Below are 72,089 nucleotides of genomic sequence, written 5' to 3' on the forward strand. Positions count from 1 at the left end.
GGCAAGACCAGGGGGTGCGATCATGGCTGATAGGAGGAGGAGGGGGGTGAGAGATCCCCATCCAAATGGTAATGTGGAAAGTGTGGGGGTTGGGTGGACAGGTGAAGAGGGCGAGAGTCTTCTCGCATTTGAAGAGCTTGAGAGCTGATGTGGTGCTGTTGCAGGAGGCCCATTTGAAGTGGAAAGAGGTTTAGGAAGGGGTGGGCGAATCAGGTGTATCAATCGGGTTTTGATAGCAGGGCCCGGGGAGGTAGTGATATTGGTGGATAAGAGAGTTAGGTTTCAGATGGAGACGACAGTGGTGGATCGGGATGGCAGGTACGTTATAGTAACAGGTGCTTTGGAAGGGAGGTTGGTGGTGTTGGTTAGTGTGCGTGCCCCGAATTGGGATGATTTGAGGTTTATAAAGCGGATGTTCATAGAATCATAGAATTTACAGTGCAGAAAGAGGCCATTCGGCCCATCGAGTCTGCATCGGCCCTTGGAAAGAGCACCCTACCCATGTCCACCCCTCCACCCCATCCCCCCCCATCCCCGTAACCCAGCAACCCTACCCAACCTTTTTTTGGACACTGGGCAATTTATCATGGCCAATCCACCCAACCTGCACATCTTTGGACTGTGGGAGGAAACCGGAGCACCGGGAGGAAAACCACACAGACACGGGAAGAACGTTCAGACTCCGCACAGACAGTGACCCAAGCCGGGAATCGAACCTGGGACCCTGGAGCTGTGAAGCAACCGTGCTAACCACTGTGTTACCGTGCTGCCCTTGTGCTACTATGCTGCTCGTGTTGGGGGCCATTCTGAGCATGGGCACACATCACTTAATTTTAGGTGGGGATTTAAATGCAGTGTTGCATCTGAAGATGGATCGATCTAAGTCGCGCTCGCTGGCTCCTTTGTGGTGGTGAGGGTGTTTATGAAGGAGATGGGGGGAGCGGACCCGTAGCGATTCTTACATCCGGGGCAGAGAGTATTCCTTTTTCTCACCAGTGCAAATTGCACACTCGAGGATTGATTTCTTTATTATGGGGAGGTCATTGTTGTCGGGGGTGAGGAAAGCGGAATACTCGCCGATTGTCATTTTGGATCATGCTCCGCATTTGTTGGATGTGGTCCTGGAGATGATTTATGGGAAGGTTTTGCTGGAGGGGGTTAAGGTCAAGTAGGAGGAGGAGCTAGGGGGTGGCACTGGAGGAAGGGCTGTGATGTGAGGTGTTGCAGAGGGTGAATGCCTCAATCTCGTGTGCGAGGCTGGGGTTTGTCATGATATTCAAACACACACATCATGATAGACACACCAACAGACAAATCAGAACACACACCACCACAACCAATCACAGAAAGATATAAAAGCACAAACACGTCACCTGGTGGTCAGTATTAGCTGGAGAGGAGGACCAGGACAGACCTGCTACACGACACACTCAGGGAGACAGCACGTGCAGAGTATCCAGAACGAACTGTATTATAAGAGTTAAAATGAAATAGAGTTGTACCACATACAACTGTGTTGGCTCATCTGTGCACCAGAGCACCCAACACCACATGGTACAGGAGTGGATCGATACCTGCCGGCATACCTCAGTGTACACAGACAACCAGCAGTGCCCAGGCAAAATGATAGAGCTCCCGGTTCCGCAGCCGCTCCAGTGCTACGGCGATCTCCGCGAAAACTGGCGGCGATTCCGGCAAGTGTTCGAATTGTTCCTGGTGGCAGCTGAACTCCAAGACCTGGATGATAGCGAAAAAATTGAATTTCTCCTCACCATCGCCGGTGCAAGGGCAAGAGAAATATTCACAAGGTTCAGGTTCTTCAGGAGGCAGCAAAGGTACGATTACCAGGCAGTCCTGGACAAATTCTCCAAGTACTGTGAAGAAAACGCAATCCAATCGGCAAGTAAAGGTAAGAAAAGCGGCAGTACTCACCTCGTGGCTGGGATCCCGGAGCCCGAATTCCCAGAGGCCGAAATCCCAGGCCTGAGAGAGGGCTGGGTCAAGGTCGGTGGACATCTTGCTAAAGGTATCACGCTAGCACAGTTGCGCGAGCAGTGCGCAGAACCGGAAGTTTCGTTTGCGCATGCGCGAGATGCTGCGCATGCGCAGTCAAGAAAACGGCCATCGTTAAAGGAACAGCGATCTGAGCATGCGCAGTCGCTTCCTACGTGCTACATACCGAGCGTCAGGATGTCAGAGGCCCCAGACCGCACCAATTTAAAGGGGAAACGTCCCAAATCCAATTTACATAGAACATAGAACATAGAACATAGAAAATACAGCACAGAACAGGCCCTTCGGCCCACGATGTTGTGCCGAACCTTTGTCCTAGATTAATCATAGATTATCATTGAATTTACAGTGCAGAAGGAGGCCATTCGGCCCCTTGAGTCTGCACCAGCTCTTGGAAAGAGAACCCTACCCAAACTCAACACCTCCACCCAACACCAAGGGCAATTTGGACATTAAGGGCAATTTATCATTGGCCAATTCACCTAACCCGCACATCTTTGGACTGTGGGAGGAAACCGGAGCACCCGGAGGAAACCCACGCAGACACGGGGAGGACGTGCAGACTCCGCACAGACAATGACCCAAGCTGGAATCGAACCTGGGACCATGGATCTGTGAAGCAATTGTGCTATCCACAATGCTACCGTGCTGCCCTTAAGAACAAATAAATCTACACTATATCATTTTCCCGTAATCCATGTACCTATCCAACAGCTGCTTGAAGGTCCCTAATGTTTCCGACTCAACTACTTCCACAGGCAGTGCATTCCATGCCCCCACTACTCTCTGGGTAAAGAACCTACCTCTGATATCCCTCCTATATCTTCCACCTTTCACCTTAAATTCATGTCCCCTTGTAATGGTGTGTTCCACCTGGGGAAAAAGTCTCTGACTGTCTACTCTATCTATTCCCCTGATCATCTTATAAACCTCTATCAAGTCGCCCCTCATCCTTCTCCGCTCTAATGAGAAAAGGCCTAGCACCCTCAACCTTTCCTCGTAAGACCTACTCTCCATTCCAGGCAACATCCTGGTAAATCTTCTTTGCACCTTTTCCAGAGCTTCCACATCCTTCCTAAAATGAGGCGACCAGAACTGTACACAGTACTCCAAATGTGGCCTTACCAAGGTTTTGTACAGCTGCATCATTACCTCATGGCTCTTAAATTCAATCCCTCTGTTAATGAACGCGAGCACACCATAGGCCTTCTTCACAGCTCTATCCACTTGAGTGGCAACTTTCAAAGATGTATGAACATAGACCCCAAGGTCTCTCTGCTCCTCCACAATGCCAAGAACTCTACCGTTAACCCTGTATTCCGCATTCATATTTGTCCTTCCAAAATGGACAACCTCACACTTTTCAGGGTTAAACTCCATCTGCCACTTCTCAGCCCAGCTCTGCATCCTATCTATGTCTCTTTGCAGCCGACAACAGCCCTCCTTACTATCCACAACTCCACCAATCTTCGTATCGTCTGCAAATTTACTGACCCACCCTTCAACTCCCTCATCCAAGTCATTAATGAAAATCACAAACAGCAGAGGACCCAGAACTGATCCCTGCGGTACACCACTAGTAACTGGGATCCAGGCTGAATATTTGCCATCCACCACCACTCTCTGACTTCTATCGGTTAGCCAGTTCGTTATCCAACTGGCCAAATTTCCCACTATCCCATGCCTCCTTACTTTGTGCAGAAGCCTACCATGGGGAACTTTATCAAATGCCTTACTAAAATCCATGTACACTACATCCACTGCTTTACCTTCATCCACATGCTTGGTCACCTCCTCAAAGAATTCAATAAGATTTGTAAGGCAAGACCTACCCCTCACAAATCCGTGCTGACTATCCCTAATCAAGCAGTGTCTTTCCAGATGCTCAGAAATCCTATCCTTCAGTACCCTTTCCATTACTTTGCCTACCACCGAAGTAAGACTAACTGGCCTGTAATTCCCAGGGTTATCCCTAGTTCCTTTTTTGAACAGGGGCACGACATTCGCCACTCTCCAATCCCCTGGTACCACCCCTGTTGACAGTGAGGACGAAAAGATAATTGCCAACGGCTCTGCAATTTCATCTCTTGCTTCCCATAGAATCCTTGGATATATCCCGTCAGGCCCGGGGGACTTGTCTATCCTCAAGTTTTTCAAAATGCCCAACACATCTTCCTTCCTAACAAGTATTTCCTCGAGCTTACCAATCTGTTTCACACTGTCCTCTCCAACAATATCGCCCCTCTCATTTGTAAATACAGAAGAAAAGTACTCATTCAAGACCTCTCCTATCTCTTCAGACTCAATACACAATCTCCCGCTACCGTCCTTGATCGGACCTACCCTCGCTCTAGTCATTCTCATATTTCTCACATATGTGTAAAAGGCCTTGGGGTTTTCCTTGATCCTACCCGCCAAAGATTGTTCATGCCCTCTCTTAGCTCTCCTAATCCCTTTCTTCAGTTCCCTCCTGGCTATCTTGTATCCCTCCAATGCCCTGTCTGAACCTTGTTTCCTCAGCCTTACATAAGTCACCTTTTTCCTCTTAACAAGACATTCAACCTCTCTTGTCAACCATGGTTCCCTCACTCGACCATCTCTTCCCTGCCTGACAGGGACATACATATCAAGGACACGTAGCACCTGTTCCTTGAACAAGTTCCACATTTCACTTGTGTCCTTCCCTGCCAGCCTATGTTCCCAACTTATGCACTTCAATTCTTGTCTGACAACATCGTATTTACCCTTCCCCCAATTGTAAACCTTGCCCTGTTGCACGTACCTATCCCTCTCCATTACTAAAGTGAAAGTCACAGAATTGTGGTCACTATCTCCAAAATGCTCCCCCACTAACAAATCTATCACTTGCCCTGGTTCATTACCCAGTACTAAATCCAATATTGCCCCTCCTCTGGTTGGACAATCTACATACTGTGTTAGAAAAGCTTCCTGGACACACTGCACAAACACCACCCCATCCAAACTATTTGATCTAAAGAGTTTCCACTCAATATTTGGGAAGTTAAAGTCGCCCATGACTACTACCCTATGACTTCTGCACCTTTCCAAAATCTGTTTCCCAATCTGTTCCTCCACATCTCTGCTACTATTGGGGGGCCTATAGAAAACTCCTAACAAGGTGACTGCTCCTTTCCTATTTCTGACTTCAGAAAACTCCTAACAAGGTGACTGCTCCTTTCCTATTTCTGACTTCTTTAAAAGGGAAACGTCCCAAATCAAAAAAACAAAAATCTGTTAAAGCTGTAAAACAACCTTCCCTCACCTGGAATGACAGCACATTGCCGCAAATTGACCCAGGAGATGAATTTGACCTCCGAAGAACCCTCTGACAAGCAGTTACCTACGCACAAGCCGATGATTCCGACCTCGAATACCTCGATGACGATCTTTACAGTGTTTCCGGACCTCGCGAGCCCAATGATAGCTCCGTGGTCCTATACGACTATGACTCGGACGAACCTTTCGTGTTGCACATTGGCGGCTCCCACATTGAATCCGACGCAGATGCGGATTCATTTTTCGGATTTGAGGATCTTCAATCCAGCAGATATGACGTCCCAACTTATCAGTACCGGATGATGCTGCAGCCTGATATTAACAGACAGGGAGCGCTGCAAGCACACGGAGAGCGCCCTGCTGCCACACAGAGCGTGGTCCACGTCCCGCTCAACGTTCCCGACTCTATGAAAGAAGACATGCAAGACTCCAGAGCGCAGTCCTCGCATGAACCAGAAGTGACTCCAGTGTCACAAGCCTCCACAGCAAGCTCGTGGACAGACTCCACAATTGCAGAAACGCAAGACTCCAGAGCGCAGTCCTTGCACGAACAAGAAGTGACTCCAGTGTCACAAGCCTCCACAGAGAGCTCGTGGACAGCCTCCACGATAGAAGCAACGCAAGACTCCAGGGCGCAGTCCTTGCATGAACAAGAAGTGACTCCAGAGTCACAAGCCTCCACAGGGAGCTCGTGGACAGCCTCCACGATAGAAGCAACGCAAGACTCCAGAGCGCAGTCCTTGCACGAACAAGAAGTGACTCCAGTGTCACAAGCCTCCACAGAGAGCTCGTGGACAGCCTCCACGATAGAAGCAACGCAAGACTCCAATGTGCGGTCCTTGCAGGAACAAGACCATGAGGGTCTAGCAACCTCTCCTGACCAACCAGCGGCAGACGATGCAAGTCTGCCATGCTCACGTGAACAGCAAGAAGGCTATAACAGCCTACCATGCTCCACTACACAGCAGCATGACCATGACGGTCTCTCATGCTACAATGAAGGGCACAGCGCTGAAGACTGTTCAAGCCCAACTGAAGACAAGCCAAAGGAATCGTCTCTTCCAAGCCCGAAGAAAAAAGGTTTATGCGCTGACCTTCAGGATCATTATAGCCGAACAGAGATTAATAATGCTGCACGGTCACAGAAGGATGCTGAGGATTTGCTAAAGAAATTAATTGAATGTTTAACTTGCAAGGAGCAGACTGAGAATTGCCAGTGTTTTAGTACGGATTGAAAAAATGGACAAGACATTGATCCTCAGGTAATGGAAATAACACAACCTGAATCATATCTACAGCAGGGACAAATGTCTCCCTTCAACACAACGCCGCAAAGTCCCAACTTCGGAGACCAGCAGTTAGTCAGTAATGACTCTTCAAACCTTGAGGGGAACATTAATTGCATTGAACCTATACACACTCCACTGATTATTGAGCAGAACATTGGAGCAAGAATCCTGAGGACACCGACATCGAGCAGCCAGATAACGAATTTAAAACCCGCAGCAGTTTCAAGTGAACCAAGTGTGCTTTCCACTAATGGTGAAGATGCAGATAAGGTCGACCCGATTATCCATTGTACCACACTAACCCCAGTGATTAAGCAGTTATGTATGGGGAGTATAATGTGGGCAATTGAGAACAGTAAAAGAGAGACTGTGACCATGCCAGTCCCAGCAAAATCAGACCCAGAGACCATGAAGGCATGTACATTAGACAAAGATACATATGAGGTACCTGAGAAGAAAAGTGAAACGGAATGTTCTTTGGAAAATAGTACAATGTCGATAGAAACATTGGATCCTATATTCGAGACCATACATATGGGAGAATTTGGGGGTAATAAACAAGGTTCTGCAATGTCTGGGGGAAGATTTAAAATTCCAAAGAAGAAAAGCCCAAATGAAGGACAACGGCAAGACAATGACAGTCCACCGACATGGTGTGCACCACCAGATGAAAACTCTGACAATTTACCCAACCCTAGTGAACAGCAAGCTGCTAATGAGGATCTATCCACGGGATGTGAGACGAGTGACGACAGCATCCCACTTCCCATGCAAAAGGTGCAAGGTGACAGACCTCGCCTAGTGCGTACCGAGGCACTCGACGATCACGGTGGGACCACTGACGACTGCGGTGGCGGCGCATCGCTTCCACCCTCGATGGCTCGAGCCTCTCCACTGGTTGGTGCATTCCTGCATGTTCTGACTCCAGAAGTGCAGCTTCAGGGAATCTCGACTGCCTCCAGTGAACCTGTTGGGACTCCGGACGGGGAGCATCGACAGAAGGCAGACCGGACTCCAGATGGGGAGCAGCCAAGCGCCGACTCTGATTTGCGCACGCCAGACCTTGCTCCGGACGGGCGGTGTCGCGGCCTCGGTGATGGCACGCTCAGGGTGACGGCGGATGCCACGGCGACAGGGAATGGATCGCGTGGCAGTCCCACTGGGTAGGCAGTGGCGACCAGCACCGGCGGTCCAAGACGGACACACCAATTTGCGCCATCGCCAGACGTTGATGCGAGCAACAATTCTCTCTCCAAGGCGACATGCTTCGACGTTTCTCTGCGGAGTCGCCCTTCCGGCACAGCAGGTGGCCGGAACCAGCGTGCACGGTCTCGGCCAACTTCCACATCTGGCACAGTCATCGCCTTGCATGATATTGGTGATGGTGCTACTTCGATGGCAACGACCCATCGGCTACAAGATGCCGTCCACCACAAACATAAAAAGAAAAAAGACTCCACCTTGTTCCTGGCATGCAGGGCGGATGGATTGGTGTGTAGGCGCAATCAGCGAGCTTTGCGCCGCCTTCCACGCTTGCAACTGAACCGTACGCACACGCCGGATCCTCCACTGGTTCCCAAGGATGACTTCGTGGAGATGCCACGGATCATGCCCCTTCCATCGCCACCAGTACCAAACCACAGCCAAGGCAACACTAACAAAGATGTTGAATGTTATATTTGCACGAATGAAAAACCAAGCACTGCACGAAGTACAACAAATAGAAAAGTAGAGACTTCGGCAACAGCATCACCTCCAACAGTCCAAGGTGAACCAGTGTGAACCCAAATCTCCACAGCTGAACCGGCTTGAGGACCAGCCTATTCTTGAGGCGGTCACCCATTAGACTGGACTTATAACGCTGTTCATTCGTTCAAAAAGTCAAACACTTCTGTATTATAACCTGTTGTTGTTTATCGTTCCAGATATCGTCTGACCGGACCACTGTTCAAGTTGGTTTTTTTTTTTCTCGCATTCATGTTTTGTTATGGTACAACCTTGTTAGTGTGACGCACCCGACATCGCCCCATGTAAATAGTTACGTCATATACACACGCTGTACACAACACACGCACACACTCTTAGATGCACTCACGACACGATTATATTTATAACCACGTAGGCACATATCTTTGTAAATAGGGGGGATGTCATGATACTCAAACACACACATCATGATAGACACACCAACAGACAAATCAGAACACACACCACCACAACCAATCACAGAAAGATATAAAAGCACAAACACGACACCTGGTGGTCAGTATTAGCTGGAGAGGAGGACCAGGACAGACCTGCTACACGACACACTCAGGGAGACAGCACGTGCAGAGCATCCAGAACGAACTGTATTATAAGAGTTAAAATAAAATAGAGTTGTACCACATACAACTGTGTTGGCTCATCTGTGCACCAGAGCACCCAACACCACAGGGTTGATACAGTTAAAGGTGGTGCACAAGGCGCACCTGACGAGATTAAGGATGAGCTGGTTGTTTGAGGGGGTGGAGGACATTTGCGAGCTGTGTGGGAGAGGTCCGGCCAATCATGTACGTATGTTCTGGTCGTGCCCATATTTGGAGAAATTTTGGGGTTGTTTTTCAGCACCATGTCGGCGATCCGGCACTTGCATTTGGAGCTCAGTCCTCCGGGGGCCATATTTGGGGTGTCGGACTTGCTGGAGCTGCAGACGGAAACGGGGGCAGATGTTTTAGCCTTCGCATCGCTGATTGCTCGCAGGTGGGTTCTGTTGGGGTGGAGGTCAGCCTCTCTGCCCTGTGCCTCAGTTTGACTTGGGACCTGAAGGAGTTCCTTGGCGGGATCTTCTGTTCCTGTGACTGTGTTGACGCTGCCGCAGGATTCATAGAGATCCACAACAGCAAAACTGGTGCCACACCTGGACCGTATTCAGAGACTGTTAAGGGGCTAACACGGGTGCCACTTGGAACACAATTGATTCCAATGTGAAATGCATGCACCACCCTGCACCACATGTCGGCACCCATACCAGCTGCCATGGCCGCGTGCCCTGGTCACTGAGCAGCACCCCCCCACCCCCCCACCCTCCCCACCCCCGCCACCACAGGCCCCCAGGAAAAGGTAGCTCATAATCCCCGGGAGTGGGAGAAATCTGGAGGGGGACCGGGGGCCAGACCTGCGGCCCCTCACTGTGGCAGAGCGGAGGGCCCTGGACGTGGTCAGCAGCCCCGAGGAAAGAGAGGGCACCGAGGTGGAGGTCGGCCGCCGGTGAGGTGGTGAGACCCTGCTGAGTTGCAGCTTCCCGTAACTCATGTGTCCAGCCCCCAGCAACACCACCCCCACACCACCCTCACCCCCACACCACCCTCACCCCCACACCACCCTCACCCCCATACCACCCTCACCCCCATACCACCCTCACCCCCACACCACTCTCACCCCCACACCACCCTCACCCCCACACCACCCTCACCCCCACACCACCCTCACCCCCACACCACCCTCACCCCCACACCACCCTCACCCCCACACCACTCTCACCCCCACACCACCCTCACCCCCACACCACCCTCACCCCCACACCACCCTCACCCCCACACCACACTCACCCCCACACCACCCTCACCCCACACCATCCTCACCCCACACCACCCTCACCCCATACCTCCCTCACCCCCACCCCACCCTCACCCCCACATCACCCCATACCACCCACACCTCTCTCACCCCCACACCACCCTCACCCCACACCACCCTCACCCCCGCATCACCCCCATACCACCCACACCGCTCTCACCCCCACACCACCCTCACCCCACACCACCCTCAGCCCCACACCACCCTCGCCCCCACACCACCCTCACCCCACACCACCCTCACCCCCATACCACCCTCAACCCACACCACCCTCACCCCCACACCACCCTCACCCCCACATCACCCCATACCACCCACACCACTCTCACCCCCACACCACCCTCACCCCCACACCACCCTCACCCCATACCACCCTCACCCCCATACCACCCTCACCCCCATACCACCCTCACCCCCATACCACCCTCACCCCCACACCACCCTCACCCCACACCACTCTCACCCCCACACCACCCTCACCCCACACCACCCTCACCCCCACACTACCCTCACCCCCGCACCTCCCTCACTCCCATACAAGGGGCTGGTTTAGCACAGGGCTAAATCGCTGGCTTTGACAGCAAACCAAGGCAGGCCAGCAGCACGGTTCAATTCCCGTACCAGCCTCCCCGAACAGGCGCCGGAATGTGGCGACTAGGGGCTTTTCACAGTAACTTCATTTGAAGCCTACTTGTGACAATAAGCAATTTTGATTTCATTTCATTTTCATACCACCCTCACCCCCACACCGCCCTCATCCCCACACAACCCTCACCCCCACACCACCCTCACCCATGCCCTCGCCCTCACCCCACACCACCTTCACCTGCAGCATCACACTCACCACCCTCCCAGCCTGCTGTCTAATCAAGCATCTTGCCTTGTGTCTTGCAGGACCTGCTGGTGATGGGGTGGGTCCATCCGGTGTCGCCCCGCCCCCAGCCAGTGCCACAGCTGGAGCCCCCCATCATGAGCCGAGCAGTGACGAGGCGAGCAGCTCGGACAGCAGCCCTCGACCCGTGACTCAGGAGACCCCGGAGCTCGAGTCCGATATAGGCACAGAATTCCCGTCACAGCTGTCTCCAACACCCTCCACCACCCCAGAGACACCCACCTCGGTTGGGCACTTTAGTGAAGAGGCTCCTGGGACACTATCAGATGCGCACCACGCAGCTGATTCAGTACAGCAGGTGGAGGTAGAAACACCCGAGGAGGCAGACGGACGGAGGGCAGGCCGAGCCCAGGGACGAGCTGCCATCCGGACAGGTTTTGGGGTTCTGGAAATTACAGTTCCATTGATTGTGATGCAGTCGCAGAGCCAGGCACTACATGAGGGATTATCGGCGAGCATCCAGTACCTGCAGGCGCAGGTGGAGGAGGTAGTGACGACCATGCATGCCGTCATGACAATCACTGCACGGGTGGTGTCCGCGGTGGAGGGCGAGGATTTGGACTATGGATCAGCATGTCTATTCTGTGCAGGCGCTGGCCGAGGCCCAGAACAGGGTTGCCACCTCACAGGCAGCCATGTGCCAGAGCCACCTGGAAATCGCAGCGGCGCTCCTTAGCGTGGCCCAGTCACAGCAGGCCATGGCTGGGAACATCGGCGGCATTGCCCAGGCCCTGGCCGATGTGGCACAGACCCAGATGGGAATGGTTCATTCCCTGTGCTCCATGCCGCTAGCATGTGGACCCTGGTCGAGGCCAGGGCGGGCCTCCAGGACTGGCAGCGGCAGGTGTCGGGGAGGCGCAGAGTATAGCTCCGTTCACTCCCCCATCCCATGGAGTCCCCGGAGGCCACCGGGTACCCTCAGGGAGGAGGAGGTGATAGGGACCATGCAAGTGACCCTCGCAGGGGAGGTGCCGGAACACCACAGCACCTTGTACTCCCCCCCTCCCCTCCTGTCCCTGGTGCATCTGGTGGGCAGCGGACAGGATGGCACCACGGCACCTGGGACACCCAAGCAGCAGCCGGGCCCATCCAGGCCCCGGTTACCCCAGAAATCACAGCAGGCCGCTTCCACTCCTGATGTACCGCCTGGGGATCCACCAAGTTGTAGCGTTAGGGCCCCTAAGGCCAGAAAGTTAGACACCAGTTAAGTTGGCATGGGTGCAGGGCTCAGTTTAGTTATAGGGGCTAGGGCACAAACCTGTATATATGTTGTAACATTAAACACTTGTTTACACTGTTACAACCTGCCTTGGTGCTCTGTCAGATGGGTGTGAGGGGTAGGCTGGGCTGGGCGGCCACAGAGGGGACACGCGGGGAGGGGGGCGGGGAATGGGCAGATGTTGTTGGTAGCCTAGGCCCCCCCACCCCACCGCAATTTCGGCATCGGAACCGATTCTCCGCCCAATAGCATTTCCCGATTTCGGCGTCAGCCAATGCAGACCCCTCCCCTGTATTTGGAGAAGCTAACTTTACCTTGAGGGGGGGCGATTGAGGAATTCCAAAAGAGATGGGGTCTGTTTATTCCTCATTTAACAGAGTTGGTTACCATCAGCTGCTAGGAAGATGGGGGTTGGGTGGGGGGGATGGCGGCTATTCTTTATGTTTTTGGGCTATTAGTTGGTAGAGTGGGAGGGTTCCTGCTGTTCTTGTTTTGCATTGTTTTATTTTATGTATAAATTGTTAAAAAATGAATAAAAATGACAGATAATGGTGACAGCTACAACACTGGCATCTACCCATGCAAACTTGCCCAGGTGTGTCCTGTACACAAGAAACAGGAAAAATCCAACCAGCCAATTACCGCCCTATCAGTCTACTCTCCATCATCAGCAAAGTGATGGAAGGAGTCATCAACAGTGCTATCAAGCGGCACTTACTCAGCAGTAACCTGCCCATGGACGCTCAGTTTGAGTTCCGTCAGGGTCACTCACCTCTTGACCTCATTACAGCCTTGGTTCAAACACGGATAAAAGAGCTGAATGCTACGGCGAGTAATTCACCTCCTGACCCCCCAAAGCCTGTCCACCATCGACAAGGCACAATTCCGGAGTGTAATGGAATACTCTCAACTTGCCTGGATGAGTGCAGCTCCAACAACACTCAAGAAGCTCAACATCATCCAGGACAAAGCAGCCCGATTGATTGCTCCCCCTTCCACAAACATTCAAACCCTCCACCACTGACGAACAGTGGTAGCCGTGTGTACCATCTACAAGATGCACTGCAGTAATTCACCAAGGTTCCTTCGACAGCACTTTCCAAACCCACGACCACTACCATCTAGAAAGACAAGAGCAGCAGATACCTGGGAACCCCACCACCTGGAGGTGCCCTCCAAGTCACTCACAACCCTGACTTGGAAATATGTCACTTTCCTTCACTGTCACTGGGGCAACATCCTGGATCTCCCTCCCTAATAGCACAGTGGGTGTACCTACACTTCAACGACAGCGGTTCAAGAAGGCAACAGCACCACCTTCTGAAGGGCACCAAGGATGGACAATAAATGCTGGCCTAACCAGTGATGCCCACATCTCATAAATGAATAAAACATTTTTTATTTTTTTTTAAAGAAAAAGATGCAGAAGGAGGCAATTCAGGCCTTTGAGTTTGGTCTGCCTTTCAATGCAATCATAGCTGATCTTTGATCTCAACGTAATTACCCTTTCACCAGTTGAAAGCTCAGGTGTCATTGTGGTTTCAACAATACAGGGCGAGGTTTTCCCCCAAAATGACAAAATGTCAGGTTCTGACTGAAACCCTGCCTGTTTCTCCCCAGAAAAACCGGCAGCTTTTCTGTCAAGATCTTCCCACACGTTACCATTTTTTAGAACGCGTGGTGTGTTTTGTGCCAGCATTGTGAGGGGGCGGGGCCTAAAGACACAGGCAGCTTGGCTCCACAGAGGCCGGGGGCATTTTTAAAGGGAGTTAAAGGCCCCTCTCCCACCGTCCCTCACAGACATCAGGACCCCTCCTCAATGATTGTCGGAATTGACCCCCACCCCCCCTCCCGCCCAAGGATCTCTATCATTAATTCCCTGCTAGGATCACTGGCATTGGGACCCTTCCAATGGATCGCCCTATAGGCCATGCCCCTGGCTCTGCCCCCATTAGACCCCATTCACTTCAGCGCAGTGCCAACCTAGCATTTCCATGTTGGCACTGACAGGTTAACAGACATTTTGGCATTGCTATGTTGGCACTGCCAGGTTGACACTGCCAGGTTGGCACTGCCAGATTGTTACTAACAAGTTGGCACTGCCAGGGTGCCAGGCATGTCCCTGACCAACTGGGGCCACACTGGCCTCCGGGTTCCTGGCGGGGCCATTATGCCTGATCTCCAGAAGATTTGGGGCAAAGCTGATGTTGAACATGTAAATACATTAAAATGTATGATAGTGCTTCTGTCGCTGGGGTCTTTGGGGGGGGGGTGTAGTGGGGCGGGGAAGAACTCATTAAGAGGTCTGCCAGTCACAAATCCCGTTATGACCCTCTCATAAGAGTTTCCGGCCATAACGGGATTTGCGCCAGAGCGTAACAGGGCCAGAAATCCTCCCCCACAAATTTCACAATATCGCAGTGTCCCACCTTGGGATGAAATTCAAGGTGAATTTTATCAAATTAGCAGCACGGTGGCGCAGTGGGTAGCACTGCTGCCTCACAGTGTGAGGACCCGGGTTCGATCCAGGCTCTGGGTCACTGCCCGTGTAGAGTTTGCACATTCTCCCCGTGTTTGCGTGGGTTTCACTCCCACAACTCAAAGATGTGGATTAGCCATGCTAAATTGCGCCTTAATTGGAAAAAATGAATTGGGTACTCTAAATGTTTTTGTTTTACTTTTTAAACAATTGACAGACAAAGCAAGCTTCAGGGATGATATCAGAAAGTCCTGACTGCTTTCAGTCAGTTAAAGCAGGCTGCTGGGGGTGATGGGCTGCGTCCCTGTTTGAAAATGAAGACAGAAATAAAGATAACAGGAAGGGGTTAAATGCGTAATTGCTGCACATCTCATTTTGTGGCTCACCCTGTCAATTCCCCAGAGGAATATGTGTCATGTTTGGCTATATTTAGTTACTCTACTGTCCAAACTATTCTGAGAGGAAAGGGAACCTGAATATTTTTCATTAATCATTACAGACTCAAAATTTCCCAAACAGCCCACAGGTTTGAAAGATAAGATGAAGAATATAAAATTATCCAAACTTGCCTTAAGTTCAGCTTGTCCCTAATTATCTGGAAAGAAACTGAGAATGACATTGGAGGTGTCAAGATGTTGATCTATTACATTGCCTCAGACACATCCCGATATGTGGATAGCGATCGCTCTCTTTTAACCAATCCATTTAGTTCTGTGTTCAGCGAACAAAGATAATGGCCAAAATCTTCTGTCCTCCTTTGCAACTAGGATTTTCCAGTGCCGCTGGAAGTTAATGGAATTTTGGTTGGAAAGCCAAATTTTACGTTACTGCTCACAACGCAACCTCCCGCCCCCATCCCCCACGACAAGACTGGACAATGCCACCCAATGTAACATCGCCAAAAATAACAAAAATGGTTTATTGGGTGGAAATGAAGAACATTTATGTGGGAATCTAAATCTAGTTTTATTGAGAGGCAATAAAACTAGCGGATCCTACTTCCAGAAGTAGTTTAAACTTCCAGAAGGTGTTTGATGTTTGATAGGGTGCTGCATAAAAGACTGGTCCAGAAGGTGAGATCGCAGGGGATTGGGGGTAGAGTACTAGATTGGATTGAGGATTGCTGGCTGACAGAAAGCAGAGGGCCGGGATAAATGGGACCTTCTCTGGCTGGTGAATTGTACCTAGTGGGGTGCCACAGGGGTCAGTCCTTGGACCTCAACTGCTTACAATCTATATAAATGATCTACAAGCAGGGACAGGGTGTAACGTAGCAAAATTTGCAGATGACGCTAAAATAGGTGGGAAAGCAGGCAGTGAAGAGGAGATAAATATTTTACAGATGGATATAGATAGGCTAGGAGATTGGGTCAAAATGTGATAAGTGTGAGATTATCCATTTTGGCCGAAAAAATAGAAAGGCAAATTATTATTTAAATGGAAAGCAGATTCAAAATGTGTCTGGGCAGAGGGATCTGGGGGCCTTTGTTCATGAATCGCAGAAAGTGTGTCTGCAGGTACAGCATATAATTAAAAAGGCAAATGGAATGTTAGCGTTTATTGCAAAAGGACTGGAGTATAAAAGTAGAGATGTGTTGTTGCAATTGTATAGGGTGGTGGTGAGACCACATCTAGAGGATGTGTCCAGTTTTGGTCTCCTTATTTGAGGAAGGATGTGGTGACATTGGCCGCAGTTCAGCGGAGGTTCACCAGATTGATTCCGAGGCTGAAGGGGTTGACACATGAGAAGAGATTAAACAGTTTGGGCTTATACTTGCACAAGGGTTTAGAAGGGTGAGAGAGGATCTGATCGAGGTAAATAAGATAATAAAGGTGATTCATAATGTAAATGTAGGCCAAATGTTCCCCCTTATATGACAATCTAGAATGGGAGGGCACAGATAGGGCCGCACGGTGGCACAGTGAATAGCACTGCTGCCTCACAGCGCCAGGGACCCGTGTTCAATTCTGACCTTGGGTGACCGTCTGTGTGGAGTTTGCACATTCTCCCCGTGTCTGTGTGGGTTTCCTCCGGGTGTTCTGCTTTCCCCACCACAATCCAACGTTGTACAGGTTGGGAGGATTGACCATGTTAAATTGCCCCTTAGTGCCCCATGTTTAGGTTGGATTACGGGGATAGGTCAGGGAGTTAGACCTAGATAGAGTGCTCTTTCAGAGAGTTTGTGCAGACTCGATGGGCCAAATGGCCTCCTTCCGCACTGCAGGAATTCTATGATATAGGTTGAGAGGCAATAGATTTAGAACTGAAATGAGGAGGAACTACTTCTCGCAGAGGGTGATGAATTTGTGGAACTCGCTGCCCCATAGTGCGGTGGAATCTGAGTCATTGAATGGTTTCAAGAAGGAGATAGATATATTTCTGATTTTAAAAAACAGGTGAAAGGGAAATGAGGAACAAGCAGGGAAGTGGATTTAAGACAAGGAAGAAATCAACCATGATCTGATTGAATGGCGGAGCAGACTTGAAGGGCTGAATTGCCTACTTCTGCTCCCAATTCCTATGTTTTTATATTCCTAACGGACATAGCTTACAAATTAGGGGTACCCCATTTAAGACAGGGATGAAGAGAGGTTTCTTCTCTCAGATGATTGTCAGTCTGTGTAATTCTCACCCAGGCGGCAGTGGAGTCTGTGTCATTGAATCAATTCAAAGCCAAGATAGACAGATTTTTTGATTAAGTAGAGAGTCAAGGGTTCTGGGGGTGGGAAGTGGGGTGGGAGGTTGCACAGGCAGGGAAGTGGAGATAAGGGTGCAAATCGGACCAGCCATGGTCTTATCGAATAGCGGAGCAGGCTTGAAGGGTTGAATGGCTTACCCATGCTCCTAATTCTTGTGTTCCCGTTGGGATCTCGTGTTACTCACCGCATGAAATTTTGAGACCAGGCGAAGCTTTCACTTTTACGCCGCGAGGCGGAGATTTGTTTCTGGGAGACGGCTTTTGCATTGCACACAAGAAAAAGTAACTGGCGAAAATTACAGCACTCAGGGCCGGATTTTCTGACCCTGCCGCCAGCGGGAATCCTCTGGTCCCGCCAAATGTGACCCCCCCCCCACCCCCACCCCCACCTCCTGGCGGCGGGACTGCCGAGCCATACAAAATGCCGCAGATTTTAGCGGGAACAGAAGATTCCGCCGGCAGCCAATGAGGGGCAGCCTCAGCTATGCAAAGCATGTCGCGGGGTTGGGGCCGGGGGGCGGGGGGTGGGGGAATCTGGCTACAGTGCTTTACAGCCAATGAAGTGCTTTTGAAATGTAATCACTGTTGTAATGCAGGAAAGGCAGCAATCAACTTATGCACAGCAAGTTCCCATAAGAACCATGTGATAAGGACCAGATAATCGGTCTTATTGTGATCTAAAAACAGCCTCCCCTCCTGCGCACTCCCTCAATATCACACAGGAGTGTCAGCCTAGTTATTTTGCTCAGGTTTCTGGAATGTGTCCTGAACCCAGAGCCTTGATCTTACTGTGGCACAATCCTCATGTCCTACAAAAGAGACCGAATCTGTTAAATAGGTCACCCTATATTCTAAATTAGGTTGCCTGTTCCTTGAAGCACGAACATTTGAACCTTTCAGACGCATTGGATTTCACAGCAGCTACTATTCTGACCTCACGCTGGATATCAATTTCTGGGCTGTGGGTTTGAAAGAGTCACAGTTCATTGCTTTCCTTAAAAGCCAAAGCAATGGTCAGGAAGCAGGTTTTAGTCATTGAGATTTTGCAGCAGTTTAGGCTTTTCACTCTCGGTGATGAGAAATTTATCTTACATTACTCATCCAGCACAAACCAACCAGGAGATGATCCGCATCATGGCCCTTTGTCCAGCTGCTAAAAGGCCACAATCATGTAGAAGTTCTGGAAGTGTCTCCGCATTCTTTCACTTCCCATATTGCCACAGCCAAAACCAGGAAATGCTAGGGAAATCTCAGCAGGCCAGGCAGCATCTGTGGGGACAGAAAAGCAGGGTTAATGTTTCAGGTGGGTGGTCTTTCATCGGTTGCACGTCGTGGTGCCCCAAGAGTTATTGTCCAACTTCCTGCCAACTGAGAGAAACCTAATGCCACGTCAAATGCACATCAGAAATTCAAGAGTTGCACTGGAGGGAATTTCAAACAACTATCTATATAACCATTCTGATTTTGTACTGATATTCAAAATTGAAATTTTAAAATCCAACAATGTGGGAATTAGGAAATGATTGGAGTTCAGGAGTATCTTTGGCAGTACAGGCCAGGGAGCTGGGAGAGACAAGGCTCAGTGTGCAGTTAGAGTTGGAATGAGTCATTCCACTCTAAAGGTGTGAGGTGGACGTTTGACTTTTCAGCCCTGGATCAGGAGCCTGACATTGGGATAATTTCCACGTCCTGACCCTGCATACGGAGATAAAGTGATATTCCATGGACGAGTCCCAGAAGGCCAATTATGGGCGGCGGGTGCAGGGAGGAGGTGGGAACTAGATCTGAAGGGTGATTTTAAAAAGCAAACAAACAGCCATGATATGGTCTGGAGGAATGGAGCAGATAGGCAAGCAGAGAAACGGCAGACACACAGTCCACACAATTACCCAGAGCACTCGCTCCTCAAATAACCAAGCTGCTCTGCTTATGATATGGCAACTTTGTGCACTCTGTAACTCTGATTGCTGATCCTTTCTTGTACAAGATTGTTCACCAGCATCACAGTCAGCAATGACTTCCCGCTGTGCTCCTGGCAACTGTCCATGAACAGGCCCCAGACCCTTTGTTAACAATGAAGATTTGATTCTGTTCCTCTCCAGCCGGCCGAAAAAGGGCTGGTTTAGCACAGTGGGCTAAATAGTATTTTTTTTTAAAAAGTATATTTATTAAAGTTTTTTAACACAATTTTTCTCCCTTACAAACAATAACCCCTCCCCCCGTAACAAAAAAAACAAGAAATCGCGCAGAGCAAGATATATACATGGCAAAATGATATATTTACACAGCTTTGTACACTGGCCCTCACCCGTACGTGCCAGTTTCCCCAACCCTTCATGTTATCTCTTGCTCATCCACCCTCCCAGGCAGTCCCCCCTTTCACCCCCCCCTCCCAGGATGTCCCCTCCAACCCCCCCCCCCCCCCCAAAGGTTGCTGCTGCTGCTGACCGACCTTCCTCTAACGCTCCGCGAGATAGTCTAGGAACGGTTGCCACCGCCTGTAGAACCCCTGCGCAGACCCTCTCAAGGCGAACTTAATCCTCTCCAACTTTATGAACCCAGCCATATCATTTATCCAGGCCTCCAGGCTGGGGGGCTTCGCCTCCTTCCACATTAGCAAGATCCTTCGCCGGGCTACCAGGGCCGCAAAGGCCAGAATGCCGGCCTCTTTCGCCTCCTGCACTCCCGGTTGGTCCACTACTCCAAATATAGCTAGCCCCCAGCTTGGCTTGACCCGGACTTTCACCACCTGAGATATTGCTCCCGCCACTCCTCTCCAGAACCCCTCTAGTGCCGGGCATGACCAAAACATATGGACATGGTTCGACGGGCTCCCTGAGCACCTTCCACATCTGTCCTCTACCCCAAAGAACCTACTCAACCTCGCCCCCGTCAAGTGCGCTCTGTGGACCACCGTAAATTGTATCAGGCTGAGCCAGGCACACGAGGAGGAGGAATTAACCCTACCTAGGGCATCAGCCCACAGACCTTCCTCGATCTCCTCCCCCAGCTCCTCCTCCCATTTACCCTTCAACTCTTCTACCAGCGCTTCCCCCTCTTCTTTCAACTCCTGGTGTATTTCCGACACCTTGCCCTCCCCGACCCATACACCCGAGATCACCCTATCTTGAACTTCTTGTGCCGGGAGCAACGGGGATTCCCTCACCTGTCGCCTCACAAAAGCCCTCACCTGCATATATCTAAAGGCATTTCCCGGGGGTAACTCAAACTTCTCCTCCAGTGCCCTTAGGCTCGCAAACGTCCCGTCGATGAACAGGTCCCCCATTCTTCCAATCCCTGCCCGATGCCAGCTCTGGAACCCCCCGTCCATCTCCCCGGGACAAACCGGTGGTTACCCCTGATCGGGGACCACACCGATGCTCCCATTGCACCCCGGTGCCATCTCCACTGGCCCCAGATCCTGAGCGTTGCCGCCACCACTGGGCTCGTGGTATACTTTGTCGGCGAGAGCGGCAGCGGTGCCGTCACCAACGCCCCCAGGCTCGTTCCTTTACAGGACGCCGTCTCCATCCTCTTCCATGCCGCCCCCTCTCCCTCCATAACCTACTTGCGGATCATCGCCACATTTGCTGCCCAGTAGTAGCTCCCCAGGTTTGGCAGCGCCAACCCTCCTCGGTCCCTACTGCGTTCCTGGAACCCTCCCCTTACTCTCGGGGTCTTATTCGCCCACACAAACCCCATAATACTCCTGCCTACTCTCTTAAAAAAGGCCTTGGTGATCACGATGGGAAGGCACTGAAACACAAACAGAAACCTCGGAAGGACCACCATTTTGACCGACTGCACTCTACGCGCCAGCGAGAGCGGTAACATGTCCCACCTTTTGAAATCCTCCTCCATTTGCTCCACCAACCTCGTCAGATTCAGTTTATGTAGGGTCCCCCAACTCCTGACTATCTGGATCCCCAGATACCGAAAGCTCCCCTCCGCCCTCCTCAGCGGTAGGTCCCCTATCCCTCTTTCTTGGTCCCCCGCCTGTAATACAAAGAGCTCACTCTTCCCTACATTGAGCTTATAGCCCGAAAATTCCCCAAACTTCCTTAGAGTCTGCATGACCTCCACCATCCCCTCCATTGGATCCACCACGTACAGCAACAGGTCATCTGCACATAGCGACACCCGATGCTCTTCTCCCACTCGGACCACCCCCCTCCATTTATTAGACTCCCTCAATGACATGGCCAATGGTTCGATCGCCAATGCGAACAACAGGGGGGACAGGGGGCACCCCTGCCTCGTCCCTCGGTACAGTCGAAAGTACTCCGACCTCCGCCGGTTCGTCACTACACTCACCATCGGGGCTCTGTAAAGGAGCTTAACCCAATTGATAAACCCTACCCCGAACCCAAACCTACGCAGCACCTCCCAGAGGTACTCCAACTCTACTCGGTCAAAGGCCTTCTCCGCGTCCATAGCTGCCACTATCTCCGCCTCTCCCTCCTCCGATGGCATCATTATCACGTTTAAGAGCCGCCGCACATTGGTGTTTAGTTGCCTGCCCTTTACAAATCCCGTCTGGTCCTCGTGGATTACCCCCGGGACACAGTCCTCGATCCTCGTGGCCAGCACTTTTGCCAGCAACTTTGCATCCACATTGAGGAGCGAGATCGGCCTGTACGATCCACATTGCAGTGGGTCCTTGTCCCGCTTTAGGATCAAAGAAATTGTCGCTTCCGACATTGTCGGGGGCAGGGTCCCCTCCTCTCTGGCCTCATTTAAGGTCCTCACCAGTAGCGGGGCCAACAGGTCTGCGTACTTCCTGTAGAACTCCACCGGGAATCCGTCTGGTCCCGGGGCCTTCCCCGCCTGCATGCTCCCCAAACCCTTGCTCAGCTCCTCCAACCCAATTGGTGCCCCCAAACCAGCCACCTCTTGCTCCTCCACCCTCGGGAATCTCAGCTGATCTAGGAATCGCCTCATCCCCTCTTCCCCCGCTGGGGGCTAGGATCTGTACAGCTCTTCATAAAAGGACTTGAATCCCTCATTTATTTTCGTTGCACTCCGAACCGTGGCTCCCCTTCCATCTTTGACTCCCCCTATTTCCCTCGCTGCCGTCCTCTTACGGAGCTGGTGTGCCAGCATCTGACTAGCCTTTTCTCCATACTCGTAGGTCGTCCCCTGCGCTTTCCTCCACTGTGCCTCCGCCTTCCCTGTGGTCAACAGGTCAAACTCCGTCTGGAACCGTCGTCTTTCCCCAAGTAATCTTTCCTCCGGGGCCTCTGCGTATCTCCTGTCCACTCTCAAAATCTCCCCCACTAACCTCTCCCTTTCCATACCCTCTGTCTTCTCCCTATGAGCCCTAATGGAGATTAGCTCTCCCCTGATCAACGCCTTCAATGCCTCCCATACCACCCCCACCCGCACCTCCCATTGTCGTTGGCCTCCAAGTACCTTTCGATACACCCCCTCACCTTCCCACACACCACCTCGTCCGCCAGCAGTCCCACATCCAGCCGCCACAACGGGCGTTGGTCCCTCTCCTCTCCCAGCTCCAGTTCCACCCAGTGCGGGGCATGGTCCGAAACGGCTATAGCCGAATACTCCGTCCCCTCCACCCTCGGGATGAGCGCCCTACCCAGAACAAAGAAATCTATCCGGGAGTAGGCTTTGTGTACATGGGAGAAGAAAGAAAATTCCCTGGCCTGCGGCCTTGCAAACTGCCATGGGTCCACTCCCCCCATCTGATCCATAAATCCCCTAAGTACCTTGGCCGCCGCCGGCCTCTTTCCAGTCCTTGATTTGGAGCGGTCCAGTGCTGGATCCAACACTGTATTGAAGTCCCCTCCCATTATCAGGCCTCCTATCTCCAGGTCCGGAATGCGCCCCAACATGCGCTTCATGAATCCTGCATCATCCCAGTTCGGGGCGTATACGTTTACCAACACCACCCACGTCCCTTGCAGCTTACCGCTCACCATTACATATCGCCCTCCATTGTCCGCTACAATAGTCTTGGCCTCGAATGACACCCGCTTTCCCACCAATATTGCCACCCCTCTATGCTTCGCGTCCAGTCCCGAGTGGAATACCTGTCCTACCCATCCCTTTCTTAGCCTGACCTGGTCCACCACCTTCAGGTGTGTCTCTTGGAGCATGGCCACGTCCGCCTTCAGTCCCTTTAAGTGCGCGAACACTCGAGCCCTCTTCACCGGCCCATTCAGGCCCCTCACGTTCCACATTATCAGCCGGATTGGAGGGCCCACGTCCACGCCTCCCTCACCCTCCAATCCCCCAGAGGGGGGACCCCCGTCCCGACCACCTCTTCTGTGTCCCATTCCCTTTCGGTCAGTGCAGCAGCAACCCTTTCCCCCCCCCTCCTTCCCACCCTCCCCTCCCCCTTGCTAGACCCCTGTCTAGCTTTTTTTGCTCCCCCCATGTCACTCCCGTAAGTCAGCTGACGCCTGCTGACCCCGGCTTCCCCCGCCGTCCCATTGACCTCCCCGCGTGGGAGTCTCCCAATCCATATGCATTCCTTCGTTCCCCTTCCCGCCTTTCCAAAGCCCGCTCCGCCCCCCTCTGGCGCAGCTCCTGTCGCGGCCTTGTCTCTCTCCCCCAGCCCATGTAACATTTCCTGCGCGTGATTGACCCCCTATATACAACAACCATCACACATCAAACCCCAAAACATCCCCCCCCACCCTCACAAACCCTCAGTTAGAGTACAACTTTTCGGCTTGTACAAAGGTCCACGCCTCTTCAGGCGTTTCGAAGTAATAGTGTTGGCCCTTGTATGTGACCCATAGTCGCGCTGGCTGCAGCATTCCGAATTTCACTTCTTTCCGGTACAACGCCGCTTTGGCCCGGTTGAAACCCGCTCTCCGCTTTGCAACCTCCGTGCTCCAGTCCGGGTATATTCGGATCTCTGCATTGTCCCACTTACTGCTCCGCTCCTTCTTGGCCCATCTCAGGACCCACTCTCGGTCCGTGAACCGGTGGAACCTCACCACCATCGCCCTTGGCGGCTCATTTGCCTGGGGCTTCTTCGCCAGCACCCGATGTGCCCCGTCCAACTCCAGCGGCCTCGAAGGGGCCTTCGTGCCCATCATCGCCTCGAGCATCATGCTCGCGTATGCCCCGGCATCAGCCCCCTCCACTCCCTCAGGGAGACATGGATTCGCAGATTCTTTCTCCTCGACCTGTTCTCCAGGTCTTCGAGTCTTCCCGCCCACCTCTTGTGTAGCACCTCGTTCTGCTCCACTCTCACCGCCAGGCCCACGAGCTCGTCCTCGTTCTGACTGACTCTTTTCTGTACCTCCTGGATCTTAGCTTCGTGGGCCTTCTGGGTGATCCCGAGTCCTTCAATTGCCGAAAGCATAGGCGCCAACATCTCCTTGCGCATTTCCTCGCGCTGCTCCTCGAAGCAGACCTGGATGAACTCCTGCAGCTCCCCTTTGTCCCTGGCTGCCGCCATTTTGTTTTCTTTTCCTCGCTTCTCCCGTTGTTCCAGTGCCGCTCCTTTGGCCGTTACACTTCTGGTCCGTTTCATAGAAGTTGGAGGGGGACCTCTCTCTTCCCTTCCCCACGGGCTGCGTCAAAAAAAAAGTTCCGTTGGGGCTCCTCCAACGAGCCCGAAATTCCGTGGTAGCGGGAGCTGACGAATCGTGCGGCTTAGCTCCGCATAGCCGCAACCGGAAGTCGAGAGGGACTCCTTTTGGCAGTGTTCGCTTCACCAGTCTGCCCCAAAAAGTCTATGGAAACTCCTGAAAAAGGTCTGAGAGTCAGTTCCAGACGGGAGCTGCCGAATGTGCGACCTACTCCTCCATGGCCGCCACCGGAAGCCTCGTCCCTGCTTCTTCAATGGCCTTGGTAGATCTTTTCACAGTTGTTCCCTCTGCTGCTAGAATTCACCTTTGATAGAGTCAAGTCAGATTGCAGCTTTAAGTTTCCCTTCCCCCGCCTGCATGCTGGAAGAGGCCTTTGTCTATTGCTGCAGCTCAAGCCAAATCTTTTACTGTTTCTGCCGGGTCTGGTAGCCAAAAGACATAACATTCCTGGGGGACACTGTCAGGGGAATGCTGCAGTCTTCTTCCCACACCGGGAAATGTCAAACAAATGCCGTGGGGGCCCTGTAAAAGAGCCCAAAAGTCCGTTCCAAGCGGGAGCTACCGAATATGCGACCTAGCTCTGCATAGCCGCACCCGGAAGTCCAGTGGGCTAAATAGTTGGCCTGTAAAGCTGACCAAGCCCAGCAGCGCAGGTTCAATACCCGTACCACCTCCCCGAACAGGCACCGGAATGTGGCGACTAGGGGCTTTTCACAGTAACTTCATTTGAAGCCTACTTGTGACAATAAGCGATTTTCATTCATTTCAAAGCTCTTCATTAACAGCAAGTTAATTGGAGGTGTGTGTTTTCTTGGCCAACACGCTCCCCCACCCGTCCTCACCTGTAAAAATTCCAATGCGCCACAGAGGCATCGACAGACTGACACATCATCTGGATGCCCTACTTTCAGACCACATCTGCACCTAAACTCATGCTCACCGGTAATTGAAAATCCCGTTCAAAATTTTTGGGAACGATTTTAACTCACTCAAATCCTATTTGCTTGCAAAGGGTTAAATTGGAGCTCATTTACAATGTGCGGCCAAACCATGACAGCGGGCAGGAAGATTTTACGCGTAGGCGGTGCACATGGACATAAGATTTTTAATATAGATAAATGTCGGCATCACATTAAACCTGGCGAGCTGATGGGAGATTACCACTGCAAACATCTGTTAGTGTGGCTGAATTGAGGAAACATTGGATTAGCACAGGGCACTGTCACTCTCAAATCCCCAGTTCAGTTATTGGGATAGAAACTCCTTCTCTGCTTGCTGGACATTGCATAAGAATTGATCAGTTCTACGTAGATAATGTAAACCAAAGTTAATTTGCCCGAATTTCTTTATTTAGACCAATAAATTGTAGGACTACACTATTGCTCACCTGCTGTAAGTAAAGGAATCCATAAACCGCTTCAAAATAAATTTGCAGATGAAAGCCTTTTGGGTGTATTGATAGTAAAAGTTACTAATAAATATGCATACATGGCCCATTTTGTTCACCTTTGATGTTGAGCATTCTGATTCTGGCTGGTGTCTCCTAATTGCAATCTGTGATTCCCATCAGTCAGGAAATTAAAATTCAGGCTTTGATTTCCTTCAATTTCCCACACTTTGATGATCTAACGTGCTTTAGATAAGAGGTGAGATCCTTTGCAGTGATTCCCTAATTAACAGAGCAATCCATCATTCTTTCACGATGGGGCCCCTCACTGAAACCTTTCCAGCCTCTCTCCCTCTCTCGTCATTTAAAACATGCTTCAAACTGATATCATTAACCAAGCTTTTTGGAGATCTTTCCAAATATCTCCTTACATGGCTAAGTGTCAATGCTGTTTGATGGATTCCTGGCTATCTCCCACATTCTATGCTCCGTAAACCTCCGCCATACCCCACCCCACCCGGCCGCTCCCCGGCGGAGGGTGCATTAGGCACCTCACCCAGGGCAGCGCCCACTGTAGCCCCTACAGGGGACGTTGGGCAGGGGCCACGGAACATACCACTGGTGACGGCAGCGCCAGCCGATGGTACCACTGGCATCAGGGACAGACGCCAGGGCCAGAGGCCCCCATGGTGCAGAGCACCGACGGAGCCAGGCGTGTGGGGATGGGGGGGGGGACATGCGGGGTCAGAGCCCGCAGTGCCAACTGGGACCACCATGTGGCCTGTTGGACCCTGTTGGGCGGTGCGCACCGTGCTAATATGTCGGCCTTTCATTCCCTGCAGACAATGGATCCTGGAATTCAACCAGCAATAGTTGCCACAGCCCTAGGGATGACCTGCGGCTGTACGAGCGGGAGCTACGTGAGAAGGAAGAAGCTGCAGCAGCGGAGAGTGTGGCAGCAGAGCGTACCCCCGAGGAACAGGAGTCGGTGAGGATGGAGAACCGGCCGCCCAACAGGCTGAGGAGGAGGAGGTAGCTGACTGGCAGAAGGCAAAGAGTGGGGATAAAGGGGTCTTTTTCAGGATGGCAGCTGGTGACTAGTGGTGTGCCTCAGGGGTCTGTGCTGGGACCACAACTTTTAGGGACTGTTTAGCACAGGGCTAACTTGCTGGCTTTAAAAGCAGACCAACGCAGGCCAGCAGCACGGCTCAATTCCCGTAACAGCCTCCCCGAACAGACGCCGGAATGTGGCGCCTAGGGGCTTTTCACAGTAACTTCATCTGAAGTCTACTTGTGACAATAAGCGATTTTCATTTCATTTTCATTCATTTTACAATATACATTAATGATCTGGAAGAAGGTACTGAAGGCACTGTTGCTAAGTTTGCAGATGATACAAAGATCTGTAGAGGGACAGGTAGTGTTGAGGAAGCAAGGGGGCTGCAAGCTAGGACAAGCTAGGAGAGTGGGCAATGAAGTGTCAAATGAAATACAATGTGGAAAAGTGTGAGGTTAAGCACTTTGGAAGGAGGAATCTAGGCATAGACTATTTTCTAAATGGGGAAATGCTTCGGAAAGCAAAAGTACAAAGGGACTTGGGAGTCCTTGTTCACGATTCTCTACAGGTTAAGGTGCAGGTTCAATTGTCAGTTAAGAAGGCAAATGCAGACTTCCGGTTGCGGCAATGCGGAGCTAAGCCGCACATTTCGGCGGCTCCCGCTAGAACGGACTTTTGGGCTCTCCAGAGGAGCCCCAATGGAAATTTTTCGACCACTTCAAGTGTGGGAAGGTGAGAGCAAGGTCCCCCTTCCATAGTGTATGGAGGGGACCAGAAGCGGAGCGGGAAAAAAAGCGGCTTTGGAGCAGCAAAAGAAACGAGGGAGAGAAAACAAGATGGCGGAGGGCGGAGATCGAGAAGCATGGGGGCCGGAGCAGCAGGAGTTTCTCAGGCGCTGCGTGGAGGAGCTTAAAAAAGAGGTGCTGGCGCCACTGCTGACGGCGATCGAGGGGCTGAAGGAGACCCAGAAGGCCCATGGGGTAGAGATCCGAGAGGTGCGGGACAAAACCACCGAGAACGAGGACGAGATCTTGGGCCTGGCGGTGAAGATGGAGGCGCACGAGGCGCTGCACAAGAGGTGGGCCGAAAGATTCGAGGACCTGGAGAACAGGTCGAGGAGGAAGAATCTTCGGATTCTGGGTCTCCCTGAAGGGGTGGAGGGGGCCGATGCCGTGGCGTATGTGAGCACGATGCTCCATTCGCTGATGGGTGCGGAGGCCTCTCCGAGTCCCCTGGAGCTAGATGGGGCTCACGGGGTCCTGGCGAGGAGACCCACGGCAAACATGCCGCCAAGGGCGATAGTGGTGAGGTTTCATCGTTTCGTGGACAGAGAGTGTGTCCTGAGATGGGCCAAGAAGGAGCGGAGCAGTAGATGGGAGAATGCGGTGATCCGAATCTACCAGGACTGGAGCGCGGAGGTGGCAAACAAGAGAGCTGTTTTTAATCGGGCCAAGGCGGTGCTGCATAGGAAGAGGGTGAGATTCGGAATGCTGCAGCCAGCGCGACTGTGGGTCACATTTCAGGATCGACACCACTACTTTGAAACGCCTGAAGAGGCTTGGACCTTTATCCAAACGGAAAAATTGGACTCAAACTGAGGGTCTGTGGTTGTGGGGGGATGTCGATTGTATACAGGGTTTTAACTATGCGTAAGGAATGTTCCACGGGTGGGGTGATGGATGGGGGTGGGGATGGGGGAAGAGATTTGATGGGGAGACTGTGGGGAATGTGGGCGCCGGTGCTGGAGGGAGGGGAGCCCGGGGATGGGGGAATTGGGATAAGGCCGCAACAGGAGCTGCGCCACAGGGGGCGGGGCTGGCTCAGGAAAGCATGGGCTTTTTCCTGCGTTCGGGAAGTGCGGAGGTGGGGGATGGAGAAGCGCAAGGAGGAGGGGGGATTTCCACACGGTGGGGGGGGGGTCAACGGGAAGGCGGGGGAAGCCGGGGTCAGCAGGCGTCAGCTGACTTACGGAAGTGTTATGGAGGGAGCAAAAGAGATAGATTTGGATCTAGCGGGGGGGGGGGGGGCGGTGGGGGTGGGGGGGAGAGAGAGAGAGAGGGGTGGAAATAGGATTGCTCCTGTATTGGCCGAGGGGGAACTGAAAACGGAAGAGGTGGCCGGGGCGGGGGTTCCCCGTCTGGGGGACTGGAGGGTGCGGGCGGCGCGGGCACGGGACTGGCCTAAAACAGGAGATGGCTAGTCGCCAGGGGTGCGGGGGGGGGGGGGGGGGCCCAATCCGGCTGATAACGTGGAATGTGAAGGGCCTGAATGGGCCGGTTAAGAGGGCCCGGGTGTTCGCGCACTTAAAGGGACTGAAGGCAGACGTGGTCATGCTTCAGGAGACACATTTGAAGGTGGCAGATTAGGTCAGGTTAAGAAAGGGATGGGTAGGACAGGTGTTCCATTCGGGACTGGATGCGAAGAATAGAGGGGTGGCAATACTGGTGGGGAAGCGGGTGTCGTTTGAGGCCAAGAACATAGTAGTGGACAATGGAGGTCGATACGTGATGGTGAGCGGTAGGTTGCAGGGGACGTGGGTGGTATTGGTAAATGTATACGCCCCAAACTGGGACGATGCTGGATTTATGAAGCGTATGTTGGGGCGCATTCCGGACCTGGAGGTAGAAAGCCTGATAATGGAGGGGGATTTTAACATGATGCTGGACCCAGCATTAGATCGTTCCAGATCTAGGACGGGGAAGAGGCCGGCTGCGGCCAAGGTGCTTAGGGGGTTTATGAACCAGATGGGGGGAGTGGATCCGTGGAGATTTGCCAGGCCTCTGGCCAGAGAATTTTCTTTTTTCTCCCACGTACATAAAGCCTACTCCCGGATAGATTTTTTTGTTCTGAGTAGGGCGCTGATCCCGAAAGTGGAGGGAACGGAGTATTCGGCCATAGCCATCTCAGACCACGCCCCACACTGGGTGGAACTGGAGTTGGGAGAGGAGAGGGACCAACGCCCGTTGTGGCGTTTGGATGTGGGATTACTGGCAGATGAGGAGGTGTGCAGGAGGGTGCGGGGGTGCATTGAAAGGTATTTGGAGGCCAATGACAACGGGGAGGTGCAGGTGGGGGTAGTATGGGAGGCACTGAAGGCGGTGGTCAGGGGAGAGTTAATCTCCATCAGGGCTCACAGGGAGAAGAGAGAGGGGAGGGAAAGGGAGAGGTTAGTGGGGGAGATTTTAAGGGTGAACAGGAGATATGCAGAGGCCCCTGAAGAGGGACTACTTAGGGAGAGGCGAAGTCTCCAGACGGAGTTCGACCTGTTGACCACAGGGAAGGCAGAGGCACAGTGGAGGAAAGCACAGGGGGCGACGTACGAGTATGGGGAGAAGGATAGCCGGATGCTGGCACATCAGCTCCGTAAGAGGATGGCAGCGAGGGAGATAGGTGGAGTCAAGGATGGAACAACAAAGAACAAAGAACAAAGAAATGTACAGCACAGGAACAGGCCCTTCGGCCCTCCAAGCCCGTGCCGACCATGCTGCCCGACTAAACTACAATCTTCTACACTTCCTGGGTCCGTAACCTTCTATTCCCATCCTATTCATATATTTGTCAAGATGCCCCTTAAATGTCCCTATCGTCCCTGCTTCCACTACCTCCTCCGGTAGCGAGTTCCAGGCACCCACTACCCTCTGCGTAAAAAACTTGCCTCGTACATCTACTCTAAACCTTGCCCCTCTCACCTTAAACCTATGCCCCCTAGTAATTGACCCCTCTACCCTGGGGAAAAGCCTCTGACTATCCACTCTGTCTATGCCCCTCATAATTTTGTATACCTCTATCAGGTCTCCCCTCAACCTCCTTCGTTCCAGTGAGAACAAACCGAGTTTATTCAATCGCTCCTCATAGCTAATGCCCCCCATACCAGGCAACATTCTGGTAAATCTCTTCTGCACCCTCTCTAAAGCCTCCACATCCTTCTGGTAGTGTGGCGACCAGAATTGAACACTATACTCCAAGTGTGGCCTAACTAAGGTTCTACACAGCTGCAACATGACTTGCCAATTCTTATACTCAATGCCCCGGCCAATGAAGGCAAGCATGCCATATGCCTTCTTGACTACCTTCTCCACCTGTGTTGCCCCTTTCAATGACCTGTGGACCTGTACTCCTAGATCTCTTTGACTTTCAATACTCTTGAGGGTTCTACCATTCACTGTATATTCCCTACCTGCATTAGACCTTCCAAAATGCATTACCTCACATTTGTCCGGATTAAACTCCATCTGCCATCTCTCCGCCCAAGTCTCCAGACAATCTAAATCCTGCTGTATCCTCCGACAGTCTTCATCGCTATCCGCAATTCCACCAACCTTTGTGTCGTCTGCAAACTTACTAATCAGACCAGTTACATTTTCCTCCAAATCATTTATCTATACTACAAAGAGCAAAGGTCCCAGCACTGATCCCTGTGGAACACCACTGGTCACAGCCCTCCAATTAGAAAAGCATCCCTCCATTGCTACTCTCTGCTACTCTCCGCACTACGGTGCGGAGTGCAGTGAAAGTAAATGAGGCATTTAAGGCCTTCTATGGGGAGCTGTACAGATCCCAGCCCCCAGCGGGGGAAGAGGGGATGCAACGATTTTTGGACCAACTGAGGTTCCCGAAGGTGGAGGAGCAGGAGGTGGCTGGTTTGGGGGCGCCAATTGGGTTGGAGGAGCTGATTAAAGGACTGGGGAGCATGCAGGCAGGGAAGGCCCTGGGACCAGATGGGTTCCCAGTTGAGTTCTATAGGAAGTACGTAGACCTGTTAGCCCCGTTGCTGGTGAGGACTTTCAATGAGGCAAGAGAAGGGGGGATCCTGCCCCCGACAATGTCTGAGGCGATGATCTCATTGATCCTGAAGCAGGATAAGGACCCATTGCAATGTGGATCGTATAGGCCGATTTCGCTCCTTAACGTGGATGCTAAGTTGCTGGCAAAAGTTCTGGCTACGAGGATTGAGGACTGTGTCCCGGGGGTGATTCACGAGGACCAGACGGGATTTGTAAAGGGCAGGCAGCTAAACACCAATGTGCGGAGACTCCTAAACGTGATAATGATGCCATCGGTGGAGGGAGAGGCGGAGATATTGGCAGCTATGGACGCGGAGAAGACTTTGACCGAGTAGAGTGGGAGTATCTCTGGGAAGTGTTGCGGAGGTTTGGGTTGGGGAGGGGTTTATCAGTTGGGTTAAGCTCCTATATAGAGCCCCGGTGGCGAGTGTGGTTACGAATCGGCGGAGGTCGGAGTATTTTCGGCTGTATCGAGGGACGAGGCAGGGGTGACCCCTGTCCCCCCTGTTGTTTGCATTAGCAATTGAACCTTTGGCCATGGCATTAAGGGAGTCCAGGAAATGGAGGGTGGTGGTCCGAGGGGGAGAGGAGCATCGAGTGTCGCTGTATGCGGACAACCTGTTGCTGTATGTGGCGGATCCAGTGGCGGGGATGGTGGAGGTCATGCAGACCCTAAGGGGGTTTGGGGACTTCTCGGGCTATAAGCTCAATGTAGGGAAAAGTGAGCTCTTTGTGTTGCATCCAGGGGACCAGGGAAGAGGGATAGATGACCTACTGTTGAGGAGGGCGGAAAGGAGCTTTCGGTACTTGGGGATCCAAATAGCTAGGAGTTGGGGGGTCCTGCATAAACTTAATTTGACGCGGCTGGTGGAGCAGATGGAGGAGGACTTCAAACGATGGGACATGTTGCCACTCTCGCTAGCGGGCAGAGTACAGTCGATTAAAATCGTGGTCCTCCCGAGGTTTCTTTTTGTGTTCCAGTGCCTTCCAATTATGGTCACCAAGGCCTTTTTTAAGAGGGTAAGCAGGAGCATTATGGGATTTGTGTGGGCGAGCAAGACCCCAAGGAAAGGAGGGGGTTTCTGGAGCGTAGCAGAGATAGAGGAGGGCTGGCGTTGCCGAATCTGGGTGGCTACTATTGGGCAGCCAACGTGGTGATGATCCGTAAGTGGGTGATGGAGGGAGAGAGGGCGGCATGGAAGAGGTTGGAGATGGCGTCCTGCAAAGGAACGAGCCTGGGGGCGCTGGTGACGGCACCGCTGCCGCTCTCGTCGACAAGGTACACCACGAGTCCGGTGGTGGCGGCAATGCTAAAGATCTGGGGCCAGTGGAGACGGCACAGGGGTGTGATGGGAGCCTTGGTGTGGTCCCCGATCAGAGATAACCATCGGTTTGTCCCAGGAAGGATGGACGGGGGGTTTCAGCGCTGGCATCGGGCAGGGATTAGAAGAATGGGGGACCTGTTCATCGATGGGACGTTTGCGAGCTTAGGGGTGCTGGAGGAGAAGTTTGGGCTACCCCTGGGAAACGCTTTCAGGTACATGCGAGTGAGGGCGTTTGTGAGGCGGCAGGTGAGGGAATTCCCGCTGCTCCCGGCACAGGGGATTCAAGACAGGGTGATTTCGGGTGTATGGGTCGGAGAGGGCAAGGTGTCGGCGATATACCAGGAGATGAAAGAAGAGGAGGAGGCTTTGGTAGAGGAGCTGAAGGGCAGATGGGAGTAGGAGCTGGGGGAGGAGATTGAAGAGGGTCTGTGGGCTGATGCCCTAAGTAGGGTTAATTCCTCTTCCTTGTGTGCCAGGCTCAGCCTGATACAGTTTAAGGTTGTTCACAGAGCGCATATGACAGGGGCGAGGCTGAGTAGGTTCTTTGGGGTGGAGGACAGATGTGGGAGGTGCTCAGGAAGCCCGGCTAATCACGCCCATTTGTTCTGGTCGTGCCCGGCACTGGATGGGTTCTGGAGGGGTGCTGCGAGGGCTACGTCTGAGGTGGTGAAAGTCCAGGTCAAGCCAAATTGGGGGCTAGCACTATTTGGAGTGGCGGACGAGCCGGGAGTGCAGGAGGCGAAAGAGGCCGGTATCCTGGCCTTTGCGACCCTGGTAGCCCGGCGGAGGATCTTGCTAATGTGGAAAGATGCAAAGCCCCCCAGTGTAGAAGCCTGGATAAACGACATGGCAGGGTTCATCAAGCTGGAGAGGATAAAGTTTGCCTGGAGAGGGTCTGCGCAGGGGTTCTTCAGGCAGCGGCAACCGTTCCTAGACTATCTCGCGGAGCGTTAGATGGAGGTCGGTCAGCAGCAGCAGCAACCCGGGGGGGGGGGGGGGGTGGACGTTTCTTTCGGTGGGGGGGGGGGGGGGGGTAGAAGGGTGGGCGGGGAAGGTTTTTTTTTCTAGGGGCACTTGAGAAAGGAAATACATAAACATATGGGGAAGTCGATATGTGCGGGAGGAACCCATTGTACAAAGTTCTGTATTATGTTGAATTGATATGTTTATGTCTTGCTATGCAACTTTTCTTTTCTTTTTTTGTTACGGGGGGGGGGTTTGAATGGTTGAAAATTTTTGCTGAAAAATTCTGAATAAGCATATTTTTAAAAATTTAAAAAAGAAGGCAAATACAATGTTAGCATTCATGTCAAGAGGGCGAGAATACAAGACCAGGGATGTACGTCTGAGGCTATATAAGGCTCTGGTCAGACCCCATTTGGAGTATTGTGAGCAGTTTTGGGCCCATATCTAAGGAAGGATGTGCTGGCCTTGGAAAGGGTCCAGAGGAGGTTCACAAGAATGATCCCTGGAATGAAGAACTCGTCGTATGAGGAACGTTTGAGGACTCTGGGCCTGTACTCGTTGGAGTTTAGAAGGATGAGGGGATCTTATTGAAACATACAAGATACTGCGAGGCCTGGACAGAGTGGACGTGGAGAGGATGTTTCCACTAGTAGGAAAAACTAGAACCAGAGGACACCATCTCAGACTAAAGGGACGATCCTTTAAAACAGAGATGAGGAGGAATTTTTTCAGCCAAAGGGTGGTGAATCTGTGGTGCTCTTTGCCGCAGAAGGCTGTGGAGGCCAAATCACGGAGTGTCTTTAAGACAGAGATAGATAGGTTCTTGATTAATAAGGGGCTCAGGGGTTATGGGGAGAAGGCAGGAGAATGGGTATGAGAAAAATATCAGCCATGATTGAATGGCGGGGCAGACTCGATGGGCCAAGTGGCCTAATTCTGCGCCTATGTCTTCTGGTCTTATAGGTGCCAAGGAGGCGCCGCATGAGGCCTCATGTGTACCTGTCATTCGAGGACCTGCCAGACCCGGCAAGCCGTCGAACACTACGGCTGAGCAGGGACACAGTGTGACATATCTGCCAGATCATGGCGCACCTGGCACCGCGGGGGTATGGGGAGGATACCTGCAGCTGGTGACTGTTAAGGTGACTGTTGCCCTGAACCCTTATTCCATGGGGTCCTTCCAGGTGCTGAATGGGTACCTGTCCGGGATCTCACAGACTTCGGTGCTCAGGTGCAGTATCATCTACGCCGTACCGGACCGGGCCGTATATTCCCAGGTGGCACAATACTTCCAGTTCAATGTGGACCGAACGCACCAGGATGCCCGGGCAGCGGTTTTGGTGCCATCGACAGGATGCCCTGGGACCAGGGGGCGATCGACAGGATGCATGTCCCCCTACGAGTACCAGCAGATGACAGGCCGCTCTATACCAACCGAAAGGGGTTCCACTCGATGAATGTACAGCTGATATGTGACCATCAGATGCGCATCATGCATGTCTGTGCCCGTTACCCGGGCAGTGTGCACAATGCCTTTACCTTGACACAATCGGCGATTCCTGACATCCTGACATGTTTGAAAGCATCCCCCCCCCCCCCCCCCCCCACCCTGGTTGAGGGGTTGGCTCCTGAGTGACAGAGGTTACCCGCTGCAGTCGTGGCTAATGGCACCTATCCGGAGACCACAGACCGCTGCCGAGACCCGTACAACGATGCCCACGCAGCGACCAGGGGTGTGATCGAGGGCTGCTTCAGCCTCCAGAAGATGCTGTTCAGGTGCCTGGACTGCTCTGGAGAGGCCCTCCAGTATGATGCTGAGAGGGTCACCCACATCGTGGTGGCCTGCTGCGTACTCCACAACATAGGGACGTAGCAAAGGGCGCGGCGTGCTGGAGGAGGAGGATGAACATCAGTCCCCGTCCGACGAGGAGAATGTGGGGGAGGGCGAGGCTGAGCAGGACATGTGGCCCAGGCAGGCACAGGAGGCCGCAGGACGTGTGCACCAGGGCTAACGTGCATGAGCCGCTTTGATCGCCTCCAGGTTTACCGACTGTTACGGGGGGCGGGGAATGGCCAGGGGCACGGACACCGCATTTCACCTCCACACAACATTCCCCCCCTCACTCCCCGCCTGCAATCCCCTATGTGCTACAGACTGTGGTGATGTGCATCAATGTAAACGCAAGTAGGCTAGCTAGACACTAGAGGGAGCACAAGAGACATCACACACTCAACCAATAGATCAGTTAGATAGGACATGACCAATGGACATTCACGATACACACAGAGATGACACCACCACAGGGGGGCATTATACCAACCCATATATAAAGGACACCACACACATGATCTGCCTCTTTCCAGTGGAGACAGTCAGTGAGTACAGACACAGGGTTGATTCAATATTACACCCACCACGTGGATTGCAGCAACTGATTGCAGTTTTCCTCTCCATCCGATGCATCCTAAGTCTTGCCTCATCGCAATATAATTGCCTTTCCCCCAGATAGAACTCTTTCCCTGCGGTATATACCTATCCCTTTCCATCACTAAAGTAAACATAATCGAATTGTGGCCACTATCACCAAAGTGCTCACCTACCTCCAAATCTAACACCTGTCCTGGTTCATTACCCAGTACCAAATCCAATAAGGAAAACTGCAGGGGATGGGTACAATGGAAATGTGGAGCTTGTTCAAGGAACAGCTACTGCGTGTCCTTGATAAGTATGTCCCTGTCAGGCAGGGAGGAAGTGGTCGAGCAAGGGAACCGTGGTTTACTAAAGCAGTCGAAACACTTGTCAAGAGGAAGAAGGAGGCTTATGTAAAGATGAGACATGAAGGTTCAGTTAGGGCGCTCGAGAGTTACAAATTAGCTAGGAAGGACCTAAAGAGAGAGCTGAGAAGAGCCAGGAGGGGACATGAGAAGTCTTTGGCAGGTAGGATCAAGGATAACCCTAAAGCTTTCTATAGATATGTCAGGAATAAAAGAATGACTAGGGTAAGAGTAGGGCCAGTCAAAGACAGTAGTGGGAAGTTGTGCTTGGAGTCCGAGGAGATAGGAGAGGTGCTAAATGAATATTTTTCATCAGTATTGATCACTTAATAATTACACTGGGTCAGTAATAACAGGCAGAGGCTACAGTCCAAGAGGAATACACTAATATTCACCGCAGCTATATCCACACATTTGTTCCACACCGACAGTGCGGCCAATGACAGCTCATGCTGGACAAACCCAGTATTCAGGCATGCAGCAGCCAGCAGTCTATGCAGCATATTCTCAAACAGGCCAGCACTACGGATTGCCCACTAATGGAATCAAGACCGATGGAGGACTACCGCAAGCGCAATCTGCACTACAGACTGGATGCCTTAGTTACAGCCCAGGATTTGCTGCACCCCAGCCTGGCCAGACGGCATAGTCCTATCAGATGCAAGGTTGTAGTTTCACACCATCACCAGGTATTTATGCGAGCAGCAATTCTGTTTCCAATTCGACAAGCCTCAACGGTTCTCAGCAGGATCACCCTTCCTGCACAGCATGTGGCCAGAACCAGTATGTACAGTCTTATCCAACTTCAACATGTGGCACATCCATGACCTCGAATGATACTGTTGATGGTACCTCTTCAACGTCAACGACTTATCAGCTACAAGATGCCATCCGACAGCACCATCACAAACATCGAAAAAGAAAGGGACTCCAAACCAGACAGCGAAGTGATTTGACCACTTTTTGGTTCCTGTGGTACAGGACGATGATGGCGTTCATAACCAAGAGAGACATTTGACCTTATTTTTGGACTCAGGCGAATGATTTGGACTTATTGTTTATTCACTGTTCCCATGACTTGTATATACCTTAACCTATCTACATGTTTTTTGTTCAATTTTCTCAAAGTGTGCAGAAAATATGTAACATATCAAAAAGGTATGGTGATGTGCATCAATGTAAATGCATGTAGGCTAGCTAGACACTAGAAGGAGCACAAGAGACATCACACACACACATTCAACCAATAGATCAGTTAGATAGGACATGACCAATGGACATTCACGATACACACAGAGGTGACATGACCACAGGAGGGCATTACACCAACCCATATATAAAGGACACCACACACATGATCTGCCTCTTTCCACAGGGTTGATTTAATATTACACCCACGTGGATTGCAGCAGCTGGTTAGTCAGTCTGGGTAGCTATAGTAGGATTAGCAGTAGTGTCGATCCCGAATAATAGAAGTGTAAATAGTTTAATAAACGTGTTGAAGTTATCTCCACGTCTGAACCTTCCTTTGTCAAGTGCACCACAAGGAAGCCGCTTATGTTACACCGAGAACATAACAAATCACAGACCTGTTGCGCTATGCCCCCAATGCCACCACTGTGGATGCCACCCGTGTGGTATTGGCCTGAGTGGCACACATTGTTGGCCCCACCTCCTGCTCCAGCAGGTGGTTGGACTCCTCCAAATGTACCTGCAGGTACTGGATGCTCGCCGACAACCCCTCATGTAGTCCCTGGCTCTGCAATTGCATCTCCACAATCAATGGAATTGTCTGTTCTGGAACCCCAAAACCCATCTGGACGGCAGCTAGTCCCGCCCTCCGACTCTCCACTCCCTCGGGTGTTTCTACCTCCACCTGCTGTCCCAGGTCAACTGTGTGGTGCGCCCAGATAGTGTCCCAGGAGCCTCTTCATGAAAGTGTCCAACCGAGGTGAGAGCCTCTGTTGAGGGTGGAGTGTGTTGGAGACGGCTGTGACGGAAAGTCAGTATCATCCAGCCGAGCTCCGAGTTCTCCTGAGTTTCAGGCAGAGGGCTGCCGTGCGAGCTGCTCTCCTCTTTGTTGCTCAGTTCACCGGGGGGGGGGGGGGGGGGGGGGGGGGGGGGGGCGTACTCCAGCTGTGGCAATGGCTTAAGGCGGGGTCACCGTACGGACCCGCCCATCTCTGGCAGGTCCTGCAAGACAGAAGGCAAGATGCAGTATTAGACCGCAGAGGGTAGTAGGGTGGTGGGGGTGTGGGTGGTGGGGGTGCAGGTGATGTGGGGGTGAGGGTGCTGTGAGGGTGAGTCTGGTGTGAGGGTGAGTCTGGTGTAGGGGTGGTGTTGGGGGGGTGAGGGTGGAGTGGGGGTGAGGGTGGTTAGGGGTGAGGGTGGTGTTATGAGGGGGTTGACACACGTGTCACAGGGGAATTGCAACTCAGCCCCGGCGACTTCTCTTTCATCCGGCCCGCTGACCACGCCCCGGGCCCTCTGCTCTGCCATGGTGATGGGCTGCATGTCCGGTGGTGCCCCTTCAGCTTTCTCCCGCTCTCGGCAGTTATGGGTGGCCTTCTCCTTGGCAGGGGGGCGGGGGGTGGGGGGAGTGGGGGGAGGAGGGGGGGGCGGGGACAAACAGAAAGTGACAATGTTTGATAGTCTGACGCATGCAGCGCAGAAAGTGAGCAGCTGGTGGCCTCAGTGGCCAGTGCACCCGGCCATGCCGGCTGGTATGTATGGATACCGGCTTGTGGTGCAGGGTGGGGTCCGGCCGCCCTCCAGGTTGAGGGTGGAGGCTAGGGCTACGGGTGTGTGGTTCGGGTTTAGTGCCAGGGGCACAGTACTCACTGTGTACTCACCCTGGCCGCCTTGAGGAGGTTGTGTAGTTTCTGCCGGCACCGTTTCTCATTGGAATCGATTGTGTTCCACATGGCGCCAGTGATAGCTCCTCAATAGTCACTGAATCTGTCCAGGTGCAGTGCCAGTTTTGCTGTTGTGGAATTCCATGAATCCTGCCCGGCATCAACATCTACAGCTAGATTCAAATGAGAAACGGTGCGGGATTAGCCGGTTTCGCGCTTGACACTCTGGAGGCTGACAAGCTGCAGCCGCATATACACACTGCACTCCCACACACACCACCCCAGCAAACAAGAATCCGGAGCGTGGCCCAATCACAGCAGGCCATGGCTGAGAACATTGGCGACATTGCCCAGGCGCTGGCCGACATGGCACAGACGCAGAGAGAGTTGGCCCAGTCCCAGTTACCGGCTGATACGGCACTGACCCAGAAGGTGGTGACACAGTCGCAGTGCGATGTAGTGCAGTCCCAGATGGAGGTGGTCCACTCCCTGTGCTCCATGGCCGCGGGAATGCAGGCACTGATCGAGACTGCAGCACGACTGGGAGCGCCAAGTAGCGGGGAGCTTCGGGGGTTAGCCCGGAGGCCATCAGGGGCCCATGCCGGTGACTCCCGCAGGGGAGGTTCTGGAACACCTCAGCACTTCGGACCCCCCCCCCCCCCCCCCCCCCCCCGCGCTCCTGTCCCTGGCGCATCTGGTGGGCAGCGAGCATAACAGCGCAGCACCACACCACCTGGGACATCCGAGCTGTAGCTGGGTCCTTCCAGGTCCACTCGCCCCAGAAGATGGCCGCCTAAGGGGACCCAGGTTGTAGGTGGGAATCACAGCAGGCTGCCTCCATTCCTGATGTACTGTCTGGGGATCCACCTAGACGTAGCATTAGGGCCCATAAGGCCAGAAAGTTAGACACCGATTAAGTTGGCACGGGTGCAGAGCACAGTTTAGTGATAGGGGCTAGGGCACCTATCTGTATATATGTTTTCACATTAAACACTTGTTCACACTGTTACAACTTCCTCGATGCTCTGTCACCTCTGAAGGGTGTGAGAGTGGGCTGGTCTGGGCTGGCCACAAAGGGGGCATGGGTGGTGGGGGGCTGGGGAGTTGGTGGATGTTGTGGGTGGGCTTTGCTCAGGGACCGCAGTTCAGCTGGTGCTCACCGCTCCAGTGTCCCACTCCCGTGGATAGACCCTGTCGCCAGGAGCCAACCCCCCTGCCGGGGGTCAGCCTCAAAGAGGCCGGGAATCGTCAAGTGTGCCAGGATGAAGGCATCATGCACACAGCCCGGGTATTGGGCACAGATGAGCGTGATGCTGTTATGGGCCAGGGTTTAGAGAACCCCAAAGTATAGCATGGAGTTCACCTGACCCACAACTTTTAATAGATTGTGGTATGGGGAGCACACGGCCCACTCTACAGGCCTGGTACAGCAGAAATGGAAAAGTATTTTTTAAAGCAAAACAATGTTTATTCTATGAACTCAAGTTAACCTTTTTAAAACATACAGTGAACATCGTAGCGATCATCAATTCAAATATAACCCCAAAGAATACAACACTAAGTAATCCTTAAGCTGTCCTTTTAACATCCATAAGACTTAAAAAAAAACTTTAAACAGAAGCACATCAGGTTAAAGTCACTACTGAGAGCAGTTATTAGTTTTACATCACCAAAGGATCGATTTACAGTCTTTAGATTCCAGAGAGAGAGAATCATACACCTTCTGGCTGTGACTGCAGCTATCCAGCTCTGAAAACAAATCTAAAACATACCCTGCAGCAAACAGCCTAAAACGAAAATAAAATGCTGACAGACAGCCCAGCTCCACCCACACTCTGACATCACTGATAAGCACCCATTTCGTAAAGGTACATTTCTTAAACACTCATTTCTTAAAGGTACTCTCACATGACACCTCCCACCAAGAAAAAAATATAAACCATCAACTTCAAGATGATTTCATTTTTCACCTTTTCACCATCCTTCAAAAGAAATGCACACAGTAAATATACTTTTTTGTTTCAAAAAACAACACACGCAAACAGGTATAATAATATAATCCATTTTTTTTTTGCTCTTCTTCCTCCAACTGAAATCCTTCTCGATTGACAGTGTCTTTGAACAAGAAGGTCTCTGCACGATCCGTCCATTTCTCTATGCCTCGGAATTTCTCTTTAAAGTCAGATACTTTAGTTCAATCTGATCACAGAGTCCCTTGTAATTCTCCAACACATGAGCATTGGTTATCACAGCTTTCAGGCCATCAAATGCCTGTTAAAAGTCCGCTGTCCACTGACATTTTTGACGTTTCTTCAGCAAGTCTATCAGTGGAGCAATCACACTACAAAAACGTTTCACCAATGTTCGATCAAATCCACTCATGCCAAGAAATCGCATTATTTCCCTTCGCCTTGAGGGTATCGGAAACTCCTCAACAACTGTTGGTTTCACATCCCGTGTGACCATTCGACCCTGTCTGATTGCATGGCCAAGGAAAGTGACTTGGGCTTTTCCAAATTCACTTTTGGCTAGGTTTATCACCAAACCTGCCTCCTGAAGTCGATCGATTAACTCCATCAGATGTTTTAAATGTTCTTTCCACGTCTGGCTGAAAATTACCAGATCGTCAATGTATACCACACAATTGGGTAATCCTGAAACAACTTTGTTAGTTAACTGTTGAAATGGGCTGGGGCATTTTTCATGCCAAATGGTATAACTTTGAATTGGTATATACCATCTGGAGTCACAAAAGCTGAAATTTCCTTCGCCCTTTTGGATAAAGGTACCTGCCAGTAACCTTTAAGTAAATCCAGTTTGGAAATAAAAGCTGATTGTCCCACTTTCTCAATGCAATCGTCCAAACGTGGGACAGGATAAGAGTCCGTTCTTGTAACTGCATTAACCTTTCTATAGTCCACACACAACCGTTGGGTACCATCTGTTTTACGTACCATCACAATGGGTGATCTCCATTGGCTGCAACCCACTTCAATTATGCCATTTTTAAGCATACTCTCAATCTCTTTTTTAACCTGTGACAATTTTAAAGGGTTAAGTCTATATGGATGTTGTTTCATTGGAACAGCATTTCCCACATCTACATCATGTATAGCCATTTTAGTACTTCCCAATTTACCTCCACAAACTTGCCCATGTAATATCAGTAACTCTTTCAGATCAGTTTGTTTTTCCTCTGGAAGGTAACTCAACAATTTATCCCAATTTTTAAGAACATCCTCATTTTCCAATTTAGTTTGAGGTATGTCAAATTCACAGTCATCTGGATTTTGTTCATCACTTTGAGTTAGAATCATTAAAACCTTCTCCTTTTTCTCTCCTTCCCTTTCAAAGTACCTTTTAAGCATAATCACATGACACACTCGGTGAGTCTTCCTTCTATCTGGTGTTTTTACCACATAATTTGCCTCACTTAATTTCCTTTCAATCTGATAAGGTCCACAAAACCTAGCTTTTAAAGGCTCACCTACCACTGGTAACAACACTAAAACTTTATCTCCACTGGCAAAACTACGAACTTTGGATTTCTTGTCCGCTACCCGTTTCATCACATTTTGTGCAACTTTCAAATGTTGTCTAGCCAATTCTTCGGCTCTATTTAATCGTTCCCTAAAATTTGACACGTAATCCAATAATGTAATTTCTGATTTCTCACTCACCAATTTTTCCTTAATCAATTTATGTGGTCCTCTTACCTCATGACCAAAAATTAGTTCAAAGGGACTAAGCTTGGTTGACTCATTAGGTGCATCCCTAATTGCAAACAGTACGAATGGAATCCTTTATCCCAATCCTCTGGATAATCTTGGCAATAAGCCCACAACATTGTCTTTAATGTCTGATGCCACCTTTCTAACGCTCCCTGCGATTCTGGATGGTATGCAGTTGCTTTAAATTGTTTTATTCCTAAGCTATCCATAACTTCTTTGAATAACCTTGAGGTAAAATTCGATCCTTGATCCGATTGTATTTCTGTGGGTAGTCCAGATCTAGTAAAGAATTTAAGTAACTCCTCCACAATCTTTTTAGCTGTAATATTATGTACTGGAATGGCCTCTGGAAACCTAGTAGACACATCCATTATAGTCAAAAGATATTGATTCCCACTTTTCGTTTTAGGAAGCGGTCCTACGCAATCAATTAGGACCCTTGTAAAAGGTTCCTCAAATGCTGGAATGGGTATTAAGGGTGCTGGTTTTATCACTGCTTGAGGTTTCCCTATCACTTGACCAAAATTTAACCACATCTTTATGTAGTCTAGGCCAATAAAAATGTTTCTGGATTTAGCTTGAGTTTTCCTTATTCCCAAATGACCTCCCACTGGTACCTCATGTGCAGCTCGCAACCCCTCCTTTCTATACCCTACCGGCAATGCTACTTGATGAACTTCTGCCCACTTTCCATCCGCCTGCATATGTAAAGGTCTCCATTTTCTCATCAAGACATTACTTTTACGGTAATAACACTCTGGTATACACTCAGATTCCTCTTCCGTGTATGCTTTCTGATACATCCATTTTATTTCTACATCTTTCTGTTGTAACTCCGCCAATTTTCCTGAACTAAAAATATCCACTCATCCTTCACCTGTTCTTGTTCTTTTTCAACCATCTGATCAAAAATCATTTCTGATAATTACATTTCAACCTCATCTTCACTCTTTGATTTCTCCTCTTGTCTTAACCTGTGACTTTGCGACCTTGTTACTACACAATTCGGAAAAATCCCAGGATATTCGTCCTTCAACACTTCAGTTGTCTGATTGCTTATCAACCACAGTAGGCATCACTCCCACCTGCGATCCAGCTATATCATTACCCAAGATAAACTGTATTCCTGGACAAGATAGTTTCTCTATTACTCCTAATACCACTTCATCACTCTTCACTGGACTTTCCAACCTTACCTTATATAATGGAACACGACTCCTCTCACCCTGAATTCCACATATTACCACCTTTTCTGGCAACATTCTTCCCAAACTACATGACTCCTCATATCTTACCATTAAAGATTGACTAGCTCCCGTATCTCTTAAAATTGTGACTTCTTTACCTGCTCCTCCTGATACACATGAGTAAACACACTGCGGCCCAATCCCCATCCTATCCCCGTAATCCACTTAACGTTTGGACAGGAGGGCAATTTAACACGACCAATCCACCTAACCTGCACATCTTTGGACTGTAGGAGGAATCCGGTGCACCCAGAGGAAACCCACGCAGACACAGGGAGAAAGTGCAAACTCCACACAGTCACCCGGTCCCTGGCATTGCGAGGCAGCAGTGTTAACCACTGTGCCACCCAAAGAACGCTTTTCTCGCAGAGTTTCTGAAACTCTCTTCCTCCAAAGGAGATGGAGGCGGGGCGTTTGAATATTTTTTTGAAATTATCTTTATTGAGATTTTACATTTTTTTTAACAAAATAATGCTACAAAGTGACAAAATAATAGAAAGCACCCAATGTAAGGAAGGGGAAAAAACAGATATAGCTTAACCCGCATGAGCAGTATGGAACAGGAGAACACCATCATAATTGAGCGTAATACCATCACTCAGTGATCCGGCACAGCCTTCCCTCCCAGATCCCAGACCATCTGCACCCATGTAGGAACAAAGAATCGATTTGTCACACCCACCCTTGCAAAAACAAAAGAAGATGCATGGACGATAGTCATTAAGGCACGCTGCTTGGCTTTTTTTTGGTACAGGGATGATGGTCGTCTTCTTGAAGCAGATAGGGACCTCAGATTGTTGTAAAGAGAGGTTGAAGATGTCTGCGAATACCCCCGCCAGCTGATCCGCGCAAGACCTGAGTGCTCGTCCGGGTACCCCATCCGGGCCAGTGGCTTTCCGTGGGTTGACCTTTGAGAAGGCTGCTCTGACGTCTGCAGTGGTGATCTCAGATACAAGTTCATCCGCGGCTTCTGGGGTGGAGGGCCGCTCTCGCTGACCTCTTGCTCAAAGCGGGCATAGAATGCGTTGAGCTCATCAGGGAGGGGTGCGTTGGAGCCGACGATTTTACATGCCTGCATCTTGTAGCCCGTTATGTCTTGCAGACCTTTCCATACACGACGGGGATCCGTGTGGCTAGCCTGGGACTCGAGCTTGGTCCGATACTGTCTTTTGGCATCTTTGATGGATTTCTTTGGATCATATCTGACTTTCTTGTATAGGTCAGGGTCGCCTGACTTGAACGCCTCAGACCTAGACTTCAGAAAGCAGTGGATATCCCTGTTCATCCGGGTTTCCGGTTGGGAAACACGTGGATTTGCTTCTTTGGCACACAGTCTTCTACACACTTATTAATTAAGTCAGTTACTGTAGTGGCGTACTCGTCCAGGCTGGTCGTAGAGGTTTTAAATACTGACCAGTCCACTGGCTGAGTCTGCTGAGTGGTGTTGCTGAGTCTCACACCCCACCTTTAGTCAGTAGCCCTCTAAGTTCCTCATTTTCAACAACCTGTCCAACACCCTTTTTGAGTTATCTATGGCATCAGCTTGTTTCAGGTAACGTATTCTACACCAGTGGGACCCCTGAACACCCTGAAGATTGTTATTTGGCCCGCTCTTTGCCATCTCTATTTCAAGGATATGGAAAGAGAGCTTGCAACCCTCTCTATGGTTTTTTTCATGGCCGCAATCAAGGACTAGTCCACAATATTAGGAGAAGGAGGAGCCCATTCGGCCCCTCGAGCTGGCTCCCCCATTCAATAAGATCACGGCTGATCTGATTGTGGCCTCGACTCCATTTTCCTGCCTCTCCCTCACTTGACCCGCTTGTTGATCAAAAATCTCCCTGACTCAGCCTGGAATATATGGAATGACCCACAGCCATCACTGCTTTTTGGAGAATAAAATTCCACAGATTAACAACCCCTTGAGAGAAAATAAATTCTCACCTCAGTCTTGAATGGGAGAATCCCGATTTCTAAACTGTGTCCCCTAGTTCCTGGTTCCCCCCAAGAGGGGAAACATCTTCCCAGTATCCACTCTGTCAAGCCGCCTCAGAATCTTCTATGTTTCAGTAAGATCACTGCTCCTCTCCGAAAATTCCAATGAATATGGGCCCAACCTACTCAAACTTTCCTAATGAGACAAACCCCTTCACTTCAGCAGCTGGTCGAGTGACCCCAAAGCTCCCTTAAAAGCTTACGCACTTAGCGCATTTCAATAAACTTTGCCGCCCCCTCAGTAATAAAACATTATTGAACAGGACTCAAAAAAGAAGCTCAAATCTGAAAAAGAAGTGATAAACTATTTAACCACCGCAAAAAAAAGTTATTCCAACTGAAGTCTGCGATCTGAAGAATATTTGGCTTGCTGCCAAACTGCTGACAGCATTTTGCTCAGTCTGGGGACTGAAAGATATATCCAGACATATTTTATATATATATATAAAAAGGAGAATTTGACTGACAAAGCAATTACCCACTTGAGCGACAAAGCAGATAATGTGCAGTTACTCAGAACAACATAGATGCGCCAAATTCACCAGGAGTTTAGAAACACTGTGCGCTATTTTGAGAGATGGAATGGGCAGGAGATAGAATGTTACAATGCATCCAATTGGCAAATCCAAACACTTATAAATAAGGCTTGCCAGTTGCCTAAAATAATGCGTTTAGTCATTCATTACATTATACTTCTATCACATGAGTCTTGTCACGTAAGCTGAACGTTACCAAAATGATTTCTCTTCAGAAACACATCGTCAGCAAAAATTTATATTTAGCCGTTACAAGTACTGAATTTTCCTTTAATCGAAACCCAGGCTTTCCGTTATTCAATGCATAATTTGTTTGCTAAAAAATGATCAAACGGAAAATAGGACAGATAGTTTTTCCCCCACCGGACCGCTATTGCATTTGTTTTGTTCTCTGTTGGTAGAAGTGAGCTTCTTTTTTGAGTGTTTATTTCCAAAATTACTGTAATAATCTACTCAGGATTTGAACTGTACATCCCTGCTCACGCTTTCAGTCTGATCACTTCCTGAGATTTAATTAAATTTGCTCCCTTTGAATTTGCTTGCAATCTTTGAGAAACAACAGATAAGCAATCCCTGTTTAATTTACATGGTGCCCTGCTCAAATGTTGATCCCAAAGTTAACACCAGTAAAATAATGTTATCTGGGTGATTACCACGTTGTTGTTTGTGAGAGCTTGCTGAGTGCAAATTGGCTGCCGCCTTCCCTTCATTCCAGGAGCAACCACACTTGAAAAACACTTATTTGGCTGTAGAGTGCTTTGGGATGAAGTGAGGTTTGAAAAGGTGCCTTATAAATGCGACTCTGTCTTTCTGTTAACCGTTATCAACCAGTACTGAAGAATCCATGGAGGTTGCTAGCAAATGCACACTAGCAAATGAGGTCACCTGCACCCCACCAGATGGTTCCCCATGTCCCCTGAGCATTGCTCAGTAAAGGTTTCAGGCAGATATTCCGATCTCCAGCCTTATCTTTGATTGAACACAGGAGAATGTGTCTAAAGCAACCTCCAGTGGAGCAAGGCGAAAGAAATTTCAGGAAATTGTGTTGATCAATGGATTCCAAAGCAAGTGGTGGTGAAATGTGAAGCTAGACACAAATCCTTTTCTTGATGGTTGTTTTATTTACAGATTGCCGCAATACATACATCTATCTCCTATCAACTGACACCTCGGGTAGAGTTTGCCAAACAAATGGCAAAGTGTCAGGTTCTGGCTAAAAACCGGCGTGACTCCCTCCAGAAACACAGCCAGATTTTCTGACCAGATCTTCTGACACTCTGTCAAAAAGAAAATTGTGTGTCGTGGTTTGAGCTGTCGATCTGGCGGTACGAGGCCTGATAGAGTCAGCAAGGCAGGCTGCACATATGGCGCCCCAATCTGCGGAAAATATAAACTCCCTCTCTATCTCCCATGGCCAGGGCCCTCCCCACAAGTTTCGGGGCTCCCCCTCTCCCCCCACGCATTGTGGTTGGCGCACACCCCTCTGCCCCACCTATCACACATAAGGCGGAGCTCCCCTTCCCCCAATGGAGGAGGGTTACCCCTGGCGTGTCCACCTCAGTGCCTACTTCAATGCCCATCTCAGTTCCCCCTGACAGTGCTCCCAGGGAGCATTACCCAGCCTTGGCCCTCAACCACCACCTTCGAGCACCTCTGCAGCTGGTGTGGTCATCATGACTGATCTTCCTTTTCGAAAACCAATAGTGACTCGCGCCAGCATGGCATCCAACCACTAGGAAGGTAACATCACAGAGGACTGGAAGGTACAGTGTAAAGCTATTTAATTAAACTTAAAATGATCAAAATTCATTCAAATCAGGTTCACGCCTTTTCTGGGCATCAAGCTAATCACATCACTGGCAGGGACCAAGGAAGATCTCAAACCAAGATCGACGTCGCAAATTCCATTATGGCCCTCTCGCGAGATTTAGCAGCCATGATGAGATTTGCGCCCATGGCTATCGGGCCTGCTAAATCCCACCCATAATGTCCAAGCAGTCTCTCTTTATAAGGTTTCTAAGCATTTAATTAAACAATGGCCTGGGCCCATGTACATGAACAATGGGCGCAATAAAGATTTCTAAGTGTTGCAGCGAGCGGGAATTGCAGAGCCTGGCCCAGTCACTGAGGAGCATCACCGAAGGCATCAACATGATGGTGCAAACCATGGGGAACCACCAGGCTGGCAGAGCCAGACAATGCAGGGGCAGCAAACTGGAGTGGGGTATTGTGCAGCATATTAAAATCTTTTTTGCGAGACTTCCGGTGGTGGCCATGGAGTAAACGGCCGCACATTCACATAAAACCTTAGTGGTTTTTTTAATGGTGTTTAAGGCGGATTTTCAGAAAATTTTCCAACATAAGTTGATCGAAGGGCAAGAAAAAGGAGGTGACCCTCAATTTATGGAATCGTGTCCAAATAAGAGTCGAAAAAGGAGAAACTAAAAGATGAGTGAAAGCAAGAATCAGAGGTCATCGAGCTCAATGGTAACGAGGCAAAGCTCATCCACGCCAGTTCACTGGTCGATGGAGCAATGGGTCGAGTACCTGGACGAGAAGTTCGCCCGGCATCGCAAGGAGTGTCCAGAAGACGTAACCCAGGTGATAGCCTCGATTAAGGAGGTGATTGACTGGGTGGAGGAGAAAATGACGACCCAGGGACAGGAGATTCTAAAGTTGCAGGAGCTGGCGACTGAACGAGAGGAGGAGACCACTGCAATGGCTTTGGAAATTTGCATACTACAAACAGCTAGAAATGACTGGTAGATAAAGTAGAAGACTTGGAGAACCGGTCTCGCAGGCAAAATATCCAAATCGTCGGGCTGCCAGAGGGAAAGGAGGGATCAGATGCGTGAGCGTATGTGGGGAAGATGTTGCAGGAGATGGTCGGGGCCGATGTGTTTGACAAGGCGCTGGAGGTGGACCGGGCACATAGGGTGCTCGTACGTAAGCCCCAGGGTGGTGAGCCCCCGAGGGCCATGGTGATGAGGCTACATCGATCCCTCGACAAGGAGCGTATCATGAAGTGGGCCAGGCAGACAAAACGGTGCATGTGGGAAGAATCAGAGATCCGGGTGTACCAAGACTGGGGACCAGAACTCGCAAAGAGGAGAGCAGTGTCAACAAAGTTAAGGGGCCCTGTTTGAGAAAGACATTAAATTTGGACTGTTATACCCGGCGCGTCTTTGGGTGACCTACGAGAACCGGGATCTGTACTTTAATTCTCCGGAAGAGGTGGCTACTTTTATGAAAGACAATAATCTGGCCTAAGGACTTTTAAATTCTAACTGTGGTGGGCTGAGTTTGGGGGAAGGGACAGGGTGGCGAGGAGGTGAGAAAAATGGTTCTGTGTTTTGCTTTGTCTTGTTTAAAATTTCAGTCTTTTAATTCTGTGAGTTAAGTTGCGATGTTCGGGAAGAAAAGGGTTTTGGTGTTTTATTTTCTTTTAAATGGTTTTCTCTCTTTTCTTTTCTCTCATCTTGGGCGGGATTCTCCGACCCCACACCGGGTCGGAGAATCGCCGGGGGCTGGCGTGAATCCCGCCCCCGCCAGTTGCCGAATTATCTGGCACCGCATATTCGGCAGGGGCGGGAATCACACCGCGCCAGTCGGCAAGCCCCCCCTCGGTGATTCTCCGGCCCGTGATGGGCCGAAGTCCCACTGCTGGGATGCCTGTCCCGCCAGTGAGAATCAAACCACCTGTCTTCCCGGCGGGACTAGGCGGGCTCTGGGGTTCTGGGGGGGGACACAGGGTGATCTGGCCCCGGGGGGTGCCCCACCGATCCGCGGGTGGGCCTGTGCCGTGGGGGCACTCTTTTCCCTCCACCTCGGCCACAGACTTCACCATGGCCAACGCGGAAGAGACACCCCCCCCTGCGCATGCGCGGGGATGACGTCAGCAGCCGCTGACGCTCCCGCGCATGCGCGGACTTCCGCCGCCCGGCGAAGTCCTTTCGGCCCCGGCTGGTGTGATGCCAAAGGCCTTTCCCGCCGATCAGCGGCGCACCAACCACTCCGGCACCGCCTAGCCCCTCACGGTGAGGGCTTGGCCCCTTAAATTGTGGGGAAATCTGCACCTTTGGGGCGGCCCAATGCCGGAGTGGTTCACGCCACTCCATCCCGCCGGGACCCCCCACCCCGCCGGGTAGGGGAGAATCCCGCCCCTTGTGTAATTTGATTTTGATTTATTGCTTTATGTACTGGATCACAGAGGAAAGAACTTTAAAGTTGCGACGGGGTGTGTTATTTTCTGTAAGAAAGGTGGTTGATTCTTGAATGCATAATTTTGCCTAAGCTGCTTGAAGCTTCTTTTATTGTGTTTGATTCTCTTTGAAGGTGATGGGACTGATAAGAATCGGTCAAAGGGGGAGGGATAGAATCTGGCAATCTGGTTTAACGACTTTTCAATTCAAACTGTGGTGGTCTGAGTTTGGGGGACGAGACAGGGTGGCGAGGAGGTGAGAAAAATGGTTCTGTGTTCTGTTCTGTCTTGTTTAAAATTTCAGTCTTTTTAATTCTGTGAGTTAAGTCGCGATGTTCGGCAAGAAAGGTTTTTTTTTCTCTTCCTCTGCTTCTTATGTAATTTGATTGGGGGATGGTTTGTTTGCTTTTTGGGATTGTTGTTACTGTGTTGAGTGCTTGTGTTAATGCTAGGTGTCATAGAATCTGGCAGTTGTTTGACGCCAGAGGGTGGGATTTTGCTGAGCTAGCTGGATAGCTGGTTCACGGGAGCAAAGTGGGGGGAGAGCTGAGGAAAGACGAAGTGGGGGAGGGGGGGCGGGAGGAGGGGTACAGCTGACGGGTAACGGACAGTTAGGGGACTGGAGAGGGAGATCACATGGCGGCCGCCGCCGAGGGGCGGATCAAGTGAGGTGCGGAACACGGGCTAGGAGCTGGCCTAGGAAAGGTCATAGTTGACCGAAAGGGGAGGGGGGCAAAAGCCCCCACTACCAGACTGGTTACATGGAATGTTCGTGGACTGAACGGGCCGGTTAAGAGAGCTCGTGTGTTCGCACACCTGAGACAGTTAAAAGCGGACGTGGCTATGTTACAGGAGACACACTAGAAGCTGGGAGACCAAATTAGATTAAAGAAGGGATGGGTCGGGCAAGTGTTTCATTCTGGACTGGACTTTAAAATATCGTCCGGATCGATGCTGTATACCGATAGAGGCTGGATTCTTTGCTTTGGGGGCACCCTGTTTTTTGTAACAATACCGACTTGAAAATGTGCCTTCGGGTCCTCGGTGTCAATGTTGGGTAGTAGGGCCGCATCGGACTCGGTGACCGTGGGTTGAATGGCCCGGACATTCCTGCGAGGCTGGCTGAAGCGATATGAGTTTGCAGGTTGAGCTGATCTGCATAAAGCAGCATAGTGGCCATGTTTGCCACATCTCAGGCATTGTCGGGATTTGGCAGGGCATTGCCGCTTTAAATAGGCGGAGCCATAGTTGCTGCACGTTGTAGCGTCAGTACGTTCGCTGCGCCACCGCGCATGCGCGGTGCGGTCGACGTCGTTGTCCCCTCGTTTGGTGCACACAAGTGCGGAGTCCGCAAAAAGCGCTCAAAATGGCCGCCCTCATCCAGGCTGAGGCTCTGGAGTTGCTCGATTGCTCGGACCCGTTCCACCTCGTGGGGACCTTGCCACGCCGTTTCAGCTGCTTGGATGTGGGAATACTGACTGGTGGCGTTTTCGTGTAGCACGCAGGTCCCGATGGCAATCGCTAGGGTGAGCTGCTTTACTTTGAGGAGCTGCTGGCGTAGGGGGTCCGACTGAACACCGAAAATGATCTGGTCACGTATCATGGAGTCGGAGGTGGGCCCGTAGCTACAGGGCTGCGCAAGGATGCGGAGGTGGGTGAGAAAGGACTGGAAAGGTTCATCCTTACCCTGCAAACACTGTTGGAACACGTAGCGCTCGAAAATTTCATTCACCTCTATGTTGCAGTGAGCGTCAAACTTGAGCTTTGTTTTATCTTCATCATCCGCAAAGGTGAGAGAATTGAAAATGTGGATGGCATGGTCCCCGGCCGTGGATAGGAAGAGACCGATCTTCCTGGTTTCCGAGGCATCCTTCCGGGCTTCAAGGTAGAGCTGGAAGCGTTGTTTGAATATCTTCTAGTTGGCCCCTATGTTACCGGTGATGCGGAGGGGCGGCGGCGGGCGGACGCTGCCCATTTTGCAGGATGGCTGTATGCTGGTGGAAGGCAGATCACTTGCAGGTAGGTCTAAGAAGTTCTAATATCCCTCAACTGCTGGTACCATGATGTGTTGGGTGCTCTGGATCCGTGGAACACATACAGGCCACCAACACTTAAAATAGTGCAACACTATTGTAGCGCACAAAGACTCCGAGAGACGAATAGAGTGAAGTCGATGAGGCTTTATTAAGCGTGACTGTTCCCCCGCAGTTCAGTAGTAGACTGGCCTGGGGGAGAGGACTCCTGGTTCTTATACTCCGCCTTCAGGGCGGAGCTAGAGGTCAACGGCCAACCAGGACCCGGGATCTGTCAGCCAATGACATCACGGCTTCACAGTCCCACATGAGCCCTAATGCATACTACCACATTCACCCCTTGTTAAAAATGAACCCGGCGGGGTGATGCTTCGCATGGTGGTAAGGGTTTACAAGGCTGGTCCTGGGAGGAAAACTTTTGCATGTTATTACAGTATGTACAAGGTTTTTTTTGTTTCGAACTATTTACAGTAATCGTCAGGAGAAAAAGACAAAATGTTCTCGTTAAAAGTCCACAAATTGTAGTGTTAGATCGACGCTACGAGTCGGTCAGGCGGTCTGGTCGTCCGTGTCGATCGCCTCGGCCCCGGTGGTGGTGGTGGTGCTTGTTCCGATGTTGTCGTCTCCGGGAGCCTTACGGTTTCAGCTTGGGCTTCACTCCTGGTCGGGCCTGGGAGAAGGACTGATCCTCCTGGGAAGGGGGCGGTCGCGGGGTGCGCCGGTGGCAGGGAGGGGGTGATTGGTGTCGTGGGTGTGTGTGTGTTGCCGGCGGGCGCCAGATCTCGCAGGGAGACCGTGTCCTGTCGGCCGTCGGGGTACTCCACGTAAGCGTACTGTGGGTTCGCGTGAAGGAGATGAACCCTTTCGACCAACGGATCCGACTTGTGCGCCCACACATGTTTTCGGAGCAAGATGGGTCCTGGGGCTGCCAGCCAGGTCGGCAGCGACGTTCCAGAGGAGGACTTCCTGGGGAAGACAAGGAGGCGCTCATGAGGCGTTTGGTTAGTGCTAGTACACAGTAGTGACCGGATGGAGTGGAGGGCGTCCGGGAGGACCTTCTGCCACCGTGAAACTGGGAGGTCCCTGGACCGTAGGGCCAGTAGGACGGTCTTCCAGACCGTGCCATTCTCCCTCTCTACTTGCCCGTTCCCCCGGGGGTTGTAGCTGGTCGTCCTGCTCAAGGCTATACTGTTGCTGAGCAGGAACTGGCGCAGCTCGTCACTCATGAAGGAGGACCCCCTGTCGCTGTGGACGTATGCGGGGCAACCGAACAGTGTGAATATGGTGTTCAGGGCTTTAATGACTATGGCCGCGGTCATGTCAGGGCAGGGGATGGCGAATGGGAAGCGGGAGTACTCGTCCACCACATTAAGGAAGTATGTGTTGCGGTCGGTGGAGGGGAGGGGTCCTTTGAAATCCAGACTAAGGCGTTCAAAGGGGCGGGAAGCCTTAATCAGGTGCGCACCATCCGGCCTGAAAAAATGCGGTTTGCACTCTGCGCAGATGTGGCAGTTCCTTGTGACTGTACGGACCTCCTCCAAAGAGTATGGGAGGTTGCGGGACTTAATAAAGTGGTAGAACCGAGTGACCCCGGGTGGCAGAGGTCCCCGTGGAGGGTTTGGAGGCGGTTAATTTGTGCGTTGGCACATGTGCCGCGGGATAGGGCATCGGACGGCTCGTTCAGCTTTCCGGGACGATACAAGATCTCGTAGTTGAAGGTGGAGAGCTCGATCCTCCACCTTAAGATCTTGTCGTTTTTGATTTTGCCCCGCTGTGCATTATCGAACATGAAGGCTACCGACCGTTGGTCCGTGAGGAGAGTGAATCTCCTGCCGGCCAGGTAATGCCTCCAATGTCGCACAGCTTCCACTATGGCTTGGGCTTCCTTTTCCACTGAGGAGTGGCGGATTTCTGAAGCGTGGAGGGTTCGGGAGAAAAAGGCCACGGGTCTGCCCGCTTGGTTAAGGGTGGCCGCTAGAGCTACATCGGAGGCGTCGCTCTCGACCTGGAAGGGGAGGGACTCGTCGATGGCGCGCATCGTGGCCTTTGCGATATCCGCTTTGATGCGGCTGAAGGCCTGGCAAGCCTCTGTCGACAGAGGGAAGGTCGTGGTCTGTATTAGGGGGTGGGCCTTGTCTGCATACTGGGGGACCCACTGGGCGTAGTATGAAAAAAAACCCCAGGCAGCGTTTTAGGGCTTTTGAGCAGTGCGGGAGGGGAAATTCCATGAGGGGGCGCATACGTTCGGGGTCGGGGCCTATTATCCCATTGCGCACTACGTAGCCCAGAATGGCTAGCTGGTTTGTGCTAAAAACGCACTTGTCCTCGTTGTGCGTGAGGTTCAAGGCTTTAGCGGTCTGGAGGAATTTTTGGACGTTGGCGTCGTGGTCCTGCTGATCGTGGCCGCAGATGGTTACATTGTTGAGATACGGGAACGTGGCCCGTAACCCGTGTTGATCAACCATTCGGTCCATCTCTCGTTGGAAGACCGAGACCCCGTTTGTGACGCCAAATGGGACCCTTAGGAAGTGGTATAATCGCCCGTCTGCCTCGAAGGCTATGTACTTGCGGTCACTTGGGCGGATGGGGAGCTGATGGTAGGCGGACTTGAGGTCCACGGTGGAGAAGACCTTATATTGGGCAATCCGATTGACCATGTCGGATATGCGGGGGAGAGGGTACGCGTCTAGTTGTGTGTACCTGTTGATGGCCTGGCTATAGTCTATGACCATCCTTTGCTTCTCCCCTGTCTTTACTACTACCACCTGTGCTCTCCAGGGACTATTGCTGGCCTGGATTATGCCTTCCTTCAGTAGCCGCTGGACTTCGGACCGAATGAAGGTCCGGTCCTGGGCGCTGTACCGTCTGCTCCTAGTGGCGACGGGTTTGCAATCCGGGGTGAGGTTTGCAAACAAGGATGGGGGTTGAACCTTGAGGGTTGCGAGGCCGCAGATAGTGAGTGGGGGTATTGGGCCGCCGAATTTGAAGGTTAGGCTCTGCAGATTGCACTGGAAGTCTAATCCCAGTCATGTGGGTGCGCAGAGTTGGGGAAGGACGTAGAGCCTGTAGTTTTTGAGCTCCCTCCCTTGCACCATTAGGGGTACTATGGAGAAGCCTTTGATCTGTACGGAGTGGGATCCTGCAGCTAGGGAAATCTTTTGTGCGCTGGGACGGATGGTCAAAGAACAGCGTCTTACCGTGTCGGGGTGGATAAAGCTCTCCGTGCTCCCGGAGTCGACCAGGCATGGTGTCTCGTGCCCGTTTATCAGCACCGTTGTCGTCGTCGTCTGGAGCGTCTGGGGCCGAGCTTGGTCCAGCGTCATTGAAGCCAGACGTGATTGTAATGGTTGAGCGTCTTCTTCGAACCCCGTGGAGCCGTCGACACTGGGGTCCGTTGTTGCCGTCCAAGATGGCGTCGGGGGTGAACAAGATGGCTGCCCCCATGCATCGCACATGGCTGGGGGGTCACTGGCAAGCCCAGCACCCCTGGGCTCTTTGCCAGTGAACAAAGATGGCTACTCACCTCCTCGGCTCCCCACAGAAGCCCTTCCGCCAGGTTGATGCTTTTCAAAAGGATTACTAATTGGCACCAGCATGACCTCTCGCAGGGGAGACCGCTGAATGATGAGAGGTCGTTGGAAATGGCGTTATTCACGTTAATTTTATGGAAATGGGGCTTAAGGGTGATAATTGGTTTCTCGCCACGCTTTGTCGAGATCCCGATTTCGCCTCAGGAGCAGGCCATTTACATCGCAAACTGTTTGGTGCCTGGTGCAGTTTTCGTTTTTGGCCCCTCCCGCTATTTATCGGCCTTGTACACTTGAGCGAGTGCTCAACGAGGCCAGAGAATTGCGCCCTATATTATTAACGTACCATTAACATCGTGATCCAGATTAGTGGTAGTTTGCAGTGGACATGGCAATGTAATGAGGATGTTGGGTTTTCAGGTGACGTTTCAGAGGGTTTGACCAGCCGCTCAAAACCTTGCAGATGCCTGTGGGGTAGCCAGGAGAAACATTTATGCGCACTGACAGATTTAATAAAGAATAACTATGAATTTTGATTTCTCCCAGAGAACGATTAGTTTCTACTATCGCAAATCCCATTTTTACAGTCGAGTTTTGCTTTCGGTGCGCCGAATGTAGAAGATAGGGGGCGTCATTCTCCGACCCCCCGCCGCCGTGAATCCCGCCCCCGCCCCCGCCGAAGTCTCCGCTCCCGGAGATTGGGCGGGGGCGGGAATCCGGCCGCGCCGGTTGGCGGGACCCCCCGCTGGATTCTCCGGCCCGGATGGGCCGAAGTCCCGCCCAGGAATTGCCTGTCCCGCCGACAGAAATCAAATCTGGTATTTACCGGCGGGACCAGGCGGCGTGGGCGGGCTCCGGGGTCCTTGGGGGGGGGGGGGGGCGCGGGGCGATCTGACCCCGGGGGGTGCCCCCACGGTGGCCTGGCCCGCGATCGGGGCCCACCGATCTGCGGGCGGGCCTGTGCCGTGGGGGCACTCTTTCCCTTCCGCCTCCGCTACGGCCTCCACCATGGCGGAGGCGGAAGAGACTCTCCCCACTGCGCATGCGCGGGAAACTGACAGCGCCCGCTGACGCTCCCGCGCATGCGCTGGGAAACTGACAGCGGCTCCCGCGCATGCGCCGCATTTCCGCGCCAGCTGGCGGGGAAACAAACGCCATTTCCGCCAGCTGGCGGGGCGGAAATCCCTCCGGCGTTGGTCTAGCCCCTCAATGTTGGGACTAGGCCGCCAAAGATGCGGAGCCTTCCGCACCTTTGGGCCGGCGCAATGCCCGTCTGATTGGCGCCGGCTTTGGCGCCAGTCGGCGGACATCCCGCCGTTGGGGGAGAATTTCACCCAGGATTTCAATGACTTTGTGAAGCTATGTGGAGCTGTAGTTAACAAGTTGCTAATAAACTTGGAGGCAAGAGCCTCTGGATGCTTATGGAAGGAAACGTGCTTGTACGCGAAGAGGGATCCGACACAGAATTAATGCCTGTGCTATAAATTAGACCCTAGTCTTTGTCCGTTCAATTTTCCATTGTGTGGGCGTGAAAGGTTTGCTATAATTCTGTGCAGGGTACAGCTTCTATCTCACAAGGGGACATTGTAATCACACTGGTCAAAAACTGGAAGCTGAATCTGTATTGAAATCCAGTCCGTTGCTGATCCTTGACTCTGGAATTAAGTCCCCAAGGCATAATGTATCTAATCTAAAAGATCTCTGTAAAGACAGGCTTGGCTCTTCAGGCATCTCAGTGCACAGGAAGAGATGGGTTTAGGAATAAAATCAATACCCACACAATCGCCACAGCTTGGGACAGACAGTCTGCTGCCCTCCTTGAGATACTATCTGGAATGAAATCTCAGGCTATCTATAACCGAGGGAGGGAAGGATCGTTTGACATTGTGTACAGCTGTCCAGCACGTTCAGGAGTCTTTCTGAGGTGATGCCATGGTTCTGACGTACCCAGTGACCTCTGGGCAGTATCATGTGGATCAGGATTAACTTCAATTAATAAACAGTCAGCAGCAGCTGCCAGCAACAAAACCATTCGATTTCTTAACACAAATTTAAGCTAACCACTACGCTTCCAATTCATAGCACTGTGACATGTCCAAAATCCTGGATGGCATTATTCTGAAGAAGGGCCGGGGATCTCCTTGGTGTTCTGCTCAACATATTAATCCATCAATCGTCATCCCAAAACAGATTCATTATCCCTTTGCTGTGTGTGGGATTTTGCTGTGCGCACATTTGGCTGCCTTGTTTCTGTTATGATGCCCACAAAGACCAGTGGGGATTTTCGATTGATTTCCCCCCGGGGCTCGTGAATGACGAGTTTCCATATTGAGCGGGCGGAGGCTCGACCAATCGGGACTCACTGGCGGCACTGTAAAAGGTGCAACCCAGGCCCGGACTAGTCCTCCCAATAGTCCCCGGGCTGGACCGCTAGCATTGCACACCGTGACTGTGGCTTCTTCATGGTCAAGGAATAAACCTGGGTTTTGTGTTAGCCTGGCTTCAGCTGGAGTTATTTCAGTTTCCTACATTACGATACTGGTGCTAATAAATGCAAAGTTTCCCCAAAACCATTTAACATTCCATCTCAATGCAGTTAGGCTTCTGGGAGAGCGACAGCAGGATCTCTTTCTCCTAAAGCTGAGGTTTAGCAAAACTTTCCTGTAGACTCACCAGAGGTTAATTGGATAAATGGAGACCAACTCTTCCACACATGTGCAGAAGGACGGGGCTCCATAAGTGGAACTTAACGAAGCTGGGGGAGGAGGCCAGGGAGAATTTAAGGAGGTGGAATACACTGCACTTAACACTGGTGGGGAGGGTCCAAGTGGTGAAAATGAATATTCTGCCGAGGTTCTTGTTAATTTTTCAGGCTCTCCCGATCTTTGTACCAAAGGCCTTTTTTCGGAAAGTGGACACGATCATTTCGGACTCTGTATGGGCGGGGAAGGTGCCGAGGGTGGGGAGGACTCTGCTATAGAGGCAGAAGCAGCGCGGGGGGGTGGGTTGGCGTTGCCGAACTTGCTTTGTTATTATTGGGCAGTGAATCTTGGCAAGGTATGGCGGTGGTGGGAAGGAGAAGAGGTAGAGTGGGTTAGGATGGAGGAGGAATCTTGTAAGGGGCCTAGTTTGAGGGCTATGGTGACGGCAGCGCTGCCAATGGCTCCGAGTAGGTATTCAGGAAGCCCAGTGGTGCAGTCCACAGTGAAGATAGGGAATCAGTTGAGGAGACATTTTAGGGTGGAAGGGATGTCAGAGTTAATGCCGCTGTGCGAGAATCATGAGTTTGAGCCAGGGAGGATGGATAGTATATACAGGAGGTGGAGGGAAGTGGGGCTGGTTAAGGTGAGGGATCTGTATTTGAAGGAATGGTTCGCCAGTCTGGAGGAGCTAAAGGAGAGGGTAGAGCTGCCGAGGGGAGTGGGTTCAGGTATCTGCAGGTTACGGACTTTGTGCAAAAGGTCTGCAAGGAGTTTCCTCGATTGCCGGGATACACTGGGATGAATTGGGGATATATACAAGTGGCTGGGGGAGTAGGGAGGCGAGCAGGTGGTGAAGATCAAGGAGAAATGAGAAGCTGAGTTGGGAGGGATGATCAATTGGGGAGTATGGAGTGAGGCACTGCGTAGGGGAAATGGGACCTCATCTTGTGCAAGGATGAGCCTGATACAGTTTGAGGTTCTTCCAAGGGGTAGCAGATGAGTGCGAGAGGTGTGGGTGGGGGCCAGCGAATCACGAGCACATGTTTTGGGGTTGCAAAAAATTGGGAAGATTCTGGGTGGGAGTGTTCGCGGTCTTAGCCAGGATAGTGGAGGAGGAGGTGAACCCGGGTCCTTTGCTGGCGGTATTTGGGGTTTCAGAGAAGCCGGAGCTCATGGAGAGGAGGAAGGCCGATGTTGTGGCCTTCGCCTCTCTGATTGCACGGCGGCGTATTTTACTGGAGTTGCAGTCGGTATCGCCCCCGGGGGTAGCGGCTTGGTTGGGTGACCTGTACGACTTACTGCGGTTAGAGAAGATAAAATATGAGTTAAGGGGCTCTGCAGGGGGGGTTTGAGAAAAGTGAGGGATGTTTGTGACCATTTTTGAGGAGCTGTTCGTCGCAGGGGCGGGGAGGTGGGGGAGGGGTGAAATAGGGAGAGAATCTGTGCAGATTGTATAGTTGATTGTTGGGAAGTATGTTTCCGGGGTGTTTATTTTGCTGTAACCTGTTTTGATACGTTTGTTATGAAATACATTTTTTGTTAAAAGCTGGCCTGCATCCTGTGGAGGAGAAGGTTTAGGCCCCAACTCCGAGAAATGTCACAGAATTGCGATCTTTGTTCGGCCTTGTGAATTGCTGTGGAAAATTCATTGCAAACTTGGCCACTCTGTTGGCACTTCTCCACATATTATTGAAGAAGAACCAAACGTGGGCCTGGGGTGACCCACAGGAAGATGCATTTGCCGAGGTGAAGAGTAGTTTGTCATCCTCTCAATTACTCACGCACTATGACCTATCTCAACCACTAGTCCTTACCTGCGAAGCCTCCCCCTATGGCATGTGGGTGGTGCTGGCCCATAGATATAGATAGGATGATGGCTCGGTGCACCCCATTGCATTCACATTGAGAACACTGGCAGACGCAGAGCGCCGCTGTGTCCAGATAGAAAAGGAAGGCTTGGCGGTGAAGTTTGTCGTCAAGAAATTTCATCAGTATGTTTAAGGATGACAATTCTTCACCATCACCCACCACAAGCCTCTGCTGGCCTTCTTTAAGGAGGACAGGAGAATTCCCCCCATAACCTGGGTCTGAATTCAGCTCTGGGCGCTCTTGCTCGCAGCAGATGAATACTCTTTTCAATATCGCCCAAGCGCCCAGATAGCCCTGATGTCCTCAATCGTCTCCCGCTGCTTGTGAGTCCCCCATCTCCACCAGTGGCAGATGAAGTTGTGGTGGCTTTGAACTTTATGTGCACTCTGAGGGCGATGGGCATACAGATACGAGCATGGACACAAAGGAATCCCAGATTGGCGAAGCTCCGTCACATGTTGTTATATGGCAGGTCACAGGGGAATCCCCCAGCAGCCCTACAGCCCTATGCTCAAAAGCTACAGGAATTGAGTGTGGAAGATGGCATTCTCCTGTGGGGAGATGGTTGTGGGATTGGAGATCACTCAGCTCCAGGACATCACTGCGGGAATTCCTCAGGGTAGTGTCCTCGTCCCAAACATTTTCACCTGCTTCATCAATGATTTCCCTTCCATCATAAAGTCAGAAGTGTGGATTTTTGCAGATGACTGTACAATGTTCAGCGCCATTCGCAACTCCTCAGGTAATGAAGCAGTCCATGTCCAAATGCAGCAAGACCTGGACAATATCCAGACTTGGGCTGGCAAGTGGCAAGTTACATTCACGCCACACAAGTGCCAGGCAATGGTCGTCTCCTACAAGAGAGGATCTATGAAATGAAATGAAAATCGCTTATTGTCACAAGTAGGCTTCAAATGAAGTTACTGTGAAAAGCCCCTAGTCGCCACCTTCCGGCGCCTGTTTGGGGAGGCTGGTACGGGAATTGAACCGTGCTGCTGGCCTGACTTGGTCTGCTTTAAAAGCCAGCTATTTAGCCCTTTACTAAACCAGCCCCTTGACATTCAATGGCATAACCATCACTGAATCCCCCACAATCAACATCCTGGGGGTTACCACTGATCAGAAACTGAACTGGACTAGCCACATTAATACTGTGGCTACCCGGGCAGCTCAAAGGCTAGGAATCCTACAGCGAGTAACTCACCTCCTGACCCTCAAAGGTCTGTCCACCATCTACAAGGCACAAGTCAGGAGTGTAATGAAATACTCCCACTTGCCGGGATGAGTGCATCTCCAACATTACTCAAAACGCTCAACACCATCCATGACAAAGCAGCTCACTTGATTCCCCCCCTTCCATAAACATCCAAACTCTCCACCACAGCCAACCAATGGCAGTCGTGAGTACCACCTGCAAGATGCACTGCAGTAACTTACCAGCGTTCCTTTGACAGCACCTTCCAAACCCACGACCACCACCATCTAGAAGGACAAGAGCAGCAGATACATGGGAACCCCACCACCTGGAGGTTCCGCTCCAAGTCATTCACCATCCTGGCTTGGAAATATATCACCGTTCCTTTCACTGTCACTGGGGCAACCTCAAGAACTGCAGCAGTCAAGAAGGTAACTCACCACCACCTTCTGATGGGCAACTAAGGATGGGCAATAAATGTTGGCCTAACCAGCATGCCCGCATCCCATAAATGAATTTAAATAAAAGCTTGCATGGTCATCCCACCGCCGGGCCAGGAATTGATCCAGAAAGACTTACATTGTGGTCACCCGGACACCTCACAAAAGGAAAATTCTGGCGCAAGTGATACGACTGATGGCCGGAATCAATGGGGACATCAAGCGAGTCGTGTGTAGTTGCCCAGCAGGCCAGGATCACCAAAGACTTCCACCTGTAGCCTCACTTGACCCCTGGAAATGACCAGGGGCTCCCCGGGTTTGTGGCATGTGAGTTTCCCTGAGCTTTTTATGGGGTCCATGTTCCTCATCCTTGTGGATGGCCATTCGCAATGGCTCGACGTCTATAAGATGGCCTCAACCACATCAAGGGCCACCGTCAAATAATTGAGGTGCTCCTTCAGCACTCAAGGGATCCCTGAATCCTGGTAACTGACAACAGAAAACCATTCACAAGTTTTCGCCATTCACGAAGATGAACGGGATCAAACACATCAGAATAGCCCCCTATCATCCATCATCTAATGTCCTGGCTGAACGGGCAGGTCAGATATTTAAAAGAGGCATGAGGAAGCAGACTGCAGGTTCCCGGGACACACGGCAGGGCTAATTACAGGACTACGCCAACTATCACAGCAGGGGTGGCGCTGGCGGAACTGCTGATTGGTCACTACCTCAGGTTGCGGTTAAACCTGACTTCCCAAATCTGGGTGGGAATGTAGAGCTCCAGCATGATTCACAGAGACTGTATCATGTCCAAAGGGCTCCAGGGCAGAATTTCCAACCCGGAGCCACGATTTACGCCCGCAATTCTGGAAATGGGGCACTCTGGCTTCCAGGGGTCACAGTGGAGAAAACAGGACCCATATCATACAAGGTTAAGTTCAAGGGAAGACCCTACATAAACACATGGACCACCTGCAGAAGCGAGAGCCCACTCTAGCGGATGCCCGATCAGGGACGTCGCTATCTCCACCTAACCAAGGACCACAGCCAGGGAGCGCATTCAACCGTGGCCCAACGCCCTGACCATCAGGACGAAGACAACTTTGGCTCAGAAATGGACACAGAGGCGTCCGCACATGATGCCATATCCGGGGCCAAGGTCCTGGCAATAGCCCTCCGGAGGTCATCTAGGTCGACCAATCGGGACACACCCACCACCCCAAACCCGCCACAGGCAGAAGTTCAGCCTCAGAGGAAGCGGTGCAGAAGGCTGCCTCAGGTTGCAGAGGGGGGAACTTGGTTGGGGGGGGGGGGGGGTGGGAGGTGCCATAACCCTCACGGGGCCCACTGGGAAACCATAACCAAACTCCCCGTGGGGTTGGTGGAGTATGAGCTTCCCAGGTAGTGGGCGGACACCCAATCAGCTGGGGCTTGTCCAAGCATAAAAGACAGCCCGAACAGGGACCAGCATGTTGTTTTCCCAAAGGGGACTGTGATATGTCGGTAGTTACTGCATTTGACAAACTTTTATGTTCTTTTAAATAAATACTTTGTCTTTCCTACTGCTGGCGCCCTGGTCATTAAAGTGTGTCACAAAAACAACTTGCATTTATATAGTGCCTTTAGCATTGGTAAAACATCCCCAAAGCACTTCACAGGAGCATATAAAGCAACATTTAGCACCAAATGACAAGAGGGAGGTATTAAAGAGCAGCGAGCAGAGCGAGATGTAGTGAGGTGGAGTAGAGGAAAATTCCAGAGCTTAGGGTGTGGGCAGCTGGTTGCACGGCCGCCATTGGTGGAGTGATTCAAATCGCAGATGCACCAAAGGTCAGAATTGAAGGAGCGCAGAAATTTCAGGAGGTTGGAGGGCTGGAGGAGATAGAGGTGGAGCAATTGGAGGGATTTGAAAATAAGGAGGAGAATTTTAAAATCCAGGTGTTGCTCAGCGAGAAGCCAGTGGAGTTTGGCAAACACTGGGGGCAATGTGTGAACAGGAGGACTTGGTGTGAGTTGGCAGATAGACAGCAGAGTTTTGGTTTGTCTCAAGTGTACATTGCGGGTGGAAGATGGGAAGCCAGTCAGGTCAAGACTAGAGCCAAAAATATGGAAGAAGATTCAACAGCGGGTGAGCTGAAACCAGGGCAGTGTTGGACGGTGGTATCACAGAGATGGAAGTAAGTGTTCTTGTGCTAATATCCTACTGTTACACTGTGTCTCAAACTGAAGCACTCTGACACAAGGGACTGTGTCTGTGCCTTGCACACGAGGCAGGGAGGAGTCATTCTGCCAAGAAGGAACCATCAAAAATCACACTGACACCGTCGTCAGTTGCAGAGAGGTCGATTTTTTCACATTGTGGAGTGCTGTCGAATGTGGCAAGAGAGATAGAGAGAGAAATAGGAAGAAAATAAGGGATAGAGTTAGAGAGAGAAATAGGGAGAGAAGGATGCATAGACTTAGAGAGATCAGGAGCAAGAGAGCAAGACAGGGACATGGGCAGTCAATAATAAGACAGGTAAAGACACCCCTGCTTTTACGCTGAACCTTAAGCTGGACTTACATCAGACACTAAGCAGCTGAGTCAGCAAAAATGAGATAAACATGGAAAAATATAGTTATTCGAGCTGGCCTTTCCAGTGATCAATTTTTGGTATCTCCTTCCAAGATTAACTATAACTGGCCCTCAACCTAACCCACAAGTTTATGATGCTGATAGACTGTCTGGGAGATGTGATTTTAATTGGGAAGGAGCTGTGGTATAAGACCATTAGACCATAAGACGTAGGAGCAGAAATAAGCCACTCGAGTGTGCTCTGCCAATAAATGAGATCCTGTCTTAGCCCCATAACCTTTGATTCCCTCATTGTCATTGAGCCAAATTCCTGGAACTTGATGCCTACTAGCACTGTAATGGTCCCTTCACAACACAGTTTTAGGGCAATGAGGGATGAGCAATAAACAGTGATTTGGCCAGGTACATCCACAACCCATGAATACGTAACAATCAATAAATAACCTTTATTGTCACAAGTAGGCTTACATTAACACTGCAATGAAGTTACTGTGAAAAGCCCCGAGTCGCCACATTCCGTACGGGAACTGAACACGCGCTGCTGGCCTTGTTTTGCATCACAAACCAGCTATCTAGCCCACTGAACTAAACCAGCCCTGCCCAATCTATCTGTTCCTTTCTTTCTTTTTTCTTTACTTAGTTCTATCTTTCTTTTTTCCTTTCTATTTTCTTTCTTTCCTTCGTTCTTTCTTTCTTTCCTTTCTATTTTTCTTTCTTTCTTTCTTTTCTTTTTTCTTTATTTCTTTCTATCTTTCTTTCTTTCCTTCCTTGCTATTGTTCTTTCTTTTCTTTTTTTCTTTATTCATTTTTATCTTTCTTTCTTTCCATCTTTCTTTCTTTCTTTCTCTCTTTCTTTCTTTCTTTCCTTTCTTTCCTTTCTTTCTTGTTGTACATGTGTATATGATAGCCTAAAGTATACAAGCCACACATTGCATTGTTCACTACACTACAGGAGACAATACCAGTGTTGATTCCTCAGTCCCTTTTTCTAACCGAGCCAGCATAGTTGGGATGGAACCTGTTGCCATGGTGACCCATTTAGGGGTCAAATAGCTCATATTTTCTAACAGCAGGAGATGAATTTCACCCATTTTCAATTGGATGTGCAATATATCTCGAATGTCAGCTGAGCTGGAGTAGAGTCTTCCACCAGCAAGTTGCTGAAAAGCTATTACTTCAATATTTCACCTCAAAGACTCTTATATGATCTCACTAAAGCCCCATTCATGAGGGATCTGACATATCTGAGGGCATCTATTTTATCCCAAACTAAAGTAAAAAATAAAGTGCTTTCTTTCCCTAAGGTGGATGAAGATTGCTTCAGTGATGAAGCTAAAATCTCGGGTGACCTTGTAGAACTGAGGGTCAAGGAGTATTATTGTGCAATCTTCTAACACAGAAGCAAGCCAATCGGCCCATCCTGCCTGTGCTGACTCTTTGACAGAGCTTTCCAATTATTCCCACTCCCTTATTCTTTCCCCAAGCACCCGCAAATATTTCCTTTACAAGCATTTATCCCTTTCTCTTTTGAAAGTTACTGTTGAGCTGGCTTCCACCCTCCCTTCAAGCAATGCATTCCAGATCACAAAAGCTTGCTGCGTAAAAATGCTCATCTTTTCTCATGTCCACTTTCATTTTCCAAAGATCGTAAATCTATGTTGCTGAACCAAAACGCTTCCTCCTTATTTACTTCTCAAAACCCTTCATCATTTTGAATAATCCTACTAAGTTGTTCCTTAACTCCGTTCCTAGGGCAGCACGGTGGCACAGTGGTTAGCACTGCTGCCTCATGGCGCCGAGGACCCGGGTTCGATCCCGGCCCCGGGTCACTGTCTGTGTGGAGTTTGCACATTCTCCCCGTGCCTGCGTGGGTTTCACCCCACATGGGCCGAATGGCCTCCTTCTGCACTGTATGTTCTATGTATATCTATGTATAACCCAAAAGTATGTGCAGGGTAGGTGAATTGGCCATGCTAAATTGCCCATTAATTGGGAAAAAAAAGAATTTGGTACTTCAAAAAAAAAAATTTTAAACTCCGTTCCAAACTATGATTTAGTTGGAACTAAATTCTGGGTCTCTGTGGTGAGTACATTCTTCACATTATTAAAGTTAAAAGGCAAATGGACACATCTATGTACTTCATACTTGGAAACTTAAACTGTACTGGAAATAATTGAGCCAACATCACTTTTATTGGAGGATATATTATTTAGATTACTGCCAAGATTTTATATGATTCTAGGAAACTTGAACCTTTTTAAAAAATACATTAAATGATTGATTGATTTCCATTTCAAGAGAAATTGCTTTCAAATACACGGAATCGTAATTAGTTGCTGCCCTCAGTTCCTGCACACTTTGAGTACAGCTCTGTGGAAATGCTGCAGCATTAGATTAATTAACAGTCCCTGACAATGTTCATCCTAAATTCAAACTCTGTTTCAGTGCCTTATTTCTGGACATGAAATCTTTTACTTTTAACCCAAATTAACGTCTCACTCGATGAAAAACTCCAATTTCCCTCCAGACAGTTACAAAGCTGTTCAGTGGGTGTCATAGGAACAGGACGAGGTCATTCAGCCCCTAAACTCCCATTTAATTAGGACATGGCTGATCTCCATCCCAATTACATTTATGTACCTCTTATGCATTTATGCAACTCCGAAATTGCGTTCGCCGATTGGCCGGAGAATCCGCGTTTCCGGTGAAATCGGGAGCGGCGCCACTTTTGCCATGCTCCGCCCCCTCCAAGCGGCGTGCTCCATGAGTACACCACACGCCGTATCGGCAGCCTCAGGATGTTGCCTGACGCCCACCCCCCCGATGCTCCGCCCCCCCACCGGCCGCGTTCCCAACGGGGTGTGTCTCTCATGATATTACCTGTCGAGAACTCGGCATGGCGGCTGTGGACTCAGTCCAGTTGCGTCACAGTCGGGGGAAGAGCCGATCAGCGGGCAGGGGGGACTTTAACAGGGGCTGGGGCACTGTTGGGGGGTGGTCCGGGGCTTGCGAGGGGGTGCACTATTTTGCAGGCCGGGTCCGCGCGCGGCCAGTGCCATGTTGCACGGCGTGGCCGCTGCAGGCCGCCACGGTGCGCATGCGTGCCACAGACCTAGCAATTCTCCAGGCCGTATCGGCAGCTAGAGCCAAGTGCTCTACGCTGCCTCCTGCTAGCCCCCAGCCAAATGGAGGATCGGTTGCCATTTTGTGCCGATATTTCGGTCGTAAAAGGTCACCGTTCCCACGCCGGCGTCAGAACATTGCCTGAGAATCGGAAAATCCAGCCCGTTACGTCTGGAACTATGGACATTGATGGTAGAAGCTCCAATTCTCTTTCAATTGCATGGCTGACCAGGAATCTCTCCCACTCTTACCCCGTGCCATTGCCGTACGTTGGAAGGATTTGCAAGTTGATACTCAATATGTATGACCGTGTTAGAAATGCACCTTCCTTGCCTATCAAGTCCTGGAGTGGGACTCGAATCTGGAGCTGCTGGCTCAGAGGCAGGAATGCTATGAACAAAAGGACATCCATCTTGATGCCCTTAATCTAGTCTTGAAAATTGGCCCCTAGCATCCAGCCTTTGGGGGTGGGGGAAGAGTTTCACATTTACACTTCCTTCATGTGAGAAAGTGTTTCTTGATTTCACTCTTAAATGTTCTCGTTCTCATTTTGAGAAGTTATCCTTTTGTTTTATATTCTTTTTCTAAGCTTTTTGTTCAATGAAGGGGCAATTAAGATTAAAGCCACAGTTTACTTCTACTCCTGGTTTCGTGTGAATTGATGGTCGCATCACTGCGGCCATTTACGATGGTCCCCTAACAAAGGGAAACCCGAAGTGCAGGGCTGCATCCACAAGGTAAGTATGGTTGATCGTGGAGGAGGGGAGGGACAAAAACCCCCATCAGAATAGTCACCTAGAACATCAGGAGACTCAAAGGCACAGTGAAAGATCCAGAGTCTTCGCCCACCTGAGAAGTGTGAAAGCTGGCGTAGTCTTCATCCAAGAGACACACCTGAGGGAGACGGACCGACTGCAGGTAAGGAAGGGCTGGATGGGACAGACCTATCATTCATTCTGTGAGACGAGAGCCAGGGGGTAGCCATACTGTTAAATAAGGGGACGATGTTCATGCCGATGCCAGTTACAGATCCAAGGGCACGGTTCGTCATGGTCAGCAGTGTCCTAGACGGGGCACCAGTGAACCTGGTAAACATGTACACACCCAACTGGGACGACACGGAGTTTATAAAGAAGACCATGGCAGAAATGCCCGACATCAACTCACACCAACTTATCATGGGGGTGGGGGGGGGTGCTTTATCTCTGTACAGGACCAACGGCCAGACAGGTCAAACCCCAAACCAGGGAGGACCTCTAATATGGCAAGGGAGGTCGGCATATTCATGGAGCAGATGGGGTCCGTGGCCCCATGGCAGTTCACCCACCATGGGAGAAGGAGTTCTCCTTCTTCTCCCAGATAAATAACGTATACACCTGGATTGGCTTCTTGTAGTGGGGAAATCGGTGCTCCCAGGGATAGTAAGAGTGGAATACTGCATGATCTTGATCTCCGAACATGCTCCACATTACGTGGATGTGAGGTTGGAAACTGGCCGTGCCCAACGCCCCACATGGAGGTTGCACACGGCCCTCCTGGCTGACAAGGCTTTCTGCGAGAAAATATCACAGGCCAGAGACGAGTATATTACTAATAACCAGAATCGGGAGGTCTCACCCTCCACGCTCTGGGAAGCGCTGAAAGCTGTGATCAGGGGTGAAAATATTGCCAACAAAGCACAAAGAGACAAGGAAGAGATGGCAGCTAGGCAACAGCTGGTTGACTCCATACTGGAGGTAGACTGGTGATACTCTGAGGCCCCGACTATAGAGCTCCTGGCAGAGAGGAAAAAGCTACAAATGGACTTTCACCTGCTCTCCACGAGGAAAGCAGTGCACCAACTCCGCCAGACACGGGGACTCTGTATGAACACGGAGACAGGTGCTTGCTGAGAAAGCAGGAAGCCACGAGGGAAATAACCCAGAGTAGAGATAACAGAGGCAAACTAGTAGTGGAGCCGATAAAGGTGAACAAGGCATACGAGGCCTTCTACCAGGGGCTGTACACCTACAAGCCTGCCGCAGGGGGCTTGGGGATGAAACAGTTCCTCAATTGACTGGACATACCAATTGTAGGGGAGGGTAGGAAACAGGAGCTGGAAGTACCACTAGAATTGGGACAAGTCATCAACTCCATGCTAATGGGGATGGCACCGGACCAGACGGATTCCCGGCGGATTTCTAAAAGAATTTGCAGTAACACTGGCCCCGCACTTGAGAGAGATGTTCATGGACTTGCTGGTGATCGGCACCTGCCACCTAGCTAGCTCAAGCCTCAATCTCGCGGATACCCAAAAGGACAAAGACTCAAAAGCTTGCGGGTCCTACAGACCCATTTCACTGCTAAACGTAGACGTGTAAATACTGGCCAAAATCCTAGCCAAGTGACAGGAGAACTGCGTACCAGAGGTGGGGGGCAGAAAATCTGAAGGGCTTTGTTAAGGCTAGGCAGCTAACATAGAACATCACTACTGAATGTGATAATGACCCCACCCAGGGAGAGAACACCAGAGATGATCATCTCCCTGGACGCAGAAAACACCTTCAACAGAGTCGAATGGAAGTACCTCATAGAGGTTCTGGAGCAGTTCGGGCTTGGAACAAGGTTCACTGCCTGGGTGAAACTCCTGTACAGCACTCCCATGGTGAGTGTACAGACGAACACCACCAGCTCTAAGAGCTTCCAGCTGCA

Source organism: Scyliorhinus torazame, chromosome 1, assembly GCF_047496885.1.
Source record: "Scyliorhinus torazame isolate Kashiwa2021f chromosome 1, sScyTor2.1, whole genome shotgun sequence".
Classification (NCBI taxonomy): Eukaryota; Metazoa; Chordata; class Chondrichthyes; order Carcharhiniformes; family Scyliorhinidae; genus Scyliorhinus; species Scyliorhinus torazame.